Raw genomic sequence first — 66,700 nt, forward strand, 5'->3', positions numbered from 1 at the left:
ATCATATTAATATTGTTCTCTCTCTCTCTTACAAGCGCGTTACATGGCAAATTTACACTCGGTAGATCACGTATTCACGTGTAGCTTCGTTAGTTTAAAAATAGAGTGAATCGACCTCTTATGAAACTTGATAACAAGAAAATTATCTGTGTTCGTATGTGGGTTTTTTTTACAATAGTGCATTTTTATTAACAAGTTTTGAATATTATATAAAAAAAAGCATAAATTAGAATGTTTATAACTCACTTTAATACTGAACTCTATCGTCTATCGTAAAATAGACAAAAATTATCGGTGTTACGCCCTCTTAAATATTAGTGTTCGAAGATCACTTATAACTATGATATTAGATGTACCTAAAAACGTACTCCTGATCACTACAGCTTTCGTTACATTTACGGCAATATGTAATTTTAAAATGGCATTTGTTAACTTGATGGAATTGTTTGACATATTTGACCATAAAACCACTGGTCACGTCGTTATTTAAAATTATGCAGTGATGTGCGTTCTTCAGATCGGTTTAGTGGAAGATGTAGGACACCTATAAGGCTATTATAATAAACAAAAAACCGAATGTGACTATTATCGAACGATTCGCGTTGATAATTTTTTCATAAATCGCATTTGTCGTACTTATACCAAATAGTGTCGTTTGTATATTTGTGGTTAGAAAATGTGTCATTGTTTTTTATTTGAAAACAAATACGAATTTATCAACATAATATGCATATACTGCTGGAAATTGGTCATCATTTAACGGAGGAATATTTTTCGAGGCTATGATTACAAAACCATAATAATATATAGGTAAGTTTTTATAACGTTTGTTCTAAAACTCTTAAATAACTAGATTTGGATTACAACCAAAATCATTTTAAAATTAATTAATTTCTTTAATAAGTGACCGAGTCTATCAAGTTATAGAAATTGATGAATCCAAGTTTGGTCGAAGAAATTATAACCTCGGGCATTGTGTAGACTGTAGATGAACAATAGATTTTGTTGTAGTGTTGAACGAGAAACCGGTTTCATATACTAAATATTTATCCTCTGATGGAAATTTTTAGACTTGATGGTGAGTTGCATGACTCGTAAGTGATACAAGAAAATAATTTATTGAATAGCGATGGACTCTTCAGAAATTGATGGCAGTAACGAATATTCATAAATTATTGCCTAATTAAAAATTAAACTAAAATTTTAAAACTAAGTTTATGGTTTTAATTTTATGAGTTTTTAATAAGCAAGTACGATAACCAAAATATATTTGCATATTTCCACCCTTCATAAAAAAACAAATCATCAAATTAGTAGTGTTATCGGTATTTATATCAAGGTAACATGATTTTTGAAAAATTGACTGTTTATAGCTTTCCTAGTAAAAAATGCTAGAATTTTTTGAAACACTTGGATTAAGTGCTTTTTTACAAAATCCAAAATCGAGCATAGAAACTAAACTACATTGATATTGTTTCGAAAGAATTTTTTTGTTTTATTTTTTATATAGAAATTTTTAAATTTAACTGGTTAATGAATAGTGATTTATTAAAACTATAATATGAACATTGCAAATATTTTAGGGTTCCTAAGAATACATTTTGAAGAGTATACCTGTATTTCCTGTATTCTGTGATACATGTTTTTACCTCTAACTAAATGACCAACATATTAGGAGTATACATATATAAAAATATATCTACACCAATTCCTTTAATAAGCCTTAGTAGATATTTACTTTTTAGTCATTTCGCTTTGTTCTAGTGAACGACGAAGGAATTTCGGAATGTTGTTAAGATTGTTTGCGATTAGTTTGTAAGTACCAATAGCCACTTTTATGTATACTTACCTAAAGACGATTTTGTTATATTTATTAATACATAAATTATTATGTAGACATAATGAATGATAAATAAACTTATTAAATCATGGGAATATGAATATTAATGTAGTTGGTATGTGATAACATTTCCTAGACTAATTCATCGAGTGATAATTTAATTTAAAACCTCTTCAGCAAATGGTACCTAGGACCTTACAAATAAGTAACTTTTTTTATTACGTGTAACCAATTGCTAGCTGAAATATTAATAATGCTTAAAAATATATGTGGTTATGATTTTAACAACAATAGACAAATTTCTAAACAAGCATGCACTATCTTTTAACATTTGTATAGATAGGTGCCATACAATAAAACAATGGTGACTAAATAATATTAATACAGGTTAACATTTTATCCAACCATCAAAAATTTAAAAAAAATTACAATTTACTAATAATTATTAATACATTATAATCAGTAACAAATAGCCACCATTGGTATTTCAATCATGAATCTCAAAATCTTTAATTAGCAGTATTAGCACCTCTTTTAAATACGAATTTTGAAAAATCCATTTTTACCAAAACTTAGTACCTCTATTGTTTGCTGTGAAATATAGTGCAGTCTATAAGTTATTTACGTCTAAGTTAACTATACGAAATTTTACTATTGTATTTTAAATATTTTTATTCGTAGTTTATTTTAAGTTTGTATCATTAAAGCGTAGGTTCATAATTCTCTACAATGTTAGTCCGTGGCAAAACTGCTCAACAGAGGCAACTGAAATCAAACTCCCGAAACCGTGGCCATAGTAATCTGCGGCCATGACTGCGGCGAATCCGTCCATCATATTGACAGTTATATTCGACGGATTGGACGAATTGTGAGTTGTTTGTTTTACGTTCTCCAAATAATAATTCAAAATATATATTATATAATGATATTCGAAATATTGTGATGGTGGCCAAAACTTTTAGAGAGTACTAAGTGCCAGAGAAGAAGAAGAGAATTAATCACCGTTCTGGAAATTTTAACTTGAGAATTCATTTAGCGTCGTTTAAAAAATATAATAATTTATATTCATTCTATGTACTTAAATATTAAATACAAAACAATGAATAGAATTTTACACTCATTAATTATCAAACATATACTTGAATAATTATTAATAGGTACTCGTAATTCATATTTCAGATGGAAAATCAGAACCCTGAACCGTAATCAAATCGTTATCTATTTACAGTATTTAATAGTCACAAAATGTATGGAATCAGCTGCTTAAGATCAACCATTAGAACATAAGAAACATAATGTTATATGGCTAAACATAAGATATATCTACTGAAAAACTAATTTATGATGAAATTCTATGTAGAAATAGCTTTAGCTATATTAAAGGCTATATTATAATAGCCTAGAATTAAGCCCTGAGAGAATACTTTTTTTAAATAAACTCCTCACGAGGTGAAAGTGATTAATCACTCTAATGTGATTGAAAATCAACTGCAAGGATAGACATTTAAGACTAGGAGACGGAGTTGATTTTAAATTGCTGACATCGTTCGAGAAGAATTTAAAAAGTAAGCTCCTATAGGGTTGTAGAAAATTTTGTCAAAGTTCGTTTAGGAAATAATAATTTTCAGTAAAATCTACTTAAAGCTTGATATTAATTTTCTACATAGTTAACAAAACATACTCAGCTATTAGTGTCCTTATTTCGTCATCTTTTATCATTTCAAAACTACTGATATGAGAGCGAAGCTACAGAAAAAGCTCGATATTTATAATGTACGGAAAGCAATCGATTACATGAAAAAACCGCGTACTTTTTGTATTTGTGTTAGTTATAGTATAGAGCTTGCAGTATTTAAAATTTTGAGACCCGTAATTAACTGGGGGCTCTCTTCTGTATTTCCACAATGAAGCCCTTTTGTCGTTTGATTCAATGATTCTTTGATGGATTTATTTGTGTACCTAGCGGCTGTTTTTTAAATTTCCTGGTTGGCCAAAAATGTGATTGCTCGATATCCAGACAAGCGTCGAATGTCGATATAACTTGGTAAAATTAATTTTGTATGTAATAATAATATTACACTATAAAGTGATGATGCATAGTCCAGAGTCTACCATGAGTTCAGCGAAATTTCTCAATAACAGACAATTTTTTGGGAATGGGAAAATATGTACTTATTTTTTTAGCTTCCTTCTGAATCGTTGGCACCTTTAAACAACGAATAACATTTCGGGTACTAAAAGGGCTTATTATTCAGACGTTTCACTGTATATAATTTAATATATTTTCCCTAGTTCCAAATTTATTAAAACACAATTACTGCTATTGACATTAAAACACCATTTAAAGACTATAATTGGTCCAGTTTTATTAACACGGAATCTTAGGGAAAAATATCCAGTCCATTATATCTTTAGATCTATGCAATACATAAAATGATAACGTAATTGGCCGATTGATCAATTAACAAACAGCTTAAAAAACTGGGCGAATCTGGTTGAAATTTGGCATACAGATAGTTGTTACATATGACGTAATAGGTATCCGCTAAGAATTTTTGGCTATTCGATTCTTTTAGGAGAAAATAAATGATTTAAAAAATAAAATAGTCGTGTCGTCTGTTCAAAAAAAAATTTAATTTAAATAAACGTAAATATTAAATACTAAATATAAAAATTAAAAATTTTAAATACTCGTACATCACCAGTGGTGCCATTTTCCCAATAAAACAGTATACAATTCTACAGCAAACGAGTTACGTTTGCTTACTTTTTTACTAAATGATACCACAGAATAGATTAAATCAGAAGGGACGCTTTCAATGTAAACAAAAACGTGGCAGCCATGTTCCCGTTGGCTACTTTATCAATTTAGTGTTATCACTTTATCAGTTAAAAAACTGGTATCATAATTCATGATTTAATTCAAAACACTTACATTAAGATTATTAAAAATCTTAGCAAAAGCATTTGTTACACGTTTTTTAGTGTGTACTACTTTTTAACTGCAGTTAAAAAATGCAGAACTTGTTCTGTTGTGATCTGTCGTCTGTACTTTTTTGAATAATACTGTGCGTTAGAAGCATTATATAGGAACATACTCTTTTTATCTTTTTCCTTCTCAATCTATTTTGTTATTTTTAAACCATAATCTTAATGTACCTCTACTATTCAAGCTTGCCTTCAAACAATCGTGATCAATAAATTTCAAAACTACATTTTAGCTTCTAATAAATAAAATATATATTTTATTTAATAAAACGTGTATTTTTTTCCAATATGTATTTAATATGAATACCTATTTAATTATATATTTGATTTATACTAATCTTATGCAGTTGCTAATTTTAAAATTAAGAATTTTAAGCAATTAGTAAGTAATTTGAATAAAACTAGAGTTGGATCTATACATTTTTGGAAAAACATTGTATTTAACATTTAGTTTTTCTGATATGGTTACACTGTTTAGCCAACGGGAAGATGGCCGCCACGTTTTTGAGTATTGGGTATCTTTACCACAGAATAACCAGAATGGACCCTCGCTGAGCACTCAAAAATCGGGAACATACTATTCAATTTGGTGGAATATCAGTGTATCCATATATATTGTAATTTACGACTAAAGGTAATTGCCTCTGTTCGGGGAATAACAGCCGCGCTAGAAACAAAGAATAATGAGAATTATCTTTCTACCGGCAGCACTGATATTCCACCAGGCGTTGCAAATTTGTACCCCATTAGAACCCATGTTAAACTGAAAAAGTGTCTCTTCTGGTTATTCTGTGTCTTTACCGTGTTAATTTTTATCAGTGTCCAGGCCCTGATGATACTATGTGTGTACTTGAAATTTGAAATTGTGGTTTTTCTAATGCTCTTAGTGTGCACGAAAATTGCTTATTTCGTTCCCTGATATACGCATTATTTGGTACTTCAAAATGTACGAATAAGAGTAGATAACTCGATATTACTGATTTGGTAATTGTAAGAATTACGAGTATTTAGTGAGCACAGTTAGTATATATTGTCTACATAGTGACTAAATTGTACGTAAATCGATTTTCACTTGAGGTGGCTGTCTTACTAAGCAGGTTTTCAATTTTACACTTTTTACACATAAAAAAAGCATCTGACATCTAACGGCACAAAAAGTATTCAATCTGCCGTAGGAATATTGCGAAAAAATGTAAAGATAATTATTTTTCTGTGTAACACCGAGGTAGTTGAGACCGATAGTTTTGCGTATTATATAAATCAATAATGTTAGATTGAAAGAAAAGTATCGATACTTTTACTTAGTATCGAATCGAATGAAAGTATCGGCACCAACCAAATATCGAAAGGAAGTAGGTATCGATATTTATTCATATCATTATTACCAAACGCATATCATCACAGTCCACATAGGAACTCCATAAATAAATCATTTTCTTATCCAGTTTATCTTTTTTTATATAATTAAAACGGTTTCATTAATTTATTTAAGAACCGGGGATCATATACTACTAAAACACAAGGGATTTATTGTAAGGCGTTTCAATATTACTTAATAGGTGACTTGCGAGGTTTATAACAAGTGATGACAAAATAAAATTTGATTAGATTCGAGTACATTTCTTTCGATCCAATTAAAGTATCGAAACATTGTATCGATATCAAAAAGTACTCGTATTGAAAGAAAGTATCGATACTGTGCTCATATCGATAGTATCACCACATTCTTATATTATGCAGGTATAACTTCAATAATAGTTGTATTACAATCAATAATATTACTTTTTCTTCATTGTTTTCCATAAATAAGTTTATAATCAGCCCTATAATAATAATTACCAATAGTACCCAAACATAACTCTTAGATCATATACAATGGATCTAGGGCTACTTAAGCTACTTTAATCAATTGCTGTGTTCAACATAACCCCTCTTTTATTAGTAATTTTAAAGTGATTGTTGTGGTGAAACGCATGCGCAATAACACGTCTTTCCCTTGAAATGAAATGGGTGGAGCTTGCCTACCTCGATGGCGAGCGGATTATGTGGGGCATAGCTCGGAATACGAGCAGTACCCACGTAGCTTCATCCATTGTGTTAAATCTAAGGGTTCACCGGACGGAGGGGACCGTGCCAACCAATCCAAGTGCTGTGCAATGTCAAAATATAAGGGTGAATAATGAATAGGTTTATTATCATTGGTCATACTGTTCGAGTAACAGTTATTCCCTATGACCCAAAAACCCTGGATGGTTCTGCAAGAAGGTATTGATTTTTATGCTACACTACAACGCCATATAATTTATTACCCACCAACAAGTGCTCACGAGTACACGTCATTGCGTCATTTGTTCGTGTCGCGTTAATATTATATATTTTGTCGTTTATTTCATAATTGTTTACATTTCAACTTTGATAATTCTCAGGCGTCGTTCTTGACAAGACGAGATATTGTGGGTCGCTGTTGAATATTTCGTTTGACATTTTTAATTCAATTCTGAAATTCCTGAATACAACTATAATACAAGATAACAGGTGATTAAAATATATATATATATATATATATATATATTTAATTAAACTATTATGATAACTATTTTTTAATTCAATTTCACCTGTACTTAAAAAGTAAAGCAACATTTTAAAGTAATATAATGAAAATAGTTGTAATTATTAGGGTTTAGATTTTAATGTCCTAAATAATTTCAAAAAATGCCCTTAAAAAATTCAAAAAGACTTAAAAAGCTCAAAAATGCGTTATAGAAAAGTATTTAATTTATTATAGTTTAAAGATTGGAAAAAAATTTTAAATGATACTATACCGTAGTAATTTTTTTTTTTTAATTTTGTTTTTAATGTATGTACATGAAGTAATAAATTTAATAATACAACATTGGTATATAACGGTAATAATTATATCAGTTTATAATAAGATTGTCATTTACGATGTTATTGTCCTGCATTACTCGTATAATATTCGTACCATCATCAGTTTGTCGAAGGTCTGTTATCAATCGCATCAATTTTTGTTAATTTTATGAACAAATTGTAAAAAATGCTTTGAAAACTAAGAAAATGCACCATAATTTTCAAAAATGTATTTAATGTTAATTTTGTTAAAAAAAAAAAAATACTTTAAAATAATCAGTATCATACAAAACACATTGTATACTTATTACCTAAAAATGGACCAACGTTTCAAAACACCCGAAAAAAGATACCTTTGCATCAAAATTCTAGCCCAAATAATTATTATGACTTCGTTGATGATTTATGTCTGTAATTAAATGTTTCTGTTTTGCTATGATTTCAACAGGTATTCAAAATATATTTGTTTGCGATATAGTTTGATGGTTTGTGATTAACAAACCACACATAAATTACATGGTTTATTATATTTTATACCAACAACTGTATTATATTGCGGCGTATTTTGTCACATCGCTCTTATCCACCGACCACTACCCACTAACTCTAGCAGTACAATTTCCGCTCTAGCTGATTTCGCTAAATATCGATTTTAACCCTCGCCCCAGATCAAGTTTATTTTTGAAGGATTACAATAGTTTTTATCAATTTTAATACAAATGTGATTTTTAAACCGATCTATTTAAGTTAAGTTATTTTTCTCGTTAGGTGCAAAAGCGTAACCAGCGCCCAAGCGGAAATTAATGTAGTAAAGCACCATTTGCTTTCATGATTGATAATGGTTTTTTTATTCCGATATAATATTATGTACACTGAGAGCGCTAAGCTAATATTATATAATATTAAATCTATATTTGGTAAGAAAGGGAGTTTAACATTCCATGTTGAAAGGTTCCCTGTCGCCCATTCAGAATTCATTTAAAAAAGTTGATAGTTATGAGTGTTATGACTATTTAAATATAAAAATCATATTGGACAAAACACTCGATGAAGGTTGTCAAAATCGATTAAAGTTGGATTAAACTTACTTTTTTCGACATTGCACTAGGGAAGAAAAGACTAATGATCGAATTGCACTAAAGGGTTCTAAAAGTCGATTTTCTAAATTTCTAATTGTCAACGGCGCCGATGTAAAAAAAAATATGTAGGACAAACATTTCGTGTTACCCCCCCCCCCCCACCCTATATCAGGAACAAAAAATAAATTACCTGACTTACATAAATATAATATGAATAGTATGATATTTTTATGAACATTTTTTCACACCCCCTCCCCCCCAATTTGTATCCTGCATTTCTCCTGCTCACTCACCCCCCCCCCCCCCCACCATTCTTTTGTTAGTTTATTCTACCAAAATAAATAGATTTACATTTGAAGTTTTTTTGTAGGTTTATTATATGAAAAGAGTTGAAGTATAAGAAACAATCACCGAGAAATACCAAGAAAAATTAGTCGTCTACGGTTAATTTTTAGGAAGATTCTAAAAAGAAATACATAAAAAATATACTAATTTTGTCATAAAAAATAACTTTTACATTTTACTATGGACCGAGAACCAAATCAAAAAATACCACTTCCTAACCATACATTTATTGGAATTAACCAAGCAACATCTTCCAATATAATTTACAATGGCGCTTTAGATCATACATTGGTACCTACTACTTCTTATCATAGTATAACTCATGATCGTGAAACAGTACAAAATGTTGAACCTAATAATAACACGGCGCATGAACAATCTAATAATCAACCGGTTCAATCTGCTGACCAATCTTTACAATTTAATCAGCTTTATCAATCACAGATGAATTTTTGTCCAGGTAATAATCAATTATGTTTTCAATTAAAAGCCCAAATAAATAATAATTTTGCCATATTAAATTATACACAATTCCATTGTTTTTGTTTATTATCTATGTAGTTTATATTTTAATTTATATATATATATATATATATATATATATATCTATACCTATATACTTATAACTTATTAGGTATACCTATACCTACCTAGTAGGAGTATTTTTAAATATTTGGAATTTTTCTAACAAATTATACTTATTAGTTAAAATTTGACTTGTTTACATTTATTTGTTGATTATAAATTTTGATTTTATAGAACCTTCTTATTATTTGAAACGCTTAACCTCAATAATTACAACTCCAATGGATGTTAAAAGACGAAGACCAATTATTATTGATGGCTTAAATATTGGTTACTCGTAAGTTTTTTCTTCATACAGCTATAAATGTATCACTGATTATTGTTCCTATTTAAAGTTTTGTTTTTATCATATTCAGGCACATATTTAACTAAGAATATTACTTTTTAATAATATTACTTATAAACTTATAATGTAAATAAATTATGGTTTTGCTGTTTATACATTTAGCCATGGTCTCCATAAGAAATTTTCTGCAAGAGGCATTCTTTTATGTGCACAGTTTTTTATGTATCAAGGATTTGAATCCGTGGAAGTTATGTTACCTGTTCATTATAGAGGAGCTCCTGGAACAGAAACTTATACGGTTTTAAGTATGTTAATGAACATTGGTAGAATTCATTTTACACCCAGTAGAAAAATTCAAAACGTTCGTCTAACATGCTACAGTGATCGGTAATCTTATTTGTTATTTGTTATTATACATACCTATGATTATTTTAGATTTTATTGTTTAATGTCATTAGTTATTAATTATTATGAATACAATATGAAAATCTGTCTGGTATAGTGATATATATCCCTAACTAAAATAACTATTTCACTAAAAAACTAATTTAGAACAATTTTATTCCTACTTTTTGAATGTAGCCAGGATTTATTTTATGAATATGTTACATACTAACTATGCGTATTATAGAAATAACTTACTAAAACCTTTAGTTCCATTTCTCATTTGAAAGAAATTAGTACCTACCAATTCTATGAAGAAATTGTATTACCTATTATTGTGCATTTGTAGATAACTATATTCTTAAAAACTTTAGTAGGTATAGCATTATGTATTAGCATTTATAATGCTTTACATTTTATAACCATAAAAAGGATGAAAATTATACTTCTTTCTATATTTTTTTGTTGTTTTTATTGTCTAGGTTAATTATTAGTATAAGCTATATAATAAGGGCTGTCACTACCTTTTGTGAGGCCCTGGAAAAAACTTATTTAACCAATCAATAACCATAGTCTCCCATAGCTTATAATATAAAATTTATTTCAAAGCAAATTTTAAGCACAAGGCCCTTGAATGTGCGAGGTCCTAGACAAATTCCCCACTTTGCCCCCTTTAACGCCAGCCCTGTATATTATATTAGTATAGTAGCAGTGGAACAAACAGGAATTTTCATTGGGGGGAGAAGGATACCTATATATTCATTATTTATGAGATGAATAAATTGTATGGTTGTGCCCCTGCACTAATATTATGTATATATGAATAAAATAAAAAGGCATGGGAGAAATTCATTCTCTTGATTACACCTATACGATAGTAGTTGTAGCTTTGCCATACTTTATGTCTTGACATCACAATGAAAAACCAGGTTAGGCGGATAAAAACTTCTGACTACTTATATTTCCTCAATATGACAATATATAATAAAATAAGTATTAACAGTATTTACATTTTAATACAATAGTATATTAGAAAAGTAACATATTATTATTATTAATGTTTTCTTTCTAATAAGTAAGGTTTTAGCATTGAGTATAGATAGTGTATCTATACTCAATATGGGTTTTAGCTTTATTAACTTTTATTTTAAAATAAACATCTACAACACGATCTTAAACTGTTCAGATATTTGTTAAATATATTATTTTTAAGTTTTAAAATGAATTCATTATAAAAGAAAAATACATTTTATTACCTTTATTTTTTTTTACTATAATTTATTTGTTTGTTTATTTTTCTTAGAATTATACTTGATTATGCCTATATATGTGGTGGAGTTGTGGTATCAAATGATAATTTTCGAGATATTTACAACGAAAGTGAACATTATAAAGAAATAATTGAGAATAGGTAAGTTATATAGGTATAGTATATTATCTTGGATATAATTATTTAACAATTATATATTTAATGTTTAAATAAATTCATGCGAATTTAAATTAATTCTTTAAAAAAATATTTTAACTCTGAAAAACATAGTGTTAATAAAGGGGTTTATATTGATGTGTAGCTAGGTATTAAATAATTTTTGTGTCTAATAATACATACTTATAATATATAGGATCTTAGGTAGGTAGTGAATCTTCAGGAATAGGTGCCACACCTATATTCATAAGAAAATAAGCATTTTAATGATGTGTCGTGTAAGATGTAACTCTTATCTCAAATCTTAGTGGACCAAATTCTTTGGCCTTAAATTATACCGAAAATTTCTTGATGTTCTATCGTTATTTTTTCAGTTATTCAAAATGTAAGAATATATATAGAAGTAACTATTATCTTTGATGTGCAATTTAAATTTGACAGTTAGAATATGATGATGGATTTTGATGTGTAGCATATATAGGCAGAGCCGTTGGAAGTAGGTACTGTAGTAAATCCTCAACCATTTGATAAATAATAAATTATAAACAATTATATTTGTCTTGTTCATAGAGCTCATTTATCACTAGATATATAGCCAATTTTTCAGTTTATCTATAATATTAATAATACCTATTTTGTTGTTAGTTGTATGAATATTTTTACTTGCATTTATGTATGTTATTAATCCATTTTGTTCCATACATTTTTAGACACTTGATGTATATGTTCATTGGTGATGATATCTTTTTTCCAAAGGATCAGTATGGTCACCTTCGTCCAAATTTGTATGCTTTTGATATTGTGCATTTTCCAGCTTAAATTTAAATATATAGGTATACTATTATACTAAGTATATACTTGCTAGTAAGTAGTATTATTTGAGTTAAAATAATATAATTGTTATTCATACAAAGTGTTTTTTTTTTTGCAAGAAAGTTTTACCTCAATTTACAATAATGAAATTACAATTATACAAAATATGTATTATTTTATAAATTTAGTTATAAATCACATATATGTAACATTAATTACAGATAATTAACTGAAAAAAAAATGAATTTTGTTCATCCAAGTTTTTAATACTAAAAATAATATCTCATGTCCAAATTGAAATACATTTTTTCTATAAAAAAAACTGATGATAATTTTTTTTATGGACAACAAAGTATTATCTCAATTAAAAATAAATTATTTGTTATATAAGATTAAATTATTATATATAGTAGGGGTCGGCAACCTTTTTAATGTCATGGGCATAAAAAATAAAGTTATAAAGTTTTTCAACCTTATTTTATTTAAAAAATAATCATATCAAATTTGGTTTATTTAAGTTTATTACTGCTTTGGTTTTTAATTAAACAAATTATTATCTATTATTATCTATTAATAAAACACATTTAATCCATAATTTATAATCTATTCTACTATCTTAGTTTGTGATTTTTGTACAAATTATAAATTTTACTCGAGAGCCACAAATTATTACAATGGCCACATATGTGGCCCATGGGTTGCCAACCTCTGATTTAAAGGATAATTTATAATATTATAAGTAGGTACTAAAAATTTTTATACATGTAAATACCTGTGTAACAACCATGTGCTATAAAATAGGGTAACCTTGGACTTAATTTACTATTTTTTTTTTTTACAAATCAGTTTTGATTTATAAGAATAAAGTTTTTGAATATAAATTGTTGAAAGTATGAATGTAATTTGGAGGTAGGTAATGATAACGACAAATGTAGTTTTTTTTCGTTTGAAATATTTACTTATAATATTTTATAAGCATGTTCCCAATTTATTAATTATCTTATTAGAAACAACCAATATAAATTATTAGGTATACTCGTAAAAACTGTTTTGTTTGATTTTATTCCATAAGTTACCTCATTTATAATGGTATGTTAATATAATTGCTCCTGGAAAAGTATTAATCATACTGTCAACAATAGTTGTGTTTTTATCCTTAAAATATTTTGTGTTTTTCTACAATCATATATATTTTATACATAGTTAATATAAGTACCATAGTCGCAATTTAAGTTATTGGCTTGGAGGGGTTTTACATATTTAAATAAAACAAACCAGTGGACAAACTGACCATAACAACCACTGCTCAAATACCTTGAAATATATTATATTATTATGTAAAGATTGTAAAGTGATATAATTTACATCCTACCTAATATTTACCATTTTTTCTTACTCATTTTCTTATATTTAATATATTATAGTACATTTATCAATTACTTAAATGAAAAAATATTTAGATAACTAATGGAGTCAATAAGAGATTTTATACTTCAATTAAAATACAATCACCCCCCCCCCCCCCCCAATTGGCAATTGTGCTTATGATAGTACATTAATTTGTAATTAAAATAAATTTGTTTTAGTAATATAAGTTTTTAAGTTTTAACTATTGATGTTACATTGATGTAAATTTTATTTTGATAAGTTTTGTAGAAAGAACCTACCAGTGGCACAACTAAAAAATAATTTCAGGGAAGGAGTTTATATTGTTTTAACGTATATTCATCAAAAATTACACGCTGGCAGCAAAAAACAAGATTTCGGATGGGTGAGAGGGGTTATACCAACCGGGTTGTGTCACTGGTACCTACATAATTAATAAATATTCCTGTAATATATCAAATGATGATATATCATAACATAAGAATATATCATATTATATTAATTATTAATATGTAATAAGGTAATGAAATGTGTATGTAGTATTTATTTTCATTTTGTATCACTAATACTTAAAAAAATACACAGAAGAACTTATTCAATTATATGTGCAACCTATTGATAAACTGTTGGTTTAATATGTGAGCTATACTTACTTGTTGGCCTTTACGATTCCAATAATATAAGTTGTATCTATACACATTGTTTTGTCAAAAGAATCCTTCTAATAAGAAGATATCAAATACCGTTACGAAGTCATGCACATTTATGTAAGCAGTATGCTTCATGAAAAATGATCAAAAGTTGTCAATTATTGTGTGATAAGTACCTACTTATAGCTTTGGTTATATAAAGGTTATACAAATATTACTCTTATGCCATATTATTTTTTTATTTTCTAACAAACGTTTTTGATTGTTTGGTCATTGAAATTTTTATCTTGTTTTGATTAACCATTTTCCTTACTAATGTAGATTATATAAATAAATACAATATAAAATATATCCAAGAAGATTATAACAAATGCTGGCTCAATTTTAAAATATTTTTCTAAATTACATTTATATACTTGTTATACCTATTATACTTACTTAATTATAATTTTAATATTTCAGGCAATTAACTTATTCATAGATCGCACATATTGAACCAATGTTGCTATTTAAAATTTATAAAATGTTAATTGTTGTCAATTAATTGTTATTTATAGTAAATTAAATTTTACATAACAGCATATAATCTATTCCTAGTTAGTTATGTTTATGTTATTACAATAAATTGTAACTTAAGTTATTTTAATATTTAATTATTTAATACTAATAGCTTTGATAAATGTGTGTACTTATACTGTATATGGTATATTCATTTTAGAAATAATTTTATTGTAGTTATGTTCTTAATATTTAATGGTTTTGACGTGTGTTGTGTGTATTAATTTAACTGTCAATTATTTATTTTAAGTTATATTTAGTATTTAAAAACAAAAACTTAATGTATCTATCTACTATTATATTCTACTTATTAGTTAATGTGTATTTGAAACACTATTACCTACCATTTAGTTGTGTTAAGCTAAAATACTCTATGATCAAACAATGATTTAAATTTAATACCTATTTTAATAGGTAAATATAACACAATTTTTTTCTTGAGATAATATTAAAATTAAGTTAGATAATACTGTTGACATTTCCACTTTTAAAAGTTTTGGATGTCATATTTTGAACTTTGGTCATTGGTTAATTGTAAATTTGTTTGCCTAATGCTAATACATTATAAATCATTGATTATAAATATAATATAAATGTCAATATAAAATATTAATGATTATCTATATTATGATATTATACAACCATTATTCATTTTCCATTATTTTGTTTACTAAATTTACAACGGTACCTAATACGTTCCTATGTATCACAAAAAAAAAAATTGACTTAGCTAATGCTAACAAACACGTATTTAACACCATAAAGTTCTGTGGAAATTAATTACCAAAAAAACATTATGGGGTTTAAGCACATTTTAGAGAAAACCAAGTCGATAGGAGCATAACGTCTTTTACTACTCATATATTGATACTTCTCCTTATAACCGTTGCATATGATGCTCTATTAAAAAAGTAATATAAATTAAAGATTTAAACCAATTTTAAATAGAACTGTGAATTTGTAAGAAAATTCATTCCTTTTAGCGTATTATAAAACATTATATTGATAAAAGCTTTATTGATAAAAGCTTGAATTAGGTAGAAGATTCGCAAGAGATTCGGGGTGCTAGCATTAAAATGTAGGGTGTCAAGAACTGCATGATTTCCGCCAATATGGCCGCTGACTGTATTCCGCACTGTTAAGAACATGATCAGTTAATGTCGGGAAAAACCGGTTTTAGACGGCAAACATGTTCATAATAGGACTATATATTTTATACTATATATATTCTGTGATAGGACGCTACACCCGTACGTGTTGTTGTCTTCGTCTTAAAAGTGCGTAACATGGAAAATGTTATGCTCTGCAGTTCCGATTTATCTCCGTTAGTTTAAAATTTAGTTTGAATTGACTTTTTATAAAAATTAAAGGTAAAATTATTTTCTAAGTCATCACTGAGATTTTTATTTTTTATTTTAATTTTAAAGCGAGTTTTAAGTATTTTTAAAATTTAAAAACTGTTTGTATATCTTTGTACTCGCTTTAAAATTAAAATACAAAAAAAGCCTCTGTGATAACAAAGATAGTAATGTTACCTAATTTTTATGAGAGGTCAATTCACTATAAATTTTAAACTATCGGAGATAAATTAGAACTGCTGAGCGTACATTTTGCTATATTACGCACTTATAAGACGGAGACAACATATGCGGGTGTGGCGTCCTCTTTACATGTTTGAAGTATAAGTTTCTTAATCAGAAGTTAGAACAATAAAACATTATCAAAGTGACAACAATCAGATAACTAGGTATTGTACATTGACAAATATTTTAATGGACCTTGAATTCACTCTTTTCAGTTTATCTGTAAAAGCCGTGTTAATGATAATTGTAAAATAAAATATTTTTTATTTAAGTAAGCATAAATTAGTTTTATTATTATTTATGTGAACTTACTAACTACCAAAAATTATAACTAGAATATACTACAAAACTGCCTACGAGTTACACTACGTTTGTTAAAACATATTATAGAAGAAAGGGTTTCAACGCCATGTCGAGAATATAGAATTCTAAAATAACGTAAACAAATTGATCACCATTTTTACTGTTGCTCCTATTAGTTCTATTATTAATATTATGTTCTATGCTTGAACGGAGTATTGGTGTTATATATAAAAATATTATAATTAGAAATAATTTTTCTACTAACCATTGATATCAATATGAATCTAAATTAGATTGAAGGTTTAAACAAAAACTCATACAAATATTGAATTGTAGGTATTGCAATTTTATTATTGACATTAATAACATATTATATAAAACTGTGTTTATATAATACGTTGGAGTCTTCATGGAAATTTCACCCAAGGCGTCGAAACCGGTCGCCCCTCTTCGCAACAGTCCTGTTGATCAAGGTCGGGCTACTGAAAATGCACCATTGTCTTACATTTCTGTCAATACGATATATTGAGTGTTAATATTGAAACTCTATTTTAATAAGCCAATGCGATGAATCCAATGCCATTATAGTATTGTCTGATGTTCAATATCATAGTTTATCCAGACTCGAAGATACAGTACCGATATGTGTACGCTGACCACTTCTATTATTAAGGCATTAAAGATGTGGACACTGGAAGACCGAAGAAAGACATATTGAATTGACATAATATATACTCGATACAGAATTCTTATATATTTTTAAGGAATTCAACGAACACTACATTTGTAATTTTATTTTTTTATTCACACAATCACACAATCACACATATTATAATAATATTGTTTAAGGTTTACATCAAATTATGGGTGGATCAGCTATGGCGCTGTAGTTGCTCTGGGTATCGATAATTAATTATTAGATTAATGAGCATTTTTAGGTAGGTAACAGTAGGTTTATACTATATAATGGTTTAGGCGGTTAGTTCCGTTTTGTATTTTTGTTTTGCAGTAAGAAAAATACGCAATCAAAAAATATATGATGATAGTAAACAGTAATTGACACAAAACACAAAGAATACCTATGATGTGGGTTACTTGTTTGTAGCTATACTAATACTTATACTAATACAATTTATATTTTTATATTTTTTTTTTAGCAAATAAATTGAATAAAGCGAATAAATAGTTAAGTATAACAATAATAATAATAATAATAATAATAATAATAATAATAATAATAATAATAATATAAAATAATTTATTAATTTGTTCATTAAAAGCTATAGTTACCTTTAAAAATAGGTGATGTAATTACAATTTTTTGTTTTTAAATAAAGTATTAATAATTTCTTTGGTATAAAATTGATGTTAACAAAAATAAACAATATTGGTTAGGTATGGTGGTGATTTCGCTTATATTCTTAAACATAAAACAATAATTATAAATGCATCAACATAATATTAGTGATATAAATTTACCAATAAAAACATTAAAAAAATTTAAAAAATACAATTCTGTTTTTTGAGTGGTTATTTCTAAGATATTGAGCGTTATGTAACATATTATGCATTGAGCTTTGTTATTATCGACAGTAATAAAGGATTATATTTACTTGAATAGGCAGGTATTTAGATATCTTTTAATCCGGAAGTAATTCAAATGCACAAGAACGGTATCAAGTCACTAAATCAAGTGCGAATCTAAGCTCAGGATACGGTCAATGTATATTTATGTATTATATGGCAACATTTGGTGATATAAGTTTCGATTAATATGTCATAATAATTTATATCTATGGTAGGTATCTAAAAAATTAACACAAAGATCGGATAGTAATTCAAAAAATAACTTTCAATTCGTCTTAAAGTTTACTTGGGAGTTGTGACCGATTTTAAATTTATATTGAATTACTTGAACATATCTTTAAAATTGTTTTATTGTGAGTCACAATTTGTGACCAATCTGCATTTGTATGAAATAATGGAAAAATTTGACATAATATACATATATCAATGCTGCGTATGCTAATTAATAAGGTACCTATAACTGAAATAGATTGATTGACAATTTTATTTATAGAATATCATGATAATAATTACCATCCAATCTTTTAGAACAAACTCAAAGATATGAAATTAAAATTATTTATTTTGAAGTAACGTATAGCTAGGTAATTAGAATGTGGGTTTTAAACATTTCAATACCCACATCCTGGGATTTATAGTATTTGTTAGACATTAGACCTCATAAATTTACATAATAGTGATAAAATATTAGAAATACATAATATTATGTATTTTTAGTTATATTATATTATTTATATATTATGAGTTATTAACAAAATTAAATAAATTATAGTAAAAAATAAATACCTAAATAAAAAAAATAAATCACATAAAAATATGTTATCGAAAACACCGTACCTCTGTAATCGGTATTTTAAATGAATTTAAAAGTGTTTTAACCCAAGAAAACTATACATCTATTTTAAAATTAGATTTATAATTATTTTGCTATTATGGTGTTGGTAACAATAGTAGTTACCGAATCATAGTATACTGGTACCTATTTTAAAATATCGAAAATACTGGGTACTGGTATTTTGTAAATACCATTAGGGCATTAGGTATACCAAAAATCCCACCATCCCTAAAGTATAATCAATATATTTTTTTTAAAGCGTATTCACTCTTCAAGCTACAGTAGGAATTAAAATTTTAAATTCTAAAAGAGAAATCTAATTTTGTTGTTTGCATTACTATAGGAGAGAATATTGTGATATTATTGGCAGTAAGTAGATTTAATTTTCTTTAGTTTATTTAATTTAATTTTTTTAGATTTTAATTAGATTTTAAAAAAATAAATTATTATTACAATTAACTCACGCCATTATTTAAGATAATGGGATGACAAACAGAAAGTAAGAAAAAATTAAAGATTACCTATATTAAACCTATGGGAAGGAGTTTCCCGTTTAAGGAACTTCAAAACCAATGAGTGTCTAGGTACACTAAAACTACATACTCAAACGAAATTAAAAATTTTTATTATTAGTTTATGACATCAAACTAAGAAGTAAAAATGGAGAACCTACAACTATTCTTTTGTTTAATTTTTGTATAATAATATTGACAGATACTTATTTTAATTTATGATTGGAACTTACCTAATTAACTAACCTAACCTAACCTAATGACTACTTCAATATTAGTTAACTATTGTAAACTTATGATTTTTTTGTATTTGTTATTTTTTTTTTAGATGTAACCGATAATCGATTAGAACATATTATATTATTAGAAATGATTTTTCCCAGCTGTATTACAGACCATTGAGTAGGTTATTATTTGAAATTTGTAACACTCATTATGTAGTGTATACTTATTATAACATTTTCTTTTCTTTTGCAAAATTATTTTCAATCTGAAGTATTTTGTAATTTAAATTCAGTAATAGCTAGGTATATAGATAATATTAAGTAATTACTATCTACAGGGTGATTTTTTTATCATGAACCACTCATTATTTCAAAAAGTATCAATGTTTTTAAAAATATTTTTTTACAAAGTTTCATATTGTTAAAAAAACAACGTTTTTATGAAAAAATTATATTTTTTAATATTTTTTATCCTTATAATTTTTTAAGTTTTTTACTTTTTTGAATGGCAACCTACAGTTTTAATTTCATATTCCAAAGCAGAATATTTTTCTAAGTATTTTGATACGTAAAAATCGAATTTTGGACGAGTAGTTCATGAGTTATAAGTATTTAAAGTTTAGACAAGCGGAGTAGTGGACAAACATTTTGCGGGGTAACCCCGTACCACTCCACTCCGCCAATCTAAACTTTAAATACTTATAACTCATAAACTACTCGTCCAAAATTCGACTTTTACGTATCAAAATACTTAGAAAAATATTCTGCTTTGGAATATGAAATTAAAACTCTAGGTTGCCATTCAAAAAAGTAAAAAACTTAAAAAAATATAAGGATAAAAAATATTAAAAAATATAATTTTTTTATAAAAACGTTGTTTTTTTAACAACATGAAACTTTGTAAAAAAATATTTTCAAAAACATTGATACTTTTTGAAATAATGAGTGGTTCATGATAAAAAAATCGCCCTGTATAAATGTAGACTTGGTGGCCCATGTTTTATTTGTAGATCAACCCGGGCTGCACTGGCTAGTAACAACCAAGACATGCAAACTGAGTTTTTAAATGTATAATAAGAGCTACTTGATAAAAAAAAAAGGTAAATTAGATGTTAATATTTTCTAAACGTACACACGAAGGGCACTCGAAAAATTGCCAATATATTCTTCCAATCCCCACCATTTGTTCTGTTTTTGGAAGGGCAAAAGTGAATTTTTGATTTTGTTCATTAAATACAAATAGCTTCTTACAAATTTTACAACGGCATACAAAATCATAATTGTTCCACAAAGGACGAGGGATTTCTTGCCTCTTGAATTTTACACAATTATTAATCAGGGACAAAACTGATAAATCTGATAATTTCGGAGCATCTCGTAAACCAATAAATTCAGCATTTTCACGTCGTTCCTTATTAAACTTCAAATAGACGAATCGATTATTTAATATGTTGAGAGTTTGATAGACTGTATCCCATAAATTATCTGGAAAGTACCTTAAGGAGTTACCATTAACCATTAGAGTTTTGAGTTTTGGAAGTTCGCCTATGAAATGAGGTATATGTTTCTGAAAAAAAAAATCATTAGTTAGTGATGTCTTGTAAGACTAAACCGATAACTATTATACATAATTTGATAATTTTTATATTTCATATACTTTCATTACGATTTGTGAATAAGTTAGATTAGAAATTTTAAAACTATAAAGCTAACATTAAAAAATATGTTTAAATATAACGCAGTCAGACCAGTCAGTTTCAGTTGGTGTTTGTATTTTTCAAAAAAAAATATTTCATTTTATGCACCTACTTGTATCTTATAAAAATAAAACAAATTTAAAGGTAAATGTTGTAAAAAAAAATTGTTTTGTTTTATCATCTGTTCTCTTATAAATGCTTCTTTTTCACTATTTTTTTTTTGTTTCAAATGAATTATTTTGAATTTAACGTTTGTCTTATATTGATAAATTTATAATTTTTAAATAATAACTACTATAATACTATAGTAATATTATTGTATTTATATATATATATATATAAATGTTGTTTTATATAATTCGTTGAATATTAGAGTCAACCATATATTTGGTGAGTAGTGCAATAGTAGGGAGGAAGGGACTAATGTCAAAGCACATAACGTCGTCCGTATAGAAAAACAAAAACAAAAATATAATGTTGACCGTTATGTATTTAGCGCACTACGTATAATCCGTCTACACTATAAATAACATCATGCCATTGTCGTATTCATAGGGGGTGGGTGGTCATTAATGTGTTGTAACCACCTCACCTGAAAATGGTTAAGTGTGTTTGATATGAATAATTTGTGACTGTATAATATAATATATATTAAACTTTAGATTTTCCTTCAATAACTTTGTCCTAAATGAAATTGAAATCCATTTGTTTGAGAATATTGAGGGAGACATCCACTACAGTGGATTGTTAGTAAAAATTTATAAAAACTTCAGTATGCGATTGCGTAACACCAACGAATATTGAGTGGAGAATTATTTGTTGAAATGCATACGACAGTTTTTCACTTGTTGCGAAAGTAGTAAAACAACAAACAAGTGGCATATGAACATATTTTGTTAAATTCACATAATTTTTGAGGCCACACGGATGGTTAAAAGTTGAGTTAAGTTTTTGAACTGCTTTTAAAAGTTCTAATGGGTAACGAATCTATCGGGCCGAATACCACCTACTGCATGTAATACCTAGTACACAACATACCTAAATATTAACGTTAAATAATGATCAATTTCACATAGGTAATAATATAATATTAAAGCAGCCTGGTTTGGCGCGTACGTTGGCCGCAGTCACTCATGTATGCTACGGTACCTAAAGCATCGTCCGGTGTCGCTAGTTCCTGGCTGATAAGTGTCTACACCCGTATATTTAGTGGTGAATTCTTGTGTCATAACATACATGTTTCTAAAACCAACCATAACCCCCCCAAAAAATGCTTATGTCTATAGTTACCTGCTGGCTGCAATGCTTTAGTTCAATTATAATAATGACAATAAATAAATAATTAAATATTAATAATAATGAATTTCAATTGTTTAGTCGAACTTCTTAACGGAACGTAAAAAAGGGCGTGGCCGTTACACTCGAACGAAAGGCTTAAACGATAGTTGTAAATCCCCCCCCCCCCCCATAGGTGTATATGAAGACATATTTGTCTTATCCAAATTCCAAGTCATCTACACTGCAAGTTACTAAACTATATAAATAATAACAAAGCAGATATCCTTTCTTCCACCATAACAATTTTAAAATTAGGTAGGTACGCCACTATATATGTAACAGGTACCTAGAAATAATTGGATAAAAAAAGTTCAACCTCCTTGTTTTAGTTTACAAGCAGGTATTTAAAATCAGCATGTGTAGTAAATGATAAATCAAACTTACCAATTTATTATTGGACACTGACAAAGTTCGTAAACCTTTCAAATGTATGATTTCAAACGGTAATTTTTTTAAGCCGATTGAATTCATTTCCAACACAACCAACGATGTACTTATGTCATGCTTGGTCATCCAGTCCCAGAACAAATCTTGACCATATTTTGACATATTAATTCTACTACCATTCAGACTAATACTTGAAAGTGTTAAATCTCCAATCGTTTCAGGCAAATGAGGTAAATAGCAGTTTTCCAGGGCAAGCATTCTTAAGTGAGTCACATCAAATTTTTGTAGTTTGTTATGATCGTCGTTAATATGCCCAAACGGTTTGAGAGCATCGAATAGAAATGATTTTCCGATATTTATCTTCAGATTTTTGGAGAGACACTTCATATCTTTTAAGAAACACATCATTTTATTAGCATCGTCCGACATTACAAGTAATTCATGATTTGGTCTCAAAAATTTCAGAACTACTTTCTTTTCGTAAGATATTACGCTATCCAAGTCACGAAGCAAGTACGTGGATTCCAAATAATCCGGGGACAACTTTAAAAACATAATGTATTCGCCATCTACGTCCTCAATTTCTAAGGTAGTATGACTTATCCTTGTCCCATATTTGCGTCCCGAGTCCATGTCATTTAGGAAGACAAATCCCGAGATTGAAATCATTGTTATTTCTAATTTTTATATATAATGTACCTTCTAAAATTATCGTGCACTTGAAATTTGACTGCGTGAATATTGCACAATGGTGGTGTGGTAGATGGGTGTGGTCGCGTTGATTTCCACTATGCACAAATCGCCCTGTGATTTATGTGAAATTTAACGAAAACTTATGATTTACCACCGCGATAGTAGGAGAGTACAATAAACTAGGGTTTACGCTAAATTTCCGCTAAAATAATTTTATACGTAGCACTGAAACAACTATAAACTTAGCGGTACCAATGCACTGATCGAATGGTTAGATTACTGTTCCACAAATACACAGCTTGTTTGATATGTATATATGAGTATTATAGTGAGATAGGACAGCCAATGGGAGATCACCGTTCACCATTTATATTCATCACATATAAATCAATAAGTTGTAGCTTGTTGCACGGGGGTGTTGCTAGACCAGCTGATTGTGGCAATCTTCAATGAACACGGTTCAATGTATCAAAAAATTTAAATTCCTGCAAAATTTTATCAACAATAATTTAGAAAACACTTATCGAGTTAGTTGTTTTTTTTATATTAAAATAATTATCATTATAAACAACAGGGACAAGAAATCAATACCGTAGAACTTCGTCATAACACGAATGAGAGAATAGTTTAATATTTATGTACGAGAGCGCGCTACATAATGGTCACATTACCCCATGTAGAGTGTGATATTGATCTGGGGGTTGAATAATTCGTTGGTCTATAATCTATATAATATGTGACATATGCGTATTGCGAATCGTCACGGTGAGTCAAAATATATTATCGAAATTACTTCTAAGTATGTGCGTGGTTGATGAAAATTTACATTTATACTGATACATCATCGTGTACAATGACCGAAAGGACTCGGTTACAGTGGCGACGGGCAAATACCATAGATTACAAAAACGGTTTAGCCAATGTGGACCAATTGGTATCGATGGTCAATGTTATGCCCTTATGCATCGACGTGAATGTAAAACGGCTTATATCCATTATGGTATTATATATCATTGTGAAAACTAAAATTATATTTTATGAGTTCAACACGTGTCATACACATGATAACATAAATTATCGGCCATCTAACGTGTATTCCATTTCGTATTGGTATTGATGATCATTATGTAGAATGATATCAATTGCCATCAGTGCTGATGTAATAAAATTATGATACAAATATGATATAAAATTTTTAAAACTGAAAAAGAATCTCTGAAAATTGCAGACTTTTATAAAATATAACGGCATCACCAACGAAGAAAGATGACGCATCTCAAGTTTCCAATTTTAATTTTTAAATTTGGTGTTATTACTTTCTGGATTTTTATTGGAATTGATTGTAACATAATAATATATCAAAGATGTTCTATACACTAAGACGCAGTTTCTGTGATGTTCATGGAGAATACAAGAAAAAAGTAATACCAAATTTAAAAAAAATTTTGAAAATTGAGATACATTCTTCTCCGTTGGAAGTGTCGTCAACTTCTAACTGTTTGGTAATATTCAATAACAGAGTGGTATGTACGTATGTCGTTTTTGCGATTATGAAATACTTCATTCCAAATGCTTTTTTGGTGACTGGTTGTATTAATTAAGTATTACAATGCCTCCTTCAATTTATTATTTTTTTTAAAAACCAGTATACATTTGTGTAACCATTATTTATGAATTTTTTTTTTATAAAAAAAAAGCTGGCGTAACGTAGCCACAGCTTTTTATCAATATTAAGATGTCATGCTAAATAATATTATTAAATTAGGGGTTTCAGGACATTCAAATCGACCTGATTTCAATATCAATTTTAAAATATATACATACCTAAACTTGATGTTTGGCGTCGTCTACGCCGATAAAGCATAGACACATTTAGAAGACCCTACAACCCTAGCCACCGTACAACGCAAACCGGTTTCCCGTTCGGCCATCGGGAATAGAGGTCTAAGGTCTAGCTATTAATTAGTCGTTCCAGGCTACAGCTCGTATGCGCAAAAATACTCAATTCGATTGCGCACATATATTTTGGCTATCTGTGACAAAAATCCCTATTGTCAGAACTTGTTTGCGCACACATTTTTCTTCTCACTTTAACAGGCTTAGGACTGTCTGTTTCAAACTTTTAAACAAGTGTGATTAAAAATGTATGTGTAAGTGTGCGTATGAAGTGTGTTACATAAATCGTTTAACATCATTAGTCATTATAAAAATATAAATAAATAATCATAAATAATATAAAATATAAATAAAAAAATATACTGCAATAATTAATAATATGAAGTAACGTCGTAATTATTATTATTTTAAATTAAATTTGTATGATGGAATTTAATTCCATTATTTTTTATATCAATTATAACTTATAAGATAATATTGAGTCGTTCGGTACCGTTTATCGCGAGCGGACGTTCGTCGCGTGCGTCCGTTATCGCCTTTCACTAATGACCACCCGGCACCCAACCTTAATATGCCTGCTTCTAAATCCTCTAAACGTAATTTATCGTCATCGTCTAGCAATGATGGAGTTAATAAAAACAAAATTTTTGTTTCGCCGAACCGATTTGCCTCTCTCTCCGAAGATGCCGATCCTCACCCGGAGGTGTTCAGTCCTCCGCCTGTCACAGTCTCGCCTCAAGCAGAGGACACCTCTTCGCACACCTACTTGGAACCGCCACCAACGACCAAGCCTCATATTCCCCCCTTTTGCGTAAGTGACGGATACGACTTCTCTACACTCAAAAATTCCTTACTTAAAGTACTCGATCCATCGAGTTTTTATTTTAAAAATACTCTCAAATACCTGATTATCAATCCTCGCAGTATATCTGCCTACAACGCTATCAGTGAATACCTATCGAACAATAAACAAATCAAATTCCACTCTTATCTACCCAAGTCACTTAGACCGTACAGCGTTTTTAATAGACACCTCCACCCGTCCACCTCTGTTGAAGACATTGAAGCCAACATTACAGATAAAGGCCACGAAGTAATCCAGGTCACAAATATTTTACATCGTATAAATAAACGTGCATTGCCTCTTTTCCGGGTTGATTTAAAGCTAGCAGATAACAACAGCGATATCTTCGACATTGATTCACTGTGCCACACAAAAATCAAAATCGAGCGGCCTAAAATAAAATTATCCCCTCCTCAATGCAAAGACTGTCAGGCCTACTTTCATACGAGTAATTACTGTCACCATTCCCCTCGGTGCGTAAAGTGTGGGGATAACCATCCTTCCGCCACATGCACAAAACCCCCGTCGACTCCCGCTAAATGCGCTTTATGCGCTGGATCACACACAGCTTCATACAAAGGCTGTCCTGTGTACATGAATATTATTCAATCCCGCAAGAAGTCCAAATCCGCGATCAACAGAAAACTACCCACTCCAACCAACCCAACGCCTTCATCAAAAAACCGACCAGTCTTTCCAAATTCCATTCACAATAATAGATCTTATGCCAACGTCACTGCTAACACACCGCCCGAAGATTCGTATTCAATTTCCATAAATAAGTTCATCGAAGAATTCAAAACGATAATTAATCCATTAATCATTCTATTAACCTCTGTTCTTAATCGTTTACAACCGGTCACGGTATCAGTACCTTAACTTTTACCGATACGTATTCTATTATTATCTTTGTCATATTATATACAACTCTATTGTTATTTTTATTTTTGTTAATGTCAATTTAAGTACTATGTAATTGTCGAACTGTAATAGTTTAAGCTGATGGTTCTAAAATAAAAAAAAAAAAAAAAAGATAATATTGATATAAAATATTTGATAATTTGTACTGCAGTCTGTGGCGACTGGCGATATATACGAGTACATGTCTCATGTGTGTGAATGTGTTGTAGTTGTGCGCAAACGAGTCGTCGATTTTCAGGTAAAAAATTTTAAATGTGTGCAAACGAGTTTTAGCGGTCGTTCCAAACTCGTCGCCGATGTCGTTATCGAGGTACTTGCGTAAGATATTTTACGTGTCTCGTTGCTGTTCCGCCATAAATTTATATTACGGAATTCAGTTCGATACAAGTCATCGGCAATCGATGGCTATGGTTTTTAGTATTGTTTAAGTGCGAATGGGTGATTCTCGGTTTTTATATAATTGCAATTATTGTTGTTGAATGTACGCGGATGCAGGTAATTGTTGCGATTGGCAAGACGATAGTGTAAGCCATTACCGTATAATTGACAGTGATCGCGTGCGGATGCGATCCGACAGGACACTGAAAGTGTATTGTACATTCGGATCTATACATTATTGCACATGTGTACGGGGTTAGGTGGATGAAAAAACGTCGTGTTATGCTAATATTTGGTTCAGATATCATTGTGTGAGTCGCGGAATCCGTTTTGGTCATATGGACGGTCGAGCAACAACCGATAATGTGGTATCATAATATCGAATATATCTAGGTATGTACTATTGTACTACTATCATAATAATTATTAATTGTATACATATTTGGTTTTGATACTACATCAATATTAAGTATTATTGTTTCAACGATGTTTATTATTTTATTTTAATTATTCTCGAATGGAGAGTGGTCCGTCCAATATTCACATTATGTAGGTGAGCGCCTACATCACTATACCGGGTGATTCTTTTATCATTTAACACTCATTATTTTAAAAATTATTAATGTTTTTTAAAATATTTTTTAAAATAGTTTCAAGTTGTTAAATAACCAACGTATTTATTAAAAAATTATATTTTTAAATATTTTTTATCCTTATCATTTTTTATGTTTTTTACTTTTTGAATAACATAGAGTTTTAATTTCGTATTTCAAAGCAGAATATTTTTCTAAGTATTTTGAAACATAGAAATCGAATTAGGGGCTAGTAGTTTATGAGTTATAACTTTATAAGTATTTAAAGTTTAGACAAGCGGAGTAGTGGACAAACATTTTGCGGGGTAACCCCGTACGGCCGTACCACACCACTTTGTCAATCTAAACTTTAAATACTTATAACTCATAAACTAATCGTCCTAAACTCGTTTTTTATGAATCAAAATACTTAGAAAAATATTCTGCTTTGGAATATGAAATTAAAACTCTATGTTGTCATTCAAAAAAGTAAAAAATGATAAAAATGAAAAAAATGATAAGGATAAAAAAATAATTTTTTAATAAAAACGTTGGTTTTTTAACAACTTGAAACTATGTAAAAAAATATTTTGAAAAAAGTAAATACTTTTTTAAATATTGAGTGTTCAATGATAAAAGAATCACCCTCTCTACGCATGTATGATTATTATTATTTATTATTCATTGATTATTCTATGGTGTAATTCTAATAATAATAATACAGTCAATTCGATACTATTAACAACCAAATTCCATTGATTTATTTTAAGTATTAGTATTAGTAATCTATTACTATATTTGCTATTTTGATACACACCCAAAATAACACTTTAACATTTTAAAACGTATTTTAGTGACAACAGTGGTCCAGCTTTAAGATGGCTTGTCCATGACAGACAAAATAATAGAATTAGGCACGGTTTATGATCTATTTTTGACCGGCTCCATGTTACTTGCGTCTCAAAAAATTTATATTTTTTAGGTAGTAAATATTATATTATACCTAAAATACAATTTAAAAAATAATTTTTGTTCGAGGCGTTGACTCGTTTGAGGTGACAAATGGGTGTTACCTGAATGATACTTACGAAAAATGGTCGCCACAGATTGTCTAATGTATTACCTGTGATTAACACCCATTGTTAGAGAATAGAGACACAACTCGAGGTGTACCTACCTTATTATACGATTACAAAACCATCCCATACTATTTTTGACATGTTACATAGGGTACTCAGGTACCCGGGCGAAACGGGTCCCGCCCGTTACATTGTATGCCGTTTATCCTTATAAATATATGTTTTTTAATTGTTTGAGGCATCAACTGCATGGTTATTAGACGGCGTTACATATTTAATTTACATTAATTCCTTACATACTTGCTTAATTTCTACTTATTACCTGTTTTTTTCAGATTTACATTTTAATCTAAGTTAGAATATTCAAATCAGTTGACGTAGTTCTGTCGAGTTGACGAAATAGAGGAGTTTTTTGGTCGTCTCGGGATTGGGTGATAGCATCTCGTATAGTATTTCAGGTAGTTTTAGTTCAATGTGCCTTTCACTGAATTTACGAAATACTGTCAGTATATGCTTGACTGTAATGATTGTTCTGCACGTCAGGCATGATGGAGGGTCTTCTTTGGCCATGCGACATCCGTGAGTCATGCAGGTGTGGCCTATTCGTAGGCGGACATTATAAATATTATATTTATTCTATTATTATATACAGTTATTCTATAAACTTATATTATTATATTATTCATTAATACAATTAATAATGAATCATTATTTACATATTTACGGGTTGGTATTGAAATGGTATATAAAATGTGTTAGGGGAATTATACATGTCGTAAGATTATCGGTCAGTAATAACTCTCGGTCTTTTAAATATTGAAGACATGTCACTTCATCTCTAATAATGCGCCTATATAAGCGATCAATAGATTATTCAAAACACAAACATTCACACGCACAAAATAAAACTCACATATAAATTCACAAAAGTTGCGCACACGTATGAAATTGGAACTTTACTGATTGAGGACAGTAAAGACAAGTATTAATGATTATTGTGAGTAATGGAGAAAAAAAAATAATAGAATAAAATGCCTATTATTAAATTATTAAATTGCCAACTTATTATTAAAAAAATTTGTTATTTGTCGTATATGTTGTTATTGTATTTATTTCTAATAACATTATAAACGAGTTATCACGTGTCAATTAATCAGTCAAAAATAGTACAAATAGTTTAAAAAAATAACAGATACTTTATATTCACACTCAGTTTACCATTTACCATGCACCTATAATCTGTATATTTGGCAACGTTGCTTAGAAGCAAAAATAATTTAGCTCGCGAAATCGTACACCTAAAAAGGTACCGTTGATAAGGACTGCGCGCAATCGTATTGCAGCCGTTGAGTGGTACCTAAAAACAGTGGCGTGCAGATCCCTTTTCCCTTTTAAATTGGAAGAATTTATAATTTGTGGATAATTCTTCATTATTAAATTAGTTTTGTGAGTCAAATAGATACCAATTCTAACCAAAATAAATTCAACTTGAATTTTCGTTTATCAATCACAGAATTGACGATCGCGTAAGTTAAAAGAAATTCGTTCTCTATATAAATGCTTGACAATATCAGATAATCATTCGAATCATTACATATTTCCAAAACAACTTGAGTCTTAACATTTTTACTTTCCAATAATTCACTCAAACTATAGAAAATTGGTTTAATGCTGCCAAAAAAACACATAAAAAATGTAAAATGTTGTTGGCTTAAATATTAGAGTGAACAATGAACAATTGACTTATTATCAAAGTTAAATGTAAGAATATGCTTTGTATTCTCTTGTTGGTTTTTAAGATATTTATATTTTAAGTGAATTATGAGTATTTTTTTATATTCATATTTAACATGCTCATAATTCACTTAAAAATAAAAATATCGTAAAAACCAAAGAATCAACATAGATAATATTCTTGTGTTTAATTTTTATTTCAATTCACTCTAATATTCAAGATTAAGAGGATGTCGCACTCGCATGTGCTGTCTGTGTCTCCGTCTTACACACGTATTTTACATAACAAATTTCCGTTCACTAGTTTCAATAGTGTACTGGTAATTTTGATATTAGAGTGAATTAACTCACTATCAAACTTTTAGAAAAGAAATTTATCTGTGTTCTCTAGTGGTTTTTTTTACAATATTTTAGTTTTTAAATGAATTATGTGTATTTATACTTTAAATACTCATAACTCTCTTTAAAATTAAATTATCGTAAAATATCAACAAGAGAAAAAAAACCTAAATATTTGATAATGGGTCAATTCACTATTATACCTATCAAAACTAACAGCACACTATTGAAACTAGTGAACGAAAATTCGCTATGTAGACATATAGTACGTGTGTAAGACGGAGGCAATACATGTTGGTGTGACGTCCTCTTAAATCAAAGGTATTCGAATTGTGCGTCACGAGAGTGTGAAGAAGGTCGCGTAATTGCCCTGGAAACAGTGGAAACAGGGGTGGAAACCACCATTAATGCATGTTTTGTATGGTTACTATAAATGTTATCATATTATTTGTAATTATTAGTGAAATGATAACGAAACACATCACGTGACCATTTGAAGTTATATTTCTAATACTAAAGTCACTGTTATTTTAGCTCATATATTAACCATATTGTATCCATAATAATATGTTGTTTCAATTTTTCATAATAATTTGGGAGCCATTAAAATATGTGAACACCCAGAGGACTAAGGAGTTGCAGAATGAAAAAGTTTGAATACTTCTGGATTAAGCTAAAATCACGAAATTGGAACTTATGAAGTGGCTGGACGTGCATTTGTGGCGGGTACGAAGGTCTCTTAGTAAATTATTATTATTAGGTATATTATATTACTATCTACAAAGTAGTACAAACTATTAGTGAATACACCATGGCATGCGCATATCTATATTATCGTATACCGCGATATTTGTAGTATAGGTATAGCCGTATAGGTGTTATTGTATTAATATTACACCATGAATATTATTATCATATTGTGAATTGTGATAATAGATGAATTCTGATTGAAGTTAATATTTGATGCCGTAACTAGTTACTACTTATCCATCGTAATTGTTTAAGTATTCCTATTATGAAATTAATATTAACTCTGAATGTCTGATGACATTAATTGTACTGCATTTTTGTTCATTTGAATTTAGAGTACGAGTAGATTTAGTGTACACAACATAATACCTATACACACTTTAAGTCAGCTTTAATTTATATTCTGAGAGTAAAACGCTAGAACTACGGTAGTTTCCAAGGATGTTTGTCTTTAAAACTAATAGATTAGATGTGCTGATGTACTCTATTTCAGTTGATATTCAACCCAAATTCTCACATGATGTTATAGAGTATAGTTTGTACAATGATAAGTTTTTGACAATGCTATAAATTATAATACAACTATATACAAATGTGTGTACAACAACAGTTCAGCTGATTGTTTTATAAATTATATTAGAGTATAAAACTATAAGATATAATATATATAGGTGTACATAAGTAATATTATTTATGATTGAATTAATTTTTATTTAGTGATATTATTAATCAGGGTTTTGGTTTTTTCTTATAAATGTTAGGATACAAATAATATCCGTATTTATATATCTCGAATTGATCTAAGCCGTGTTCTAGAAAATCTAGAAATTTGCCTTACTAGAGTCTTATAAATTTATTTTTATTTTTTATTACAGAATACCTATAAAATACAATATAACTTAAGAAAAACATGAATTGGGAAGAAACTATCCAATGATGGCACTTCCTTTTGCTTAAATAAATAAATAGTTTTATAACTCAAAGTAAATTCATAATATTCAGTTTTGTGACCTATCTAGATAAATATATTAAATATATATTACCTTATCTAGATAAAAATCTAAATTTTATCTATTTATCTATCTGAGATGAAAAATCTAATCATTTACTGTGATTTATCTATATATATTTTTTACTTTGTAGAAATTATTATAATTAATTTTGATATTATTATATTTATGTGTCCGGTAATATTATATACTATTTTCGTTCGTGTCGTCAACGTAATCGGATGATAACAATTTCTATTATAATATAATATTATTATTGGGGGACGAGGTGGCCGAGTGGTCTACCGCGTAGTCGGATATGGCTCAACCGGATCGGGTTCGATCCTCGACCATCGGGCGGCATTTTTCTCCGGGCAAGTCACGGTGTCCGGAGAACAAGTGCCGCCATCCCCCACTCCGGAGCATGGCAGAAACCTACGGGTGTCCCAATAGAAATTCTGCCAAAACTCACACCCACGTGTAAAACCAACCTACAATTCCATAAGAACCTACAGTACTACCCCCTTCCCAATGGCCTTAGTTGCCGCGGAATAATTAAAAAAAATAAAATAAAATGTTATTATTAGTTATTAGTTATTAGTTATTAGTTTATTACTTATTACTCTTTAGTCATTTTTGGTAGTCAATAGTCTATACTCTAAAGTCACATCGTACTCCCAAATTCAAAATGTTGGCAGATATATGTAGGTAATTAAAATAAATGAAATACTAATAGTCGAAACGTGTTAAATCTTAACCCCATAGAAATTATAAATAAATTAAAAACTATTATTTCGTTAAAAAAAATTCCTCGATTACGTGCTGTCTATTATATTTTATTAGAGTAGTCTTCAACAACAGTTACGTTTAAAAAATGCTGACTACTATTTAAATTTATTGGTAAATTATTATCCTCTGTAAAAGTTAAATCTGTTTCGTTTAAGCTATTATCAAGGTCTCCGTCGTTCCTAAAACTTTTTACTGTTGCTTTTGCAAGATTCCTCAATTCTCAAATTGTCAATGAAATATCACTATGTATATTACAAACATTTAAAAATCCTACTTTTTCAGTTTTATTTAATAAATTTATACACGCTACTGTTCACTGGGAAATTATGAATTCAAATTTCTTTTGTGGTGGTAATAGATTAAATTCTTTTTTTTCCAAAGTCACGACAACGTATTAGAGAGTACACAATGTAAATCTTTGAACAAGTTTTGCTGTCAGTGGTATCTTTCCAAACCTGGAATTTGAAAAAAAGTTACATAAATCGACATCTCCGATTTGTCGTAATAGACTTATTAGATAAATTTCGTTTATCTTGGAATTAAAATTTTCATTCAGATATAATATGTTTGTACTATCTACTTTTGCTATTTGGTTATTCACATTACGTTTTATGTAAAATTTGTTGTCCATTAAATACTTTTATTTATCGAAACATTACTTATGTTCACTTACAATAAAATAATTCTCCTATGCCCTACTTTTTATATAACTACGCTTTTATTGTTATGTTTTCCTACTTACCTTATATATGATTCTTAAAATAAATTTTAATTTATCAACGATACTTTTTATTTAGTTATACTCTTATTCTTAATACTTAAAATCACGTAAATATCTAAAAAATAATGAAATTAATTTTTATTTTTACTATATCACTTCTCCAATAAGATAACCCCTATATGTAATTTACTACTATTCTTAAAACTTAAAACCTTAAAAAAAGCGGGAAGTGGTTATCGCTCTGCTGTACATTAAGGTGGTGGGGTGAACCTCTGACTAGGGTAGATTAAATTTGAATGCAATGACACACGAAAAACGATTCTGAACGGAGATGATTCGTCAGTCTAGGATATATTATATATAAATAGGGTATTGTCATATAATCTATTTTGAAACAAATATTTTATTTTTCAGTTAGGACGCATTTTGCATAAATCATGGTTTATCAATTTTTCCAAAAACATTGCATGCATGACAAAATAAATAGGTACCTAGGTATGTCAGCAACATTCTCATGCGCATATTTCCCACTTTTTACTGTGTGTGTTACGTTCTCCGCCTCTCGTTGGTCGCATATACCAAAGCATTAAAATCGGAGAACTTAACACATAGGAAAAAGTGGGAATGCGCACGCAAGATTCTAACACGTATCTCAAAAACAGTCAAAATATTTCGATGAATTAAATCATGTAAAGAAAATGCCGATCTCAATAACTTGTAAAATTTTCATGTATCTACAACTTATACTTTTTGAATAATAACAAATGATTAAAATCGTTTGAGGATAAATCGTTATCGTTACGCTATTTCGTAAAAATTTAAAATTCAAACGCACTTAAAATTTTTCCTATAATGATGCTTCTAGTTTTCTCTATAGCTACTTGAAGGAATTGTATTTTTGTATTTTTAATCCTTAGTTATAAACACAAACATTTTTATGGTTTTTCAACTTCAAAATTACTTGCAAATTTTCTCGTTTTCGACAGATTTCGTAAAAATTTGAACTATAAACGCTTTTAAATAAAATTGTGACTAACGATTTTCAATTTTTTTTAGCTACAATAAGAAAAACTCATAAGGAACCTTATATTAGATTTTCAAGTTTTTTGGTCATCCAAAATGTTTTTACGGACACTTCAAAAAAATTCTCATAAAAATAAAAAATTTCAGTGGTCTATAAATAACTCAAAAAAGTAAAAAATTTTGAAAATTAAACTGTATATAGATAACACTAACATAAACATTTGGTGAAAATTTCAAGTATTTACAGTGATTAGTTTTTGAATTACAACGATATAAAAAAATCGATTTAGTCGAAAACTGGTTTTGCGTAAAAAATTCCCGTTTTTCTGTCTCTTTTTTTTTGTTTTTCTCGATTTATTTTAAATTGTTGGAAAATTTTTACTTTTGACCTCTATAATGCACCAAGGATATTCACTTTTACATCGGAAACCACCTCCAAAGTTTGAAATTGAAGCATAATTTCGACTAGTTATGCTGTACACAGACACAAAAAACAAAAAAAACACATCAATACATTCATCACTTCGTTCAGAATCTAAAATAAAAACCTCAATTAATCTTAACCCAACTACACTTTAATATTATTATTTTCCTTTACTTCGATTAACTAAACTTAACAGCTATAAGAAATATACAAAATAAACCAATCGTAAATATCTGTAACTTCGACTACTTAAGAGCTTCGGCGCCTCCACCAATATGTAACATGGTCGGGGATGACCCGTTAAATATAAGATATTCAGGGAACTCTGAAATTAGTTCAGTTCTTTTGAATATATTTTCACCGTAGCTCGGGAGCATGAATGGTATTCGGACCTTAATATTACAAATAAATAACGATTGATCTAAATTATTATTAATACAAACAAATTGATTATTATACCTACGATTTACGAACAAAGTTACCAAAAATTTGGGATTTTACGGAGTTCAGTTGCGTGTGATGGTAATCGCTGAAAACTGTCTTTCTCTTACATATCTATATTGGCCGGAGCCTTACAGTAATAAAATATATAAGTGGCACCTAAACCAGAGGAGCTTAATATATTATAGTCAGCGCATAATATGCCTATTGTGCATATTATGATGTTAATAAAATACACGTAACTAATGATGTAACGTACGTATCAGGTGAAGTACATGCGGTTACACGTGGGAAATTTTTGTGTTTAAAATTTTATAAATATATATATACATTTATTTTTTTTGTAAAACTTTTCCTGTCTTTTATTTATTTATATTTGACTTGGTTTAATTGAAATATATTATTGTATTTTTATTTTTAAGTTGGAGCTTTAATTAAAAGCAGAATAAATATATTTGATTTTCAAAATATACCTACCTGTCTTTTTTATTCTAAAAAAAAATATATATATAAATTGTAGAAGCATCATTAATATTGAATCATATTTCAAACATTTCAAACACTTACAAAAAAAAAAAAAAAAACACACACACTTAATTAAGTACAAAATGTTGTTTATGGAATAATAAGCATAATAAATCTTTTTGATCCAATACATTTTTAATTTTAAAATACAATTTTTTTTAAATATATCTGCTTTTTAAATAGATACATTCTGACTATTTTTTATCTGATAAATATATAATTTTAGTTGAGTTTAGTTTTATCTTTATCAAAATAATTTTTTGCTCTATTATCTTTTTGCTAAATGTTATGAGCAAAACTTTGTATTACATGTTTGAACTTAGCAGTCATCGATCATCCACTTTTTAATAGATATTTAACGTAATAGAAATAAAAATAAAAGACATAATTTCTATCCCTAAATAATAAATAGTTCAAAAAAGACCAAAGTATTTCGATGATTTATATTAGCTATAGACATTGTTATAATACAATCAATAAAATTGGTAAAAATACCAAATGTCTACAGTTCGTTTTTGATTTTATAACTATTTAAAATAGGTACTTAAATCAAATATATAGGACAAAAATTAGTTGAATATAATGTTTTTAATGACATTTTTAAGTTAATATCATTTCATATATTTATCTTGGTACCTGGTATATTGTATAGTTAGATAATGTCAAAAATATGTAAAGCTATAAATATTATTTTATTAAAATAATTTCATAAGTAAATTATGAAAAATTATAGTTATTCTTTTATAAATAAATATTATACAGAACAACAGTTCCTCTTTTCTTGTTGGAACTTATATTATGTTATAGAAATGTTGTTGCCATTTGCTGTGGGTTGGTCGCCATAAGTTTGACAACGGCGGTGACGGGAAATAAAACCGAATAATATGAAGAAAAAAGTTACAATGAGAACTCCGTCCGGAGAATGTGTTGGCAATTTTATAAATACTATGTCGCAACTAATAATGTATTCTGCAAGTGTTCAATAGTGTCGTTCCGTTTTTTCCTCTTATCATTGCTATTTTTTTCTCCCGCGGCTGAAACTTTTTCCCCTTTTCTTTTCATGCAGACTTCACTTTCCTAACTTCAATAATGTATACTTGTCTTGTGGAGGGGAAAAAGGTTTCTGGCCAAAACTCTGAAAAAGTGTAAAAAAAAACTTTGCTTGTCATCAAAAGCCTGTGACGAAATATATTTTAACCCCAATTAACTCGATCGTATTTCACGTGACTTATTATAAATGCCTTAAACGTATAATTATTTATTATTCTGTTTAATGAAGTTTATAATATTATGGTTTGTACTTTTTTTCTTTATTCTTTTTGAATATATTCTACGTATTTAACTTAGTTACGTTGAAATAATTAAGGAGGTGCAATAGGTACCTATATTAGTTTACTTTTTCACATGATGACCGTTAAATATGTTTAAGGGTTTTTAGCCTTTTGGAGTGTACATTTTATTATATTTCATATTAAATCTGTTAAAGTACATGTTATTCATGTGAATAATTTAATAAATTACAATTTAACTTATAAACCTTATTTGTTCGAGAGCTTGAATTTCCAAATTTCCATTTTATACAATACAATTTCCTACAACAATCCCTCCCCTCCCGGTAGCTACGGGTGGTGTCACCTACTCATTAAACTGAACATATTTGATATTTCTATTGACGTATAAAAACAAAAAAAATTTCAATATGGTGCTTACCTACTAGGTACTTATATAATTATATAATATATCATATAATTTATAATAATATATAAATATTTGATATACTTGTCGTAGGTACCTATAAGTAATGTATAATGCGTTTAACTCTCTAAGGTTAAATTTTCAAAATATTCTTGTATGGACTCTAAGCAGTATAATATATATTTATGCGTGCAAGTACGGAAGATACACCTAAATCATGATGTATTTTTGCAACTGTTGGTTAGAATATATTTATATGTAATTTTTTTTTTTATAATTAGCTTTATTTGAAAAATTACAATCTGTACACTGTACAGTATGTACAATAGTCAATAAGTAATATTAATAATTTACAGACAGTTGACAATGTATACTGTATATGCACACTAAGAGGAAATCACACATTTGAGACACTTCTTAATAATTGTTATTCTAAATTCTTAAGTTTTTAAGACGCAATAGGCAATTAGGCCTAGACACCAATTCCTTTTGAGGGGTCTTGAAGGGTTTCCAGGAAGTGGAAGCTAAATTGTTTATTAGTTGGTTGGGAATATCTTGTAACTTGGCGTGGAAGTGTTTGTAATATGGACGATAAATGTAATATGGGTGTAATATACTAACATGAGCATACTGGGTGCACCAGTGATCCGCTGACAGATGTTTTGGAATGCTTGTATGGTTCTTTTATTTGAGGTCTTAGCAGAACCACAGATTACGATACCATATGTACACATTGGTTGAAGCAGAGTTTTGTATAAAACGATTTTGATGGGTATGGTTAGAAGTTTAGAACGAAGTAGTGGCTTTAACAGATGGAGTCTGGAATTTAGTTTCTTAAGCTTATCTTTAAGATAACAAGACCAGGTTAAGTGACTGTCGAATGTGAAACCAAGGTATTTAACTTCATTCAAGTAGGGTATGATGATATTGTTGAGTGATATGGCTGGGCATTTATGAGGCCTGAGTGAAAAAGTGACAAAAGAAATTATAATTTTTATATTATTATATTATTATTAATTATTATTATTCTTATATTATATTATTATTGTTATTATTATTATTAAATTATGGTGTCCGTTGAAAATGAAATCACCAGGTTTTCATTGATTGAAAAAAAAAATTAAAAGTTGTAGAACCTAGATAATACCTATTTATATACTGTAGCAGTATAAATTGTATTGTGGTATACATATATATAGTGATAACTATTGTATACTAGATAGTATAGGCAACTGTATATGCGAACAAAGTTTAATTGAATTAAAAGTCCCGCATATATATTGAACAACACTTGGCAAAGGAATCGAGGCAATTTGACCCTTAGCTTCGACGATTTGGATGTATTCAGAAAAAAAAAATCGGTTCACCATATACGCACGATAGTTAAACTTTTATACTTAGAAATTCAAATTTATGATTTATACTTGTATATGTTTTTGTTTTCATTAAAGAGTGGCACTATGGCACTCTGACACGGTGCATATATTACACAACACACATACACGCTCATATATATATATAATGTATGATATGTATATAAGCTTTTCACACACTCATTGTATGATTCCAATGCTCTCTCTCTCTCTCTCTATATATATATATATATATATATATATATATATATATATATATGAATCCACCGCGTTAGTATATAGTTGGGAGAAATGTCGAACCATCCCGATGACTGCGTTTTAAATTAGATTCGCATCCGTGTAACTAGTATACGTTTCTAAGGAGTAGATGGTTGGAAGGGGAAGGGCGTAGTGGTGTTGTACTACATTTGATGTTACATTATTCATGATGATCTCTGGTAAAGGTTATTTTTGCCCTCTTCTTTTCGGCCCAGAGACCCATCGGAGAGAATCCGTGTCCCTCGGGAAACCACAGCATAATTATTATACGTACACGAGTTTTCTTCCCCCTCCCCCACCAATCACGCATCGCAACTCAACCACCGACCACTACACCCTGCACCTTTCAGTCACACATTCACGCTATATCTAAACATTCATCGGCAGTGGTGGTCTCGCACATCCGGTACTTCCGGCAAACGCCAATGTGTCGACGCGTTCATCATTGTTGCATAAAACATTCGACAATAGAACACAACACGTAATTGAGTTAAAAATTTTCTGCAGCGTCAAAAGAAGTTTTCTAAGATACTTCTCCACCGTAGTTGTTCACTTAATATTATTTTTATCATGTTCAATTAATGATATAAATTGTGCAGTTAAAATATATGACACATATATATATATATATTAGCAGATACCAGCTACATCATGTAATATTATGTGTGTCCAAATAATAACAGGGGGGGGGGGGTGTAGTAGCTGGGTGGATTAAGGCGTTGGCTGCGACGCGCGCCGTCACCGGTTCGAATCCCGGTCATGGCTGGCATCGTTTTTCGGGCAGTTCACGACCTGTAATTTGGATTGTGGTTTTCCGGGGCAACGGTTTGGTTACAAAAATTTTTTTTGTGGTTACAAATTGTTACATAAAAGATTACATAATACCAATCGGTTTTCAAGTCAAAATTTTGACCTTGGGGTGCCAGTGTAACACACCTCAGTTCACGCTGTCTGGAAAGAAGGGCCGATGCCTCCTCACGGGCATGGCAGAAACCTACGGGTGCCCACTAGAAATTCTGCCAAAAACACACACGTGTACCAAAAACTTACCCAAATTAAAACCTTACAGTACCCTCCCACCACCCAATGGCCTATGTTCCCGCGGGTTAACTAATAAAAAAAAATAATTACATTTTTTGTCGTTTAAGTTCCTGCACCAACCTATAAAATGTTATAATGTTATAAACAAACAAACAGTTTAATGCACAGTGCCTATGTAGATTTATACCCTGGGCATAGTCACTATCTATTGTATATAATTTATGTATATTATACGCAAGTAAGGTAAATACAATAGGATAAATATATAGTTATAAATTTATAATGATTTAAGGGTTAATAGGTATATAAAAAATAAATATGTAAGAATACATTTCTAAAAACAGTTTTTAAACATATCAAATTTGGGTTATTAACAATGATTGTATTTGTCGAGGGAAAAATAATGAGCTAGATATATATAGTCGAATATTATAATTTGTAAAGAATGTTATAAAATTCATCAAATGTCAAACGACTTGATGAACATCTATTTGATTTTAATTTATATTAATATGCATACCTCCAAGTTTGTACTATTATGAAAGATTCCTTTTATATTCTGTAGATTCTGAGTGGAGCGAGAATTAAATCGGTTTTACAATGGTGTGTGATATAACCATATTTTTTGTATCTGTAAATTTGATAAAATATTTATTGACATTCGATTTTTTTTATTTATTATCTTTTTTCCTCGATATCATCATTATTTTTCGGTCAAACAATTTGACATTTAAATCTCATAAGCTGTTCTTTCAGCTGGTAAAAACTATCGTAAAATGAAGTCATATTTCTTTTGTAATCGTAGAAGGGTTAAATGTTGAAAAAATTCGTAAATATAAAAAAAAAAAATTGGGAAATTATTTTTATTTAAGAATTCACAAATGTTTAATTTTAAGTTCTCAATTTTATTCTAATAATGTATAAACTATTGATTATATAGTGATTCACTATTTTACAAAGTAATGTATTCCTGTTTTTCAGTTGTTTCTATTTTTTTTTGGATAGTTTTCCCCCAATTATTAAGAAAACTACCTATAAGAATTTTTCTATTTTTTTATTCTCAAAAATATGACTAGGTACTATTAAAAGACTGCGTTGTAATAAAGATAACATATTTTACACTTGGATCACAGTATTTAATATTATGTAGGTGAGATAAATAACATTTTATGATTGTTATAGAATACACATTTTAATATATGTATCTTTTTTTTTTTAATTATTCCAATTTAAATATTTCTTTTTAGTAACTCAATAGAAATGATTTATTTATCATGATTAATTTCAGAGGTGCTTTTGACAATCTATTTTATCTTGAATTTGAAATTCGAGAAATAAAAATTTGATTCAAAGTTTAAGAAGACCAATTATAGTGTTATTGATGGTTCTTAAAGTTTTTGTTTAATAGCGAGTTGTACTGCAGAATAAAAAAGCAGCTTTGTCATTTTTTTATTGTGAATATGAAATAGTCGAAAAACTTTAAGTAGGTACACAACGTTTCATTAAATACAGTAATTAGTGTACCTGCAGACATTTTAGACACGTTTAATTGTGTAAATTATTAGTGTAATTAAAAATATCATTTATTTTACTTAGGTACAGAAAAAATAAAATTAATAACTTTCAGTGCGGACAATACACAATGTACCTATCTAATAATAATTTAATAATATTAACATGTGTCAATTGCAGATTATGTATAAAATACTACGAGTTTTATAGCCCATCATGTCAAAATATTATGCATAGGTGAATACAATTATACGGTTTTTAGATTTTGAGCGGAGGATTGATGAATGTATTGATTTTGAATAAACGAGGAATGTATTGATTTACCAAGTGAAAGAGAATCTAGTTGGTACTTTGGGGGATCAAAAGTAAAAAATTCTCAATATTTTTTTAAATAATCGGGATAAACAAACCAAAAATTAAGGGAAAAACGGGAAATTTTACGCACAATCAGTTTTCGACAAAATCGATTTTGGTTTTTGATGTAACTTTAAAACAAATATATACATGAAATTTTCACTGAATGTTTATATAAGTATATTCTATCCACCATGAAATTTTCAAAAAATTTCGACTTAAGTTTAACTATTTATAGGCATATGCAATTTTCAATCATTATTATAGTTTATTTTAAATTAATATTGATAAAAATTTATTTGTTGGGTAGCAAAGCTTGAATTTAATACAAGGCTCCTAACATATTATTACAATAGCAGTTAAAAAATAAAATAAATTCATGGTCACAATTTTTTTTATAACATTCAAAGTTTGAATTTTGCAAAATACGTAAAAATCACCAATATTCGCATATTATTTTAAGCTACAAATTCATAAACAATTTTCTTTTTAAATCTAAGATTTGAAAATTTTTAATAATCTATAATATATCCTAGACAGATAAACTATCTCCGCTCAGAATCATTTTTCGTATACAATGATATAATATCATCGGATTCAAATTAAATTTCATCTATTACAGTAACTCACTTGTAACCTAATACAGTACAGCAGAGTGACATCCACGACTTACCACCTTTTTTTTTTTTAGCCATTGACATCAATTATTTTTTTTCTTTGGTTGAAATACTTAAAATTGAATGATTTGTCATAATTTGTTATGATAATAGTTGAGAAATATTTAGGATTGAAATTTGACAAAATTCATTAAAATCTCAAAAATTTGCTAATTATTTTGTTGTTTCCAATTTATAAAATGTTCAATTTTATAGCTAAGGATTGAAAACTGATGAGAATTTTCATTAATATAGTTTATACTGTAACCAAAATATCTAAAGTATATAATATAAACACATATTTTTGCTATAGATATTTTAAGTTAAAATTTGGACAGAATTATAGATATTTAAACAAAGAACAACGATTTTAGTTATTTTGTTGTAATTTAAACAATTTTTCCTAGGCACCTACTTAAAACTTTTGAAGTATATTTTTATAACTTATACCTACATACAATGAAATTTTCAAATGTAATTTTTTTGGCAAAAACAAATCTTACCTACTTCTATAGTAGCTAATGCTTAATAGTACCTAAAATAAATCATTTTAATCAATAATATCATAATAATATATATTTACTTAGTGATATTATAGGCTGACAGATCATCTTCGTTCAAAACCTTGCAACACACATAATCGAATTAAAACTTAACACATCCGTTAAAGTGACTCCTCTGGACCTAATTTAATCTAACCTTATAATGTATTGCAGGCGGCTTCCATGATTTTTTTTACATTAATACGTTTTTGGGCTGGATGCACGATTGAAATATGTTTCTGACCGTTTTTTCGTAAGGTTTTCGTTGTTATGTTTACTTTTTAATAAAAACATTTTTATGGTTCATAAATTTATCTTGTAGAGGAAAATTATCGACTGGCGTGATGTGGTTTTTTTTAACGATTTTGATACATCATAATTTTATGTGTTTTATATATAAATAGTTTAAACTGCTTTTGAAAACTACGACGTGGCCTCAATGGGAGGCGAATGTCATTGCAATTTTTTTGTTACGCTCCTGCAAGCGTGTGTTTTTTTTTTATCTGTAAAGTAATTTGTTTCACCTCGTCCACACCTATCCACTCATCGCGCGACTTTACACTAATAATAACCCTCTTATCTGGGGTATTCGTTGTTGTCGTCACTATACCTCCACTTATACACCTGCTCCTCCATCTACGAGGCCTCCGCTCGTATGTGTGTGCCGGCGCCGACGTTGAAAAGCCGTACGTTCCATTAACCAATTTCGCGTACACAAAAGGACCCGTTGCGTGCGTGCATCCCGCGTTTTGGGTCCGACACACGTAAATCGGAAAGCTTCTAAATCCAATTTAATTATAAGCTACGGACGGGGCCGAGATTGTTGTGACGACGACGGCTGTTTTGAGGGGGTGGTGTAGGGTGGGTTGTGGGTTGCAGTACACACACACACACACACACATATATATATAGGGTAGGTTAGGTAATATATATATATATATATATTACCTATATATATATATATAGGTATAACTGGTATAAGTCACTCTTTTGGCGACAACGACGCCCGTCGATCTCAAATATTGTTTTCTGTAAGCGTGATGCGTTTTCATCATCCTCCGAGTCGTAGGTATACACGTAACAACTAATAACAATAGATACAGACGTATAAATAAGATACCTACTACAACGACAGTATAGGTATTATTAATATTATTATAACCTTATTGTTACATAATACGCGTTACAACAATAGTAGATTCTCGTTACGCCACCGTCGCTGGTCCTGATCTATACGAACGAAATATCATCATCATCATCATTACCGTCATTATCACGGATACCAAGATTGGTGATTGCGTAAAAGCTACAACTTGTATAGTAATTATATAATTAATAAATCTGCGTGAACTTTCACTGTTTGAATGATTCGAGTATACCATCTAATATATAAAATATAATACACCTTTAAGGCTTAAAGTTTTAATAACCTCCCACTCCTCCTTATACATTGACATTCAATGAATTAAATCGCACTACACCACTATAACTACAGATTATGTATGCATGTAACATTTTATTTTTGAAAATATTGATGCGTTTTTATCTATTACTATATTATTATTATAAGTTTAATATTATGCTTCAAACAGTTCAAACTATACAATTATTACTTATACAGTCATATACAGATATAATATAATTATGATAACTGTCATCTCTGTAAATTCGGCCTGTGCTGAGAGTATTATGTTCTATAAACAGAATCGTTATTTTTTCTACTTATTTTATGAATCAAAATCTAACTAAACTAAATAGTTATGTTAGAGTTATACAGAATATAGAAACTCTTTTTCAAAGTCTAATTTGTATACAAGTAATTTAAAATCATCAAATGTGTTAAAATGATATTTTTGTCTAATTTAAAAAAAACTTTTAAGTCTATTTATAGTCTATCTATGCTAGCTCTACCTATACTCGTGTTTTGTATACATTATTTTGACAATATACATATTATTATTATAGTTAATCGAATGCACGTCGGAGCCGCATCGTTCATTAAATTGGAGTGGTTATTTCAATAAACATGGAGCGGTGATGGACAACCGGTGAATCGTATATTTTATAACGGTTTACGAAAGTCGTGGCACAAAGTTTTAAAACGTCTGCGGGTTATAGTGTTGCCATACGAATCTCTACTCATCGTTACCTAATAGTGCCTATATTATATAACAATGTATAATGTATTATATCAGTTTGTGGATCGTAAAAATAAATACGCGTGGCAAAACCACCGGGATGGACATTTTAAAACCACCTGCACACATACGACATAACGCGGTTTAGAGGCATTTTATTGCTCAGATGGTGTATACCTATGGCATACGTAGTAGCACAATAATGAGAAACAGACAACACTGTATCTACCTATAGTGTATCTATATGCTCATTGGCTATTTTACGTGCTCACGTGCATGTATTTAATATTTATGCATTTTATACAGTATATATACAGGGTGTAACAGGAAGACCTGATAATAATGAAATAACTTTTGCTCCATAGTCAATATTTTTTGATTTTTTAAAATTTTATATCATTTATACAGGCGCTTGTGCAACAGTATTGCGCAACACTGTTTATTTTTAAACACTGAAATTAAAATATTATAAACCTGCTAGGTAGCATATATTTTGTTTTCCAAAAATGAGAATTTTCAAAATAGATACTTGTTTAAATATAAATATATTTCTTTAAAGTTATTTCTCTTCAAACAAATTTGATATTTTAAAAAAATAAAAAAATAAAAACTACTAAACTTGGATAAATTTTAAATTTTTTATTTTCATATCGAAATACTGCAATATTAAAAAATATTAATTAATACAAAAGTAAAAGTAATTTCATTTGTCACGTCTTTCTGTTATATATCCTGAATAATAAGGTATCTAAACTTTGGAGAGCTATAAAATCACCACCGAAATTTACTTAATATTCAATCAAAAAGAGTACCTATATATCAATATACATTAAATTTTAATACAAATATTAATATATTATTTACAATAATTTATAGCTTAGGTTTGTGTTGCAGAAAATGTAATGATTGTGGCGATGTTCAACTTGGTCTTGATGAAGTGTGAGGGGGTTATTGAGGATTTTTTAAGTTCGATGTGTTGGAGCAGTTGATGATTATACAATAATATGCTCTATTGTTAGATTTACATTGTAAGTATTGTTTATAACCTTTCCTCTAAGAAACCTCTCCTCTAAGACTCTCCCGGATAACCCTCCCCGTCGACTAAAACGAAATTGGCCTCGTGATTTACTTCGCTAAACAATAATAAAAAAAAGCCATAGATTGAGGTAGTGTCAATGGACGCACCCTTCACTCAAGCCTCCAAACCTTGTAAAAAAATCTCAAACTTACTTATTGTATTATTATATTACAGATTGTAAATACATTTATATTATAAATAAAAAAAAAGTATTGTTTATTTGTGCTGGTTGATGAGATGAGTATTTGTTAGGTTAGAGTTGAATATATTTTAAGCTCTATCATCCTCTCAATATTGTTTCGACGGTTTTTCTAGTTTCGTTGAATTCGAGTATCGTTTAAACTCACTGTGTAGTGCAAACCACGGTTTTTATCAATCGATATTGCGTAATTATATTGTTCTATTATATTAGTTGTTATTATTATTATATTATAATTAGGTATAGGTAATTTATGTAGAAGACGCGTAGTTATATATCATCGACCGTCGTCTTGGTTTTTTATTGTACAAATAGGTAGGTTATGGGTTGAGTTTAAGTGCATCGTCACCTATCACTGTGGTCGTTTGAACGAGTTTTTGTATTCGTTTCGAGCGCCTTTAACAGTCATCAAACTCGCACGGCTTTATTGTTTTATACGGTGCGCGCACATCGCCCGACCATCGAGGCGCATCAACGACCCTCACGGGAATGCTCTTTATTATTATTATATATACCGTTCGCATAACAATCATTTTGCACGTACCTATATCCTCTGGAATCGGAAAAATATCTCAAATCAAATAAACTATGTAACACACCTATTATACGTCGTATATAATATAATCTTTACAGATATAAATATATATTTTGTTTTTTTTGATACCAATCGTCGTTATATCTATAAATGATAATTATTACGAGTAAAAAATTCTGATTGATAAAAAAAAAAAATGATCATATATTATTATAAATATATATTATTATACAGTTAATTAATTTATTGATAATTGAGAAAGCCATTTAAATTATGGAATATGAATAAATTAAAGAACTCAAAATAATATGTTATCGTATAACTATTATTGAAATCATCACGACAATAAATTAGTAATGTTCAAAAAATTTTTGAATTTCTGTAAAAAAATTAATTATTTATAGGTTTTTATGATACATTTTAATAAATTACTAAATAATTACTATAATTAATATAAATAACTATAGTGTAATTAACAACGTAATTTATACATTGTGGAAATACGAAAAAAAAAATAAAGATTTAACTTTAAAAGTGACTAGCTGAATTTGAAACAAAACTTGCCGCTAACTAAATACATTTTATGTAAATCGTTATTAGTTTACGCTCGATTAAGCCTTAAGTTATGTTAATAGAAAATTAAAAGTTTTAATCGATATTTATTATGCGTAATAGTTAAATATTCAAAACGTTTTTGTATTTAAAAAAACAAAAAACAAAATGTATTATGTTTAATTGATCGCGATATTATCGTATAGGTATAGTTAATTAATAATATTTACAAGTATCATATGATTGTATCGAATAGTGTGTTATACATATATGTATATATTATTATTTGCTTAACTGCTGGTAATACGTAACATGTTATTGTTTTTGGCGGGAACACCTAAAAAATAATTTCTCCACAAAGATTTACAGTCAACAACGCTACAACAGTATATAATTATTTCTACATAATATATATAATAAATATATTATTAGTTATCATAAACACGTTCGAAATAAACAGATTAGTGGTGAAAACGTAGTCTCCAATGGTCGTCGCGGCACACGACTATTTTAAGTATACCTATAGGTATTACCGCTGTAAATATATCATTTAATTTGAAATTAGTGATATTAAAAAACAATACAATATTTAGGCTTTTAATTATATATAGTATGTTATTCACCGGGACTATAAATATAGCGAATAACCTGCAGCGATGATGAGCTGTCGGTGACGACTTTGGGTTATTGTCATAAAGACATCTCTATTTCAGGTTTCCGCGGTGCTTTACACATTATACGCGCTCATGTAAATTGAGATTTATTGTCTCGGCCGGCTCTCATCGATCCAGCGCGTTGCACATCTCGCCCGCCGTACCATCTGCACACGCAGCATCCACCTTCCCCTCCCGCATTTGTCTCGTCGACCCCAGCATCGAAGTTTTTAATCTAATTTTCCGATGTTCTTGCCACGGAGGCGGCGACTGCGACTATACAACGGTCGTCTCGCGATGTACAACGACGGGGTGTGAGACCACCGTGGTGGTGCGGCGGAGGTGCGAGTAGAGGTACTAGCTGCTGCCGCCGCAGACCCTTTTTGTCGGACCGCAAAAACTCTTCTCGCGTAGGTTCGTGCACACGGTGACGACTGCGACGGCGACGATAAGCCAAGTGGCTCGCTGTCGTGGTGTGTATACTGCACTGCTATGGTCGTACAACTTTCGTCCCAACACCGCAACCGATCCTACACGGGCATCATTGTTATCCATACTAATATTGTCATGACCACCGTGGCGAGCCTGCAGTGTATATGACGTGTAATATAATAATTGAACTACGCAAATTTCTTTGCCCCGAAGTCTCCGCACGCGCTTATTATAGCATTATACCTACACGTATATATATATTAATATGCAGTGTCTTCGGAACTCGAAACCGCCACCGGAAACTGCTGCCACAGCCTACAGCTGCAGCCGCCGGGATAGTGCGATACGAGATATCATTCGCGCATCGGATTGAACGGTAGCGAAATATTTACGAGTAGGTATCTAATTATAAATATATATGTATATATAATATTACATTGTACGCGATATACATTTATATATACGTATATATGTATATGCAATTTTCAGCGGTGGGTAATTTCTTCTTCTGTATATATAATATATATATATATGTGTGTGTGTGTGTGTATACATATACAATTTATCATTCGTCCCCACTGCTGTCGCCCGTTTGCCGCGTATTCTGTCGCCGTTTCTGTTTCAACTCGCACGCGTGGCTCATCGTTCAGTGTAGTTATACTTCACGAGTTTTCGGTGGTAATTGTTTGCCGGGCCCACATAAATCCAAAACGTTCGGCCGTTCGGCCGTTTGGCATCGAAACAATATGATTACCACATTGTAAGTCGTACGGGGTGGTGGGATGGGGTGAAAATAGGGGCAGTAAATAGCCACGCGTGGTTGGCACGCGTGACACTTTGCAGAGCCCATATTATACGCGTCGGGTACGCGTTTTGCGGGTGCGAGTTTTCTCCGGCGGCGGCTACGGTGACAGTGCCAAAAAATTTGGTCGAGTTACAAAAGTTGCGGTAATAATTTGTCATCGCCGCCGCCGCCATCGACTTTGGCGGCGGCGCTGTTGCAGGCGGCACGGTGCTCCTAAATCGTACACCGATATGTAGAGTCCGCGGGACAATCGCCGTAAGAACTATGTTATACAGTCGACCGGATGAGCTTTTAACCATGACGTCGTTATTTTGATGAATGGTCACAATGTAAATCTACACGGAATTGTTTTCAAGTGCTAAGGGTTTTTAATATATAATAATTTACTCATCGCAAAAATTACGATATGGTTATATCATCAATGGCGATCCCAAGACAGTCTTCGATCTCAGTAATAACTTCACAAGTGTTTGTTGTAATACGCCTATTCTAAAAAGTAAAAAAAAATATAAATAAAATATGTGCATAAAATACTATAAAAATTATTTATATATAATATTAGTAATATTACTAGCTGAACCCGTGTACTTCGTAGCAAAATGTCTGTTTGAGCACCCCCCGTATTTTGTATTGGTATAGTAATGATCCAGCACGATGATAGATTTGACCTTGCACTTTGAATATTGGCGTGTAATTATGTAATTGTAACGCACAATATTCGTGAATGATGTCATTTGAAAACATGAATTTTATTTGTGAATGTTCAATAAGAGATGTTTCGATTTGCTCATGTCGCCTGATGCCAACGTTGATAATGGTTTGGGTGGTTGATGTAATTCTGGTAACTTTACTTTTCCACCAGCACAGCACATACCTGGTGCCTCATTTTTAAATTTGAATGCTCTACAATATATGTATAAGCAACCATCACTAATAGAAACTATTAATAAATAAAAAATTTCCATCGTAAATATCGTATACATACAAAGTTCGTCACAATCGGTCAGGTTAGGTTATGAGGTTAGGCTAGGTGAGGTTATTAGGCTAGGAATGCATACAGGACAGATAGAAAGAAATCCATTTATATATATAGATAGATAGATAGATAGATAGAAGATATAATAATAATAAGCAACCATATATAAATAAACAAAACTGTTCATTGCAAATCTCAAAATGCCTGTTTAAGCATCTCCCGATTGCTACAGTGAGGCAGACGATTGCGTGTACTGAGGATACATTTAGACAACAATAATTCACATTTATGTACAACTTTTACAATACAATAAAATGCTCTAAAAAAGAAAGGAAAATCGCAATGAAAATCAATAAAGTTTAATTTTTCTATTGTATGTCATGCTGGTATAAAACGAATTTTGTGCAAAAAAAGTCTTAGAAATATATTTCAATTATCACAATGTTTATTTAGTTATTTGCTTGATATTTTTTAAATTTTACTTATTTTTTTAACATATACTATTTTCTATTCTATTAACTTTTAAACATTTGTATGTATATGCATATAAATAATTTAGTATGTATTTTATACTAGATGCTATGATGTATATCAGTATTTAGTGGGTTAAAAAAGTAGTTTTTTCTGAAAGAATGTGATTAGATTTTTCATACATATAATGTCATGTCAATGTTACAATGTTTGAATAGGTAGTGAGGTATGTGCAATGTGCATTGACAAGTTGTCAACAAGAATACTGTATATTCAATGATTTTTATAAATTTTTTATATTTCCGATCAAAAATGAGATTTTCGAAAACATATTTTATACGAGCAAACCAATTTATGTCGTATCTACACAGTAGATATTCGTATCCAAAAACTTTATACCCAGTTAATAAATGTAACTAAAAATATATTTAATTAATCGTATACAATTATAAAAGTTAGGATAAATGTAATCCAAGGTACCTATAACTATTAACTATCAGTTATCATAATTATTTACCCTTATAAAGATGTTTTTAATTAATTTTAAAAAAACCTTCTATATACCTATTTTTATTTAAACCATTATAATAAATTACAAATGTAGTCGTTATTATATATAACAGTATACATATATTTAGTATTGTATCAGGTTTAGAAATGATATTTTAGGTATTATATATGGAGTCGGTTTAAATGTAGAAACTTGTTTTTATAAACATAATAATTGTTGTTGATAGTTACGTATTATATACACTTATACCTAATTGTAACTATATATTTTAACTTTTTTCAACCCATATACTTACAATTGGCTTAGAATTAAGATAAAATATTTTTCTGTAATATCATGTAGTTATATTGCTTAGTATTAAGTTGAGCTCTCCAAGACCGTTAGTATAGAAACTTTTTTTTTTAATCAGTTTAGTCTGAAGATGGCATTAAGACGAACGTATAGGTAACGTGTGTAATGCAATTTATCGTCACGTCCCATATTTCATGTAGAACACGTATATTTACAAGTTTCCGAAATAAGTTCTGACGCATCTGAAAAGTATTAAAATTAAAGTTCTATATTATTACAAATAATGTTCGTGTTATTTTATTTTAATTAATTTTAAAATATAATTAAGTCATACTATTAAATATAATATACTTTATACATACGTATTATATTACCATTTTTAGTACTATAATAGTAGCTAGGTATATGTTCCAGAGCCGACTAAATTCCTATTTCTTAATTAGGTTGTTCGTATTCTTGCAAGTACCTATTTCCTACATGGTAACATGTAGATCAACTTACCATAATAAGTCAGGTAAGATAAATAAAAAATATCCAATCATATCTATATACCAATTACGTAGGTATCTAATATTTTTAATACGTGTTAAATCTTTAAATCCGTGGTAACTACTATAACTATACCAATATCGGTTATGTTGCAGTACACTCCTTTGTTCAAATTCAAACTGCAATACATCTATTTTGCTTAATTTGAATTAACAATTTTTTTTGCACCTATACATATTTAACAAAATATATATTTCGGGTGAATAAATTACCCACTGTGAGTACATTTATAGGTACCATAACGCGGGACACGGGACGTATCATTCTATTTGAAATGTATAGGTATTATGATCTACTATTTCAGTATTATTCACTCACATAATTATGGGTAAATTAAATTTTTTTACACTTTGTGTGCACATTTTAACTAGATGGGTAGTGTACATTTAAACCCTTAATAGTATACAATATACACATTGCATGTATTTTCATGGCAAGTTCAAAATATTACATTAGAATAATACGGCATATACCTATCTTGTACATGGATATTATTTATTTAAAGCTATAATGCGAAACCTGAAGGACATATTGTTTTCTTGTAGAAATTAAATTATACATAATGGATCTAGTAAGGTCACAAAAGGGTTTAATAAATAGAAGCCAAGACATTAGAGTAGAATTTCATTTAAATTATTTCTATTCAGTATACGCATATCGTTCTCATATATTTTAGTTAGTTTAACAACATAATAATAGGTTTATTTCATTTATTTAACAATCAGTTAATTAATAATTAAAATTATTGGTTACGTAACTCTTTATAAATATTGTAGGTATGTTTTATGGTATGGTAATAATTTACAAGTAGTAGCCATGCTTATTCAATATCTATAAATTTTTACATTCTAGATAATGTCGTATAGGAATAATATTGATTTTTTACGCAGGAATTAAATGATTTTGCTCTAAAAATTATTTTTAGAAGTAGAAAAAATGCTTGCAAATATTATTGACGTACATTATTTCTATTTTTTTAGTCAATAATATCACTATAATTTTACAAAATAGCATGTGACCTACATCCATCTATGAAACCTAAAAAAAAATTGTACGTGTAATACATTTCCTAAAGTTTTTAATAATAAATAAAAAATAAATGCTATGTAGATACATGAATAATATTACATGGTGTTCCCTACAGTAATCAATGCCTATGTATAATTTTAACTAGTACCAAAATTGTTGTGTATATACTAGATATGTCATAAATGTATATATTATAGGGTATAATAGAGAGACTTGACCGAAAAAAAAATAAAAATTTTGTATTACAAAAATTATTAATAATATGTACATAGGTAATAAGTAAATAATTTAAGAAATATATTCATGTGTCAGCAAATTCTCAATAATCATATTTTTTTTAAAGTTATTATACGTTCCAAATTAATTTAACTGAAAAAATATAAAATTTCAAAAAAAAAATCTAAAAAATAAGCTACTTGATAACTTTCTTTTTACCACCAAAATTGTTCTATAAAGTTATTCCAAAATAAGTCAGTTCTATATATGTCACACCTTGTATATTAATACGTCGCATATAAATATATAATATACTTGGACGATGGAGAAAAATTTAATATTATTAAATGGTGACTTTAATATTGATATGCAGTCTACTTTTCCGTTACCTACCGGACTTACCTTTACAGCTATATGACATGTTCACTGTTTAGTATATATTTTTTGAATACACATCGCGTACATAGCTGCAATAATTAAGGGTTTCGTAGTAGCACGTAAAACACGTTCTAGTCCAATAATTACTATAGGTGAATCCTGGGTCCGGCGTGTATAGTTAACAGGATTACCGTTGATTAGGAGTGGCCCCACGTCCACCCCTTCAGCTTATATAGGCTATGCGATCCTCGGCATGCGATGACGACACGCACACAAACACAGGCGGAGTATATATGCAATAAATTGATTTAGTAAGCAGTCCACGGATTCCGTCCGTCTGTTATGTAGCAGAGGGTGGATAGGAGGTGGAGAAAAGACATGACTTGATTGGTCGACTGGAACGTCTTGCCCTACCACCCTGTCCCGTTTAGAGGTGCCCTTCTGCAGCAGCCCGCGCGTCGCTGTCCGTTTTCGTATTCAACGGAGCACCGGCACAATCAACCCCCGGGGGCGGCCAAACTTTCTTCTGCCGAGGTCGTTTTAACTTCCAGTGCCACTGCTATCGTCACCAGAAAACAATCCTTGCCCGTGTATGTGTGTGTGTATGTTTGTCTATGCGCATGCGCATATATATATGTACGGGCCTGTGTGACTGTGTACACGCATTTATATATTATCACATGGAATCACGGGCTTCGTTCGTGTACCAGAAAAACAGAGGGAAGTCATCCGTGCATGGATATGGTGAATACGCATTATTTTACCTCACGGCTATAAGCCCTATAGTGATATTATAGTATCACATTTGTCATTCTGATCGCGTGTGTACACAAATCTTCGTGGGTCCTGAGTTTTCGACGGCAGTTCTCCCACCGCCGATTGAATCAATATCGTTTCCATTTTTATTTTTATTTTATTTTTATTTTTTTTTTTGCCAACTGATATTTGTCCAAAAGTCTGCCAGAAGTTACCTGGAAAGATTGATTCGCCAATCTCAGTGCCATGATAAATTGCCTGTCCACGGGGAATTAACGTGGGTGCCGCGACTCACATATCCCCTTATATGTGTCTGTCGACTAATGAACGACCGACAGTGCATTTTTCACTATGGTGCTTAATGTCTGCAGCTGTAACTAATCGACTTTAAGTACAGACAAGCTATTGCTGGTTTTCGGTATTACACAACATCCGAGCACCGCGACAAATGAATAACGTTTTATTGCTCAGAGGGAGTCTGATTGAGTGCGTATTTCCTCTTTTCAGTGTCGAGAAAAAAAAAGTACACGATACGATGATTTTAATTGAATTATAATTGAATAAAATAAGTAGTTTATTTGTTTGTCCATCTCAATTTGAATTATGAAATTATATTTTTATGTACAGCAAACTTTGAATTTTCGATTTATTTTACTCTATAACTTGTAAACTATATAGTATTTACTATCATTACCTATATATATATGTGTAAACAACAGTATATTCATAATCAAGTAAACCTATACGACACAGACAAATAACAATATTAAATTTAATCCTTAATGGTTTTTAAATATAGGTACTTTAATAAAAATGATTTACATTATAATGTGACCTAAATAATATACTTAGGGTTTTTTTTTTAAATTTCTAAACCATCATAAATTAAGTACGTACCTATTGAATATTTTTTTCCACTTGATTAGTTTTTTTCATACATCATAACACTTTTATTAAAAATACGAAGATATTGATAAATTATACACGAGAAACGTCCTTTTATTGCACCTTTGTATAATTCAGCATATTTTGATCTTGTATAAAATATGATTACTTTAAACGTTAAGCGATTACAAAAATTTTATAATATGCAGCGAAGTAAAATAATCTTCCATCATACGATAATGTTTCACAAAACAGCAATTTGGTAAATATTATTTTGTTTCATTTTTTTTATTTTAATTGCTTTTAATGTAGTAAGTATCTATATATATATATTATATAATATATATTAATAATTTGTTGAGCTTTCGGAATTTTAAAGTAAAGTCGGTACCTGTCCTGCGTAAGAAGTGATTTTGGTCTTCCGTATAGGTTTTATTCAGGGATTTAAGTCTATTATTAGGATATAGATATAGTTGTTTGATTATTATTGTTATTTAGAAGTTAAATTTATATTTGATCTCTTACATTGAGTTTCAATTGCTTATTTTTGTAAATATGAACTTTTTTTTTTTTTTTATTTAATATAATATAAATTTACAATCTGTAATAAAAATAAAACAATAAGTAAATGTGAGATTTTTTTTTTTATTTACAAGGTTAGGAGGCTTGACTGAAGGGAGCGTCCATTGACACTACTTCAAACTGGTTATTATTATTATTTTTTTTAATTTTTTTTATTATTTAGCGAAGTAAATCACGAGGCCAATTACGTTTTAGTCGACGGGGAGGGTTATCCGGGAGAGTCTTGGAGGAGAGGTTAGAAATTAGCGGGTTTGGATGATTATTTGTTTTGGAGTGCAATTTTTTATAGTGTGTTGAAGCGAGGGTGAGAAGAGTTGGAATATTCAGGTCTTTATGGATTGTAAGGTTACTAACATACCAAGGTGCATTTGTCATAAGACGGAGACTGATCGATTGAAAAGATTGGAGAAGATTTAGGTTTGAGTTTTTGGTTGAGCCCCAGATTTCTATACCGTATGTCAATGCAGGACGAATTAATTGTTTGTATACAAGAGTTTTGTCACTAAGTGATATTTTAGAACGGAGAAGTTGACGAAGTTTATGAAGTTTTATTTTCATTGATTTTCTTTTGGTTTTAATGTGAGTGGCCCATGTTAATCTTTGGTCAAGATGAATACCTAGATATTTTACAGAACTTTCTCTAGGGATAGTTTCGTTATTGAGAGTAACCGAGGGGCTGGTATTTGGTCGAAGCGTAAATGTTATATGAGATGATTTATTTTCGTTTATTTTAATTCTCCATAGATTAAACCAATTTTGTAAGTTATTAAGATGAGATTGAAGGTTCTCCGTTGAAGTTATTATATCTGGATCAGAGGATATTATGCATGTGTCATCGGCAAAAGTTGCAAGGCTAGTAAGGTGAGAGTGAGGAATATCAGATGTGTAAATATTATAGAGCGTGGGTGCAAGAATGCTACCTTGGGGAACACCTGCTTTTGCAGAATGAGTTTCAGAGAGAACATCGAAATATGAATTTAAAATTTTTTTTTTTAAACGTTTTTATAACAAACTTATATAGTTAATACTAAGCCATAATTACTTAATATCTATTGTTGCATTGTAAAATGTAAATGTGTTTTCGTTTTGGATTGTTATAATGTATATTAATATGTATTGTGTTCTTAAGATAAATATTTTTGTTATGATTTAATCCTAGTTTCAATTTTCTAAACAAAAATAATAGCTCATCGTGTAAAATATATGAATTACTGATTCTCCAATGTTTTGTGTAGTACTAATAATTATTACTGTGGTTCAATTTGCAAATACACTGCTATTTGAGAGGATTGTGGTGTGATAGGAGTATCATGGAAATATAATATGTTGAATAATGTGTGTATTAGGTAGTATCATTATGGGATGTTAATAATATATGTGTGAACAATCGATTACAATCATATATGTTTTCTGGATATATATACATTATAATATATAAAGTACATTAAGTAATGAACGACGCAAGTGTGTTAAGTAAATAGGAATGTATTTGAAACAGTTCAAATTTGTTCAGTTTGGATTACATTCTTTAGCTATAATAACTTATAAACCTACTGAGTCCATATTCGTGATTTTCGTTACCACTGGGGCTTTTACTCTATTTTTACGACTCACGGTAAAACTGTTAAAGAATCAATGTAATATCTATTTTTTAAACGCTTAAAAAAATAAAAATAAATTTTACGATTTTAATTTCAATTTCACTTAATGATAATTTGTTTTATCTGATGTATAAATTAAAAAAAAAAAAATTAATTTTATAATTTTATGAGTTTTTATTATTGCATGATATCGATTTAATTATTGTTTTATGATTTTTAATGTAATTTTTTGTCTTAAAATATACATTTTATATATTTATGATATTACTGTACCTATAACCTCAATAAACCGGTTGTAGTTCATGCATTCCATATTCACTGTTAGGAAATATATTAGTTATTAGTTTATTACATTTATTATACTTATTTCCAGGGTTTGGAATGAATGCAATTCATGAGTACATTCAATTTTTACATTATGAATTATGATTGTGAATGCCTTTATTTCTCAAACAAATATGAATGGAAATTGAATGTAATTATGCATTCTTTTTCTAATCACATGGAAAATATATTAATATTATATTTTTAATACCAAAAAATAGTTTTTACTAGAGTCTATCTACTATCTACATAATCTGCGGCAAGATTAGAATATTATCGTCTCAGTTTCAACCACAATAACAAATAATTATTATTTTTAATATATTTATTTATATATATATACAATATTATACATATAATATTGTTAATGCAGTTAATGTTTAAAATGTGTGTTATTTCAATTTGCTATACCTACTTCGTTTATTGATATGGTTCATGCAATATATAAAAATCCCTCGTTAAACACAAAAAATAAATTAATATATTATGTTTTATTCAAATAAAATAAAACATTTTTTTACATGAATGTGGTTAAGAATACATTCTTTTAAGAAAAGAATGCAAGTATGAATGCATTCTTTTTGAAAAATTGAATGTTGAGTGCTAATACATTCAATTTTAAGCTCTATGAATGTGAATGTGAATGCATTTATTTTTTGAATGAATGTTCCAAGCCCTGCTTATTTCCTAAATACAAACAATATTATATTCGTAGACCTATAAATTAATGGTTTAAATTTTTTAAATTTCAACATATATTTTGAATATCATAAAAAAAAATCGATTTTGATATTACTTTTGATTCTTTAGTTTTTAGGTGATTTTTAGTGATTTTTGCATTAAATTAAATAAATTCCAAATGTTACAATATTATTTTATACATTTAGCATGGGTATTACATATAGCATATTTATCTCTTGTTCTTAAATTTAAGTATGCACTTTCTTTATAAAAACTCAATGGCTTTTGATTATTAATAAATAGACGTGATATAATATAAGATCAAAATTCATAGAAGACATTTTAAATTGTTGCTTTTGAATCAATTTAGGTATAGTATTATAACCCGATATTACATCATAGGCTTATTGATCCATGTGGTTTACATTTATCGTATTTTTTTGCATTAACTAATTTTAATTAGTTATAAATATTGATTATGTATGTGCTGATTTGATCATAAATAAATAACTTAGAACTTTTAAAGAGAGCTTTAATTATTTAATTATATGGTGTGCACTGTGCATAATATAATATTTACTTAGAGTAAATTTTAATAAATTTAATATTATACGAACAATAATAACTTATGAAACTGAATAGGTTATTTCGAATTGTGTTTATTATACTTATTGTCTTATTTAAAACAATTTTATAATATTGCGTATGCTATAGTAGTATAATGAAGATGATTGTAAAATTATATTCAAAACTAATTTATAAAGTTAAACCTTAACAGTTAAAATTTATCGAAAAATTATGCTATAGACATAAATAATATTTACTACATAACAATTTTGTAAATGGATGTTACAAGTGCTGAAGTGCCTATAACATTTAACAAAGTCTTTGCAATATTTCATTCAATATTTGATGAATGTTAACCTGCACGATATTATTCCTTTTCGCCATAAGACATAAATAAGGACAAATCGGTATGGTGTTCCATTCCGGTGTCGTTCCTTCTTAATGATGTCACGCTTACGCCGTTGTGTCGGATCAACTTTTGCACGTCTGGTCGTCTGGCATCAATGATTGCTGCTGGATCATTCGTAATAATTCAACACCCGATTTATCTTAATCTATTCTAAGAGCTAACAATTTCTTTTCATCACCGAATTCTTCAATTATTCTCAATTGTCAGAAACTAAATTCCAATATTCATGGACATTATATTCTTTTAAATAAATTAACTACCGATAGTAAATTAGTAAATAATAATATATACATATTATTAAAACAACGATTTAACTAAGTTAACTATTTTTTTTTTTTAAATAACATTTAATTGTATTTTACCTTTAGAAAGTAGGTGTAAATGTGTAATTATTATAGTTAAATATTCACACCTATTAATTTAATAATCACCTTAGCACAAAAAATTGATAAAAAAAATTTTAAATGTAACTAAAAGAAGATTGTGCGACTTATTTTATCTGAAAATAATATCTTAATAGTTTTTTTTCAGTTTATGAAATTAGCTATTGCAACGATTGGTGGATATCAAATGTTGTGGATTTATTTAAATAGTATCTGTAAAAATAATTAATCTAGAGATACATTGTGAAATATGTTATGCTTTGCAACAGTTTTTTTTTTTTTTTTTACTTATCCCGCGGCAACTAAGGCCATTGGGAAGGGGGTAGTACTGTAGGTTCTTATGGAACTGTAGGTTGGTTTTACACGTGGGTGAGAGTTTTTGGCAGAATTTCTATTGGGGCACCCGTAGGTTTCTGCCATGCCCCGGAGTGGGGGATGGCGGCACTTGTTCTCCGAACACCGTGACTTGCCCGGAGAAAAATGCCGCCCGATGGTCGAGGATCGAATCCGATCCGGTTGAGCCATATCCGACGCGGTAGACCACTCGGCCACCTCGTCCCCCAGCAACAGTTTTATTAAGCGTTATAATGAATCATTGAAAATCTGTTTAATTGCTACCTCGGTAAATCATGATTTGGTAAATATATAATTTATTATTTTATAGTTATTAAATATAGATATACTAAAAAATATAGGTATAGTGAAACACTTCAGCATATGTCTAAGCTAAAATGTAATTTTCTTCATTTAACTATATTTGAATATATTATAATATTTATCCGAATACAGAATATCTGCTACCTAGTTTATAATATAGGTTATTTTGTATAATTCAATGTTTCTCAAATAAACGACAATTTTTAATTGGTATTTATAGATGCGTCGTTGTCAGATAAATATTTTATTATCTTAGATATTATAACTAATAAATTCTGAATATTTAGAAGAATTTCTCTTATTTCTTCGTAACTTATAATGTATACAATTTTATACATAACCAATTTAAATATTAAAACTTTTAAAGAATAAGATAGCAAAAGTTATGAAAACTGGGAGACTGGGTAAGAGAGTTATTGTTTTAAAGCAATTATTAATACCTACATCAAAAAATAAAATAAAAATAAATATGTATACAATGTGTGCGAGTACACTTATTAGTTAAGTGAAGATGTGTTATAATTAAATAAATTATCCATAATATAACGGTTGAGTATTTAAGTTTCTCCTCTTGAATATGTACTGAAGTTATAATACCTGTGTAGCGTATATATCTAAAACTTTCAAAAGTGAAGTATAATTTTTTGTAAGGTAACAAAAGAGTGAAAATATTTTAATGAAACTTTTACAACGAACTCACAATAAAAAGATCTAATCAACTTTAATTCTATAAACAAGACTTTTTGCTTTTATTTAACACCACAAACAATATGATTTTTTATTTTTAACTTGAATGATGATTTATTTTAATTACTGAAATTGGTGTATTGATAATATTATTTTGATCAGTTGAGTTTTAATTAATTGTTAACTCTAATTACTAATTATTTTAAATATACCAGTAATTGGTACCTATATCGGTGTAACTTTAGGGTTTCTCTATAAGAAGACGCTATTTAAATAAATGCATTAACATTTTAGTCATAAAATTAAAATAAATATATTTAGAAGTATGGTTATGAACTATTTAAGTTTAAAATAAAGATGTTTTACTTTTTTTGATGTTATAATTTAACGTTTTATAATTTGAATAGTTGAATAATTTTTAGAATAATTACTAATTGTATTTGTAATTTTATCAGTTACATTATTGATTGTATACGAGAAGTCGAGAGAAGTTATATAAACTGAATTTATGTAAAATGTTTTCAGTTTCATTATTTAGTTTCCTTAAACCATTTTTTGGCATAGATCAATTTTTATATCTTTCACGAATGTGTGAATACTTGCTTGGCTTTGTAGAAGAAGTTGTTAATTTTCATTTTTCATTTTTATATTTTATGCTATAACCTTAACTTTATATTATCTGCATATAATGTCAAATGGTTAAATGGGCCGCGGGGTATTACATTTATTTTCCTTGTTTGCCTCTTGAATAACATTTTTACAATTGTCAACTGTTTAGTTTTATGGTGAACCCATTATAAATTGTATAAAGTATATATTTTTTTGTTTGACTTTGACTTAATTTATTTTTATTGTTTAAAAGTATGAGTGTTTAAAATTGTTTACATTTTTAGAATTTTATGTAAAAATAAATTATTCAATTTTAAATGCTTACTACTTGTAATATATATTTTTTCTATTTTATTTTTTATTTTTTGATGTTTATTATTTATATGGCTTTTATTTCCATTGACAAATTTGGTACATTGCAAACCATTCATTGATATAATGATGTGCGTTCGCTTATATTTTATATTATAATATCTCATAGCCTGCAGCCAAAATAAAAAATAAAAAAAAACGGGTAAGCGGATGTCGCTCTGCTGTATATTAGGTGGGTGGACCTCTGACTAGGGTAGGTTAGATTTGAATGTAATGATAGGTATCATTGTATACGAAAAGCGATTCTAAACGGAGATGATTTGTCAGTCTAGGATATATTATTAGGTAATGAGATGAATAGTGATTTACTTAATCTATATGTCATGATAAAATTATATTTTCAAATTTATAACTGTATAGTGTATATACATAAAAATATAGTTAAATATTATTCTTTAATGTTGATGTATATGTATACCTTTCACTCATTATTTAAATATTATCACTTTATGTAATATTTTATGAAAAGAGTGAGTATGAAAGTTACTCCTTTATTTTAGAATATAACACTATATAAGTAAAGCAATAAGGGAAAGATGTTTAAAAAAAATTGTACTTACCTTGTGTAGAACTTCCGATTCAGAAATGTTTTGACAAATTTCACTTAATAAGTGCCGATCATAAAACGGGAGAGGTGAATTGAAATAATATAAAAATGTGTTATAATTTATTAATTTTCGTTACTATATATTTTTTAAAAAACACGAATAAAAAATGTTAAAATAATTATAAGCAACATTGGGTGAGTGACTGAGCGCTGTTGTATGTGTCGTAAAGACTTTTATAGATAATGGAGTAAGATGCTGCCTTTGATCATAATATGACCGTAAATTGTGGCATTACTCATCCATGTGTGAGTGACATTATTATTATATTATGATAATGTTCTATTTGCTAATACAATAGCTTGACTGGTGTATTAAATATTTGATAATTTGTATGATTGTATTTACACAGCTGATGATAATATATTATTTAAATTATTTTTAAATGTAGACTAATAAATAATAAATATTGATTATGTCTATATAATTACATCAGAAAAATTAAATATTTGAAATCATTATAACGAGAGGTATTCTTAGGTATATTTTTATGGTTTATGTTATATACTTATAGATACCCATATATGCTTTATACCTACTTGACTACTTACGAGGTTATTATATTATTATATCGGTATAGATAAATATAGCGAGTATATACCATGCAGTAGCTGTAACTTGAATATTTTGAAAACAGATGAAATAAAAGTTAGTTAAGTACCTAAACCTTTTAATATAAGCAAGAAATTATAGTATGCTTATAAAGCCATAATAATAGGTATAGACCCATATTAAATCATTTATGATAAGTCTTATTATTCTTATTCTTATTTATATTTAGATAAAATATAATTATGTTAAAATTTAAAATGAAGCTTTATAATATATAGGTATAGTCTCTAGAAAGTCTAGAAAAATCTAATAATACTTACCTATTATTTAATTCTATGTTTTGAATACAAATGCCAAACTACAGTATTATATTAGTTGATATATATAAATATTATTTTTAAATGCACGGTTAAGCATTAAAAATTATGGTTATTAGCTTACATAGATAAAATTATTAGTTAATTCATATTATTATTTATTTTCTGAATTTTGATGTGATATAATATATTTTATAATACAATAGTTTTATATAATATATATATATATATATATTATAGCTTTCTTTAAAGACCATTCTTAGTTCTTTAAATGATTAAAACATAGGTAGGTATTATGTGTACCTAGCGTACCTATATCTATATACATTTTTAATTTTATATAACAACTACCTATAGGTACTGATGTAAATACAATTATAGTTCAATTTGTTAATTTTCACTGATGTATGTTGACAATATAATATGTCTAGGAAAACACATAAGGTCCATAATATTATACAGAAATATAGGTATACCATAACTACTATAATACACTTATAGAAATATGTGTTACGTGATTTTATTTTTAACGTCATTTAAAACGAATGCATCTTGATTATAGACTCTGATTAAGTTGTCTTTGTTTAGGTTTTTTTTGTACCTAACAAGTTTACGGAGGTTGACATTATGTTTTTTTCGTCAGGCGTCATGGCGTGATAAAGAACGAAAAAATATAT

General features: G+C 28.9%; 2 protein-coding genes across 2 annotated transcripts; one reads left to right on the top strand and one right to left on the bottom strand.

The window, feature by feature from the left end:
* The first annotated feature begins 405 nt into the window (after nucleotides 1-405).
* Nucleotides 406-12,750, top strand: LOC107161878 (putative ribonuclease ZC3H12D). Its single transcript, XM_015508470.2, has 7 exons — nucleotides 406-810; nucleotides 7,255-7,363; nucleotides 9,146-9,580; nucleotides 9,880-9,982; nucleotides 10,154-10,378; nucleotides 11,679-11,786; nucleotides 12,512-12,750. The coding sequence occupies exons 3-7, from the start codon at nucleotides 9,301-9,303 to the stop codon at nucleotides 12,618-12,620; spliced, it is 825 nt and encodes a 274-aa protein (XP_015363956.2). The 5' UTR covers nucleotides 406-810; nucleotides 7,255-7,363; nucleotides 9,146-9,300; the 3' UTR covers nucleotides 12,621-12,750.
* An 8,607-nt stretch (nucleotides 12,751-21,357) lies between these two features.
* On the bottom strand, nucleotides 21,358-24,343 carry LOC107161877 (uncharacterized). Its single transcript, XM_015508469.2, has 2 exons — nucleotides 23,672-24,343; nucleotides 21,358-21,819 (listed from the first exon to the last, which is right to left on the bottom strand). The coding sequence occupies exons 1-2, from the start codon at nucleotides 24,341-24,343 to the stop codon at nucleotides 21,358-21,360; spliced, it is 1,134 nt and encodes a 377-aa protein (XP_015363955.2).
* Between the last annotated feature and the right edge of the window lie 42,357 nt (nucleotides 24,344-66,700).

The sequence above is a fragment of the Diuraphis noxia genome, unplaced genomic scaffold, assembly GCF_037042655.1.
Source record: "Diuraphis noxia isolate RWA-SAM2 unplaced genomic scaffold, SU_Dnox_SAM2 contig0002, whole genome shotgun sequence".
In the NCBI taxonomy this organism is placed as follows: domain Eukaryota; kingdom Metazoa; phylum Arthropoda; class Insecta; order Hemiptera; family Aphididae; genus Diuraphis; species Diuraphis noxia.

What these genes read in the sequence shown, in the direction of transcription:
- LOC107161878 (XM_015508470.2), top strand. Translation starts at nt 9,301, where the DNA reads ATGGACCGAGAACCAAATCAAAAAATACCACTTCCTAACCATACATTT. An exon ending in CTAACATGCTACAGTGATCG is followed by an intron (nt 10,379 to 11,678) that starts GTAATCTTATTT and finishes TATTTTTCTTAG; the next exon opens with AATTATACTTGATTATGCCT. An exon ending in AAAGAAATAATTGAGAATAG is followed by an intron (nt 11,787 to 12,511) that starts GTAAGTTATATA and finishes ATACATTTTTAG; the next exon opens with ACACTTGATGTATATGTTCA.
- LOC107161877 (XM_015508469.2), bottom strand. Translation starts at nt 24,343, where the DNA reads ATGATTTCAATCTCGGGATTTGTCTTCCTAAATGACATGGACTCGGGA. An exon ending in CAGTGTCCAATAATAAATTG is followed by an intron (nt 21,820 to 23,671) that starts GTAAGTTTGATT and finishes TTTTTTTTTCAG; the next exon opens with AAACATATACCTCATTTCAT.